The sequence below is a fragment of the Trichosurus vulpecula genome, chromosome 6 (assembly GCF_011100635.1).
Source record: "Trichosurus vulpecula isolate mTriVul1 chromosome 6, mTriVul1.pri, whole genome shotgun sequence".
Classification (NCBI taxonomy): Eukaryota; Metazoa; Chordata; class Mammalia; order Diprotodontia; family Phalangeridae; genus Trichosurus; species Trichosurus vulpecula.
In genome coordinates, this window is record NC_050578.1 from 204,858,316 (window position 1) to 204,930,404 (window position 72,089).

Below are 72,089 nucleotides of genomic sequence, written 5' to 3' on the forward strand. Positions count from 1 at the left end.
TGTTTGATGAAACTGAATCATGATGAAATACTTAGGAAAGATTTCTTTATTTTATAAGTACTTCTGGGAAAACTGCAAAATGGTTTGGCAGAAATTTAGTTTAAGTCAACATGTTACACCATATACAACAGCTGAAAATGGACATATGACCTGAATGTTAAAGTTCATATGATTAAAAAAAAAGAACAAAGTCAAGTAAGTTTCACAGTTGTAGCTATGGGGAGTATTTTGACCAAGCGAGGGACTGAGCAGATCAAAATCAATAAAATAAAGAATTTAAATAAGATAAAATTGAAAAGATTTTGCAGGAACAAAATTTCCACAAGTAGAATAAGAAGGTGAGTAGCAATGTGATGAAGCTGTGAATTGGTCCAATGATTTTCAAAGCAATTTAGAACCATACAAAGCCAGTGAAGAAAATGTTCATATTGTTTGACTCATTACTGAGTATATACCCCAAGGAGATCAGTGATAAGTAGAAGGGTCCTACACACCAAAGTATCTATGGAATCATTCTTTGTAGTAGATAGTACTGGATGCAAAGCCAATATTCATCATTTGGAGGAAAGGGTAAATAAACTGTAGGTCATGCATATAATGAAATATTAGTATAATAAAGATGGTGATGAATATGAATATAATGTAGAATAGCAAGGCTGTTTTGAAGCAATATAAAGTAAAATAAGCATTGGGAAAGAAAGAAAATACATGGTAACTACTAAAAGGTGAACAAAAAAAAAAAACAACAACCACAAAATCAGAAGAGATGCTGTGAAATTAGAATGACCAAGCTTGGTTCCAAAGTAAATATGTAAGAATGTGCCAAACTTTTTTCTTGTGCTGGCTTAGTTGAGCTTTTTTTCCCTTTCTTCTTTCTAATTCTTTCTTATAAGGGATGGACCTATTTGTAGTTGGGGTAGGGATATATCAGGAAGAATAGGTGATATAAAAAGAAAATCTATCTAACTAACTCTACCTATCTATCTGTCTGTCTGTCTGTCTGTCTGTCTATAACTAAAAGCACCTATCTTGCAACCTAGAAGTCGTATGCACAGGGGAAGAATCATGCTCCATTGAAATAAGTAATCAATGTTTCCCTCTCACCTCAGGGAGGAAATTTCCCCAAGAAAACTCCAGATCCCTAAAGGGCTTTTAACTCATCACATAGGAAAACCTCCTTCTTTCCTATTTTTTCTTCCTTTTTAGTTACTGCTTTTTTGTGTGTTCCAAGGTCAATTAGTCAAAGAATGAACAATCAATATCTCTCCTTTTTTTCCCCCTTGGGAGAAGGAAAAGCCTTTGAAACCGCCCTAATCTGAAACTGCTTATCAATGAACTATTGAGGAGGAAACTTTTTTATTTGAAAGATGACCATGATTCAGGATTTAGCTTCCTTTAGTGAAAAAAAAAATTCTTAGCCCAGGATATTGTTAACCCAGGAAAGATATTCTTTTGGAGGCAGCTGACTCTTCCTTCCTGGCTACTACCTCTCTGGACCTTTTAAACATGTGACCTATAGGACATTAAGGTGTATTGAGCCCTACTCAAGAAAAAGTTATCTTTTCTAGACTAGAACCAAGGGCTCTTATATTCATATTCTGTCCTTTTTCTGGGTTGCTGGAAATGTGGTTGAAATAATAATGATGGAAATGCCATCTCATAATTATATAATACCTTAAAATTTACAAGTAAAATAAGACATGGTCTTCACAACTCAAGAGGGTTTGACCTGAGAACAAAGCCCATTGACTCTTGAACTGGGCTTGATGAATTGGTATGATAGCAATAAATCATATGCTGTCTTGTGGCTTTTTTCTCTCTTCATAAAATTTGCCTATACTAATGTTCCATCTCTTTGACTTGACTCTAAGTTTGATAGAGGCAAGGACTGTGTGCACTCACCCTTTATCTTTGCCCCTTCCCATCTCTGATTTCTTTTGAGACTCATCTCAGGGGCCACTCTTCACAGGATACCTTTGCTTGTTCCCCTTAGCTGCTGCAAGTGCCTTGCCGACTATGGTCACCTTATAGCTACTGTATGTGTTGTCTCCCCCATTAGAATATGAGCACCTTGAAGGCAGGGACTGTTCCACGGTGTTTGCCTCGTTGTTGTTCAGTTGTTTCAGTCATGTCTGACTCCTTCTTAACCCCATTTGGGGTTTTCTTGGCAAAGTTACTAGAATGGTTTGGCATTCCCTTCCCTAGCTCTTTTTACTGATGAGGAAACTGAGGCAAACAGGGTTAAGTGACTTGCCCAGGGTCACACACAGATAGTAAGTGTCTGAGGCCAGATTTGAACTCAGGAAGATGAGATTTCCTGACTCCAGGCCCAGTGGTCTATCCACTCTTAATTGATTAAAATCATATTTTATATTCTTATTTATGAAGTTAGGAAAGAATGTAATTTAATATAGAAAGATTTCCATCAAAATAAATTATGTGTTGTTGCTTAAAGTGCTCATCTTGAGTTATCTTAGGTATATATCTCTGTGGATCAGGCCTTCCATAATGACAGAGGAATGAAATATTATTGGACATATTGATTAAAGCAAAGTGGATAGTGTGCTGTGCTGGAAGGAAAGAAGGAAGCAAGCAAGAAAGGAAAGACAGACTTATTAAGTGCCTTCTATTTACTGAACACTTTTAGAGTTATCACCTCATTTGAAGCTCACAGCGATGCTGGGAGGTGGGTGATATTATGATCTCCATTTTATAGATGAAGAAACTGAGACAAGTTCAGTGACTTGCCCAGGGCTACACTCTAAGTGTCAGAGACTGAATTTAAACCTCAGGTCTTCCTGACTCTAGACCCAGCGCTCTGTCCATATTGCCACCTAACCACTTCTAGGAGATGGGTTCAAATCCCACTTCTGATTCTTGTTCACTGTGTGGATCAGCTTGGAGCTTCAGCTTTTTCATTTGTAAAATTGGCGTAATAGCAGCAGTAGTAACCATCGTACAGGGTAGTTGGGAGACTCCAATAATGCACTTAATGTGAAGAACTTTGCAAACCTTAAAGTGCTATAAGAAGCCTATTATTGTTATCAATTAGACCACAAATAGGGACTTCCTGTGGTCCCTTGGTATGTGCCTGGCACTATGTTAGGCATTAGGTGTACAAATTAAAAGAATGCTTTTATTGTATCCCTACTCATAAAGAAGTTTGATGGGAGAGATCAGTACATAAACAATTATAAACTGAATCCATGTAAGAAGAGCAGACACAAATAAATGCCAAGTAGTTCAATATAAGGTAATTTAAGAGAGAAGAAAGTAGTCTTTGGTTATGATCAGGAAAGGCTTCATGCGATGCTTAAGCTTCACATGATGCCAGGAATCAGGAAAACTCATCTTCCTGAGTTCAGATATGGCCTCATACACATCTTAGCTGTGTGACCCTGGGCAAGTCACTTAACACTGTTTGCCTTAGTTTCTTCATTTGTAAAATGAGCCAGAGAAGCAATTTTTGAAGGAGAGTGATTCTATGGGGCTGAGGTGAGGAGAGAGTATGTTGCAGGCATGACCATAGTCAGGCTGAAGGCATGGAAGGAGAAGATGGAGTGTCACATGTAAGGAACAGAGAAAAAGGCCAGTTTGACTGGAGCCCGGAGTGCAAGAGTTTGTGTAATATCCAAAGAGGCCTCAAAGGTAGGTTGGGTCCGGGTTGTGAAGGTCTGTAAAACTAAACAAAGGGATTTATATTTTATTCTTTAGGGGATAGGGAGTCACTAGATTTGACTGGTGGGCAGTGACACATGGTCAACTTTGCATTTATGAAAAAAACCACTTTGGCATCAGTGTGCAGGATGGACTGGAATGGTGGGAGATTTGAGGGAGTAAGGACCTGAACTAAGGTTCTACCTATGTGAGTAAAAACGAGGGGTTCGATGTGAGAGATGATGTGGAGGTATAAAAAGAAAGATTTGGCAATTTATTGAATGTATTGGGTAAGGGAGAATGAGGAGGCAAGGATGTGGCCAAGGTTATGAAAGTGGGGGAGCGGGGCTAATGACCTAAGAAAATATGGAGGGGTCAAGCGTTAGGAGGTATGAGTGAGGGGAAAGAATAGATTTAGGAAGAATAAGGCATAGGAATAGAGGAAATAGTAGGAATTTTATGGTCAGAAAGGTTACCTAGATGGCACGGTGGATAGAATGCCAGGTCTGGAGTCAAGACCTGAGTTCAGATTTGCCCTCAGACATTTATTAGCTCTGTGACCATGGGCAAATCACTTAACCCTGTCTGCCTCAGTTTCCTAATTTGTAAAATGAGGTGGAGAAGGAAATGGCAAGTCACTCGTTTCTTTGCCAAGAAAACACTAAATGGGGTCTTGAAGAGTCAGATACAACTGAAAAAACCCAACAACATCGAGGAATGTCAGCATTTCTCATTAAGGAAATAGAACACTTGGAGGAAACGGTGAGATCTAGCTTGTGACCCTCCGTTTATGTGGCCGAGTAGGATTGAAGGAGAGGTCTGTGGGATATAAGGAGACTAAGAGCATCATCTGTGTTCAAGGTCATGTGCTATTCTACATTTGGGAAAATACAACAATGAATACAACCTAGTCTTTGTACTCATGAAGTTCATCTTCTAGTAGGAGAGATGATAATAAAAATGCAAAAAGGTGTTTAACAACGGTATCCATATAAAAATACATGATCTATCCCAAGATCAGGTGTAATTCACTCCCGTTTAGATAGTACAGACAATAATTGAAGTGGGGCCTGGGGGCAGGGTGCAAGGGACAGGAGTAAAATGGACATAATGACTTGAAGTTGTCCCAGAGGACATCCCAATGTGGTAGGTGAGATTTGCTTTCATCGTTGTGATTTGTCCCTGAATTCTCTCTGCATTCACTTTCCTATAAGCTGTGGAGCCCAGAACAAGACATAACCATCCATCAGTGTCTAGTGTTAGGAGTGTTTCTATTTCTTCCTCTGTTTTCTGGCCACTTGCCCTTGGTTAGAATCTCCCGCCTGGAGGAAGTCTTCAAGCACAGAATAAAGAATATCAGAATAAGTGGGATCATCTTATAGACAATCTTGACCCCCAAACCCTCATTTCATAGAGGAGGAGTGTGAGGGCAGAAGAGAAGTGACTTCTCTAAGGTCACACATTTCTCATATCTCAGGACTCTTAACTCCTAGGTCAGTGGTCTTTCTTTCAGATTAATTGAGAGCCTTAAGTGGAGAAAAAAGCAAAGGCTAAATTGTTGGAATCTTGAATGAATTAGATCCAAGTTACATCCAAACATACTCCATCATATTATTTACCCAAAGCAAAGATTGCTATGCTGCTAAAAGCATGCCTATAGCTTGGGATGGTCTTTTTTTTCCATTAGAAAGTCAAACATCTGATTATATGGTTGTATTTCTAGTTTTAAAAGCAGATTTCCTGGTTTATTGATGTGCTGTGTGGGTAGAAGCCAAAATGAATGCTGAGGAAGGAAGCTGCTTTGCCAGAGAGATACTTATGCCTGATTCTAGGATTGTTGGGGGCCTAGTATATGTGAATAAGTGAATCTGACAGTTCTTACTTGGTAGTTATAATGTTAAAAGGCAGAATGCCTAATTCATTTAAGTGCAAATGATTAGGAAGGCACTCTAACAGGAAATCTAAATGCATTGCTTTTAGTTAGGGAGAAAGCATCACTTTATTCTCTTTCCGTGAAACCCAGACACTGGAGGTGGCAAAAGAAGAAAGGAAGGGAGAAGAACAAAGAGAGGAGAGCCAGAGAAATATAGAGTGGAGTGGAGAGATAAAGAGAACTATATGAAAGAGAAGAGTGATGGAATGATAGAAATAATGGAGGAAAATATACAAGGCAAAAAGAAGAGAAAATGCAGAAGCAAAGCAGAGAAAGAAAAGGGAGAAGGAGAGACATAAAGGGAAATGAGATAACTAGAGAAAGGCCAGGAAAAATTAGAAGAGGAAGGAGTCTGAGACAGAAAGTGGAAGAGGGAGAAGAAGCAAGACTGCGAGAGTGATAAAAACCAAGAAGGGAACAGAGAAAAGAGCAGAAAGAGGAAAAGAAGAAAGGATACGAATATAACTTCTAACACGGGCAGACTTACTTGGGCTGGAAGAAAACTCAATTTGCCCCACTTCAAGGTACAAAAAGCTAATTTCATGTTTGAATGAGAGAAGCCAAATCATCACAACTCAGCCCATCCAGTGACTGTTAAGCAGGCCTGTCCTTTGAGACTGGAAACTAAGAGAACATGGACTTCTCTATAGCCAAAAATAAGGCAACTACAAATAGCCATATATATATATATATATATATTTTAAACCCCCAAGGCAGCAAGTTTATTTAAGCAATAAAAGTATCTTTGAGCAATTCATCCAAAGAAGAGTAAATATTATACAGTTCCCCCTGAAACCCATCGTATTTTGGTGCATGTCATGGAGCCTTAGACATATTTGATATATGATCTTGATAACTAGACATCCAAGTGCGGTGATAGATGAGAGAATAAATGAGGCCTGATGTTGGAGGTAGCAGAAGGCCTGTAAATTATCAGGTAGTTGGATTGTTTTTATACCTCTATTACGTGTTAGGGTTCTCTGGAGCGCTGATGAAGTGGAATGGAACTAGCATCTGTCCTGTTGCATTAAAATATGGCTGATCAAAGCTTACAACAGATAGAATTTGGTCCAGAGAAAAAAAGATCCAACGTACTGACCTGCCAAGGTAAATGTCAAGCTGTGTGACCCTGGCTAAGTCGCTTAACTCTGAGCCGACCTGCTTCACAAGATTCTTGTGAGAAAGCTATTTTGTAAACACTTTATTCTCACATCCTCTGCCATTTTGATGGAGTTTGAATTGAAACAGTTTAGGGACAAGTTGATACCCAGCTGTTATTCTTTTCTGTGTAATGTTCTGTGGACTATTGCTCAGGTACAGAAAATACTTCTTGCTGTTAACTAGGGATATTGGAGAAAGGGCTCATCTCCTGTACACTGAACAGAAGCACTTTGGGAGCAACTCCAGGAGACAAAATGAAAAGGTGACAGGAACTTCTGTCTGTTTTTAGGTGGTTTGCTCTTTCCTGCTAGACTTTTATATTTAAACAGATTTTCATTACATGTGAGCTTGGCAATTAGGCATATTTGGTTTGCATCATTTATTTAAAAAATGCTCTTAAATTTGTGTGGATCAATGTTTTGTCTGGGTGACTGTGAATAGTGTTATCTGTGATAATGTCCTGCCTCCAGTAGAGTTCAGTTGTTGAATTCTCAAGGATATTATGAGATCTGTATTTGTAGTAAAGGCATTTACCATCTGTTAACTTGTGAAAGGAAGTAAGCTTCTGCTGTATAATTCTAGCTCTCTGGTCATATCTTACTAGGTATTCATTAGGTGCTTTTTTGGGCAAAATAGCAATGTTTCACACTCTCTATTGCTTCCTTGTATAGCCTGCATTAATAAATAAATCTGGGCTTATTATGAATAACCTGATATAACTTAGTTGTCATTGTTAACGCCTCCTTTTTTTATTAAAAAATTCTGACATTCCATCTATTTTCCTACTATTCTTGGTTAATATTTTCTCAGTTGAGTTCATACAGATGTCATTCATGGAAGGTCTTTTGATTCCTTGATCTTGGCTGTTTCATAGGCTCCATCTGAAGGTCAATTACAGTTGTTACTGTATAGTCATTTCAGCTGGGTCCAACTCTTCATGACCCCATTTGGAGTTTTCTTGGCGGAGATACTACAGTGGTTTCCTATTTCCTTTTCCAGCTCATTTTACAGATGAGGAACTGAGGAAACAGGGTTAAGTGACTTGCTCAGGATCACACAGCTAGTACGTGTCTGAGGATGGATTTGAACTGAGGCCTTCCTGACTCCAGTTCTGGCACTTTATTCACTGTACCACCTAGTTGCCTCCCAACCTAAAAAGAGAGTGATCAAAATTACACTGTCTATATCATTCTAGGACCCAAAATCATAAATTTGGAACTGGAAGGGACCTCAGAAACCAGCTAGTTCAATATCTCGATTTTAGAGATGAAAAAAGTGAGCCCTAGGGGAGATGGTGACTTACCCAGAATCACACAGGTAATAACTGTCAAGGGTAGCATTTGTCATTCTAGAGTCAATGTTCTTTCTAGAGCACCAAGCTACTGACTCTTTTTTCTGTTAATAAAGTGCTTTATAAAATTTCTCTACAAATGTGACTGATTTTTATATTGTTTAAGCCCTTGATTTCGCTCCCTAAGTCAGAAAGCATCATGTGTGGTGTCAAGGCAGGTGTGGTGGATCACTGATTAGGATTTTGAGTGGATGGTCAGACTCTGGGAGTCTAAGGTCTGTTGTTCTTGTTCTTGTCATTGTGGTATTTCTCTGGTAGAAAATATGAAGAGAGATTCAAACCCAGTTCTTCCTGATGTTGAGTCCAACAATCTACCTACTGCCCAAAGCTGCCCTGGCCAGATGCATAGGAATTAAATGGATCATGCCGAGAGTGGGCATGGGGTTAGGGTAGATCAGTCTCAGGGTATGTAAAGCATTCAGTCATCATATTAAGCAAAATAGCTAAAATTTATATTGTGCTTGAAGGTTTGCAAAGCCCTTTGCATATATTATCTCATTTGCTCTTTACAACAATTCTATTAGGCAGATATCATTATCATCCCCATTTTACAGATGAGGAGATAGAATGTAGAGGGCGTGAGGAACTAATAACATAGCTAGTAAGTGTCTGAGGCAGACTATCAGCCCTGGGCTTCCTGAGTTCACATCCAACACTCTATCCGCTGTGCCACAAGAGACATTACATCAGCTAAAGCATCCTTTATCAGTCCCTAACCAGCTCTATGATCTTAGACTCCCCTCTCTGGGCCAGTTTTCTCTTCTGCAAAATAGGCATGATGACATTTGTTACCTCGGTGGGTTGTTATAAAGGGGGCATTTTGTCAGTCTTAAAAAATGTTATAGAGGTGAGAGCTTTCTTGATCATTTAAGCCTTGGTGAGCATTCACACATCAGTCTTGGCCAATGGTAGCATGTGTGGCAAGACAGGCAAGGTGGATGACTGATTAAGTCTTAGAGAATAACATCTCATTTTCCACCTGCTCCCACCTACTCTGTCTCTGGAGTGAGAGGTAATGAGTGCCCCGTGCTGGGCAATGCTGGAAGTCGCTGAATGGAGTCTGTCTTGCCCACATATGAAAGACAGCCAGAAAGTAGAGCAGCTGTACTCACAGTCTCCTGGCAGCGTTGCTGAGAAACAGCTCCAGAGCTATGAAGAAGCCCTTTGTCAAGTTGGAACAAACTCATAGAATCACCGAACATCAGTCATGGAAGGGACTGTTAATCATAGAACAGAGAATGTGGGAGCCGGGAGGGACCTTAGAGTAGAGAGTGTTGGAGCCGAGAGGGACCCTAGAACATAGAACAGCAGAGTGTTAAGGGTTGGAAGAGATGTAAAAACCCCTCACTTTATCATTGAGCCCCAGAGAGTCCCAGAGAGATGAAATGACTAGTCCAAAGTTATGCATTTGGGACCTGGGCATGGCCACACAGTCTCAGAGTCAGGATTTGAACTTAGACCTCCTGAATCTGAGTCTGGCTCCCTTCTTACTATACCATGTTCCAAGCGGACATTATTGTGTTGTCACCCAAAACTAGTCCTGTCTTACTCTAGGTACCCCTCAGTAGACACTGGCTGACTTTAATCTTGATTTCTGCTCTTAGTAATATTAGAAATACTAATTAATTAATCAATAAACAAAGAAAAAAAAGAAATGTAGACTTGGTTTTTTTTGTTGGTTAAATATCAAGTCATGGACTCATCTGCTGAGTAGGAAGTGGGAAGGAATGGAGGAAGGTGCCATTTCTCTCTCATTCACCATTCATTGGTCTTGGTTTTTTCTTGTCTTTAGAACCCAGCTAAAAGGGTTGAGTTCATGCTCACTCAGCCCTCTATCATCCTGAATAATCCCTCTGTGAATGGAAGCTATGTAATGTTCTGTCAAAAGGACCAACCTAGAATTAGAAAGACCTGGATTTAAGTCATGTCCATTTGGACACATACTGGCCATCTGAATCCAGGAAAGTTACTTAAGCTCTTGCTACCCACAGGCCACTCTCTCAGACTTTTCCTCACAGATGAGTTGTCAATTTGCATGAGCCAGAGAATTTCAATAGGAGGATTTCCCCTATAATGACTAAATCACTGATGGTCCAAGAAAACAACAACAGCAAATGTTACCAGAAAGGTCTTCTAGATTCTTGATGTTCCCGCTGTTAGATGGTAAGCTCCTGGAGGGCAGTTTGTCTCATTTCTCACCTTGTTATTCTCTGTGCTGAGCTCAGCATCTGATAGATCATTCCTTAGAACTTCAAGTTTCAGTGACTCCATCAATTTGAGGATTTCTTCCTTCAGTATCATTTCAAACTCCTCCACATCTCACCAGATGTGTTCTGGAAGAGAGCAGGTTGGTGATTTCTTGATGGAGAGAACTCCAGGTGAGGAGATATCTCAGCTATGGGCAACATACATTATTAGAGCAAGATTTCTTAATATGGGGTCTGTGAACTTGGCTCAAAATATTTTTATGACTATATTTAAACATAATTGGTTTCCTTTGTGCATATATATTATACACACAAACATATATGTATATATGTATATGTATTTGTGTGTGTGTATATATATAATGTATTTAAAAACATTATTCTGAGAAGATGTCTATAGGCTTCAACAGACTGCATGTGTGTGTGTGTGTGTGTGTGAGAAAGACAGAGGAGGGGGCTGAGTGGGGAGGTTGTATCCCTGAATTCAGGAGTGTGTGGATAACTCATTAGCAACTAATTCTCAGAAAAAAAATAATAAATGTACAAAGGGCATACTTGTAAGCTTAAGATGCATTCTTAACATTTCTTAAGTCCAGACAGTCAACAAAACAATCAATCCCTAATTTGTAGCATTTGCTGATTTCCGAGGTGTAAATGATCACACTGAAAATTTAACAATTGACTTTATGAGCAGTTTGAGCTAGTTAAAACATACCCCAGCCTGCATTAGGGAATTCCTGGGAGGAAATGAGTGGTTCAAAAACTCTTGTTCTCATGGCCATTATGTATCAGAGGTGGGATTTGGACTCCTATCTTCCTTACTTCAAGGTCCTCTGTTTCTCCTATACTAAATCTCGCCTCAGAGTTTGATATTATTAAGCATATGTATATATATATATATACATATACATATATATGTATATGTGTATGTATTAATGATACATATATTTGATATTATTAGGCATATATATTTTATGCAACATACACATATATATGTATCTATATTATACACACATATATGTACATATATATAATATATATTATTAGGTTTTTTTGACTTTCAGAAAGTCAAAATGAGTTGCCCAAGGTCAGCCAGGACTCAAGCCCAAGTTTCCTGATTTGAGGAGCCTTCATATCTGCCCAAGTATGTTAGCAAGTAGCAAATGAATGGGAAAATTTCATAGAAAAGGATGAGAAATCCAAATATGGAAGAATTATTTCTAATTAGTGAGCAATCAGGGAAGGAATCATGATAGAGATGATACCTGAATTAAACTCTGAAGGAAGATAAGGATTTAAGCAAATAAGAGTTAGGGAAAATGGTATGGTCAAATGCCCAGAGGTGGGAGAAAACAAGGTGAGAAATAAGTCTGGAGAATAGGATGGCATCAGGTGGTGATGGACCTTGAATGACAGGCTAAGGAGTAGGGACTTTATTCAGTAAGCAACAGGGAGCCATGAAATGGTTCTTACCAGAGGAGTGACGAGTACAGAGTGTTACATTAGGAAGATAACTATCCCGGATGATAACTGGAATTTAGTAGAAAAATATTTAATTGACAGAACACTGTGTGCCTTGCAGCTCAGACACTCTCAGGAGAATTAATAGCAGTGTCTTGCTCCTGAGTTGACATGGATGACAATAGTGGAAAATAATACTAAGTCAATTAGAATTTGCTAGAACTTTTAGTGATATGGGACTTGGAGTTGGTGCACTCTTGTGGACATTATTATCATGAAATCTTTTGGTGCAATGGAAAGAACACAGAAATGGGAAGAAGGATATCTAGGTTTGGGTCCTGGCTCTGTCATTAACTTCATGACAGGCAAATGACTTCTCTGTGCTTCAATTTCCTCATTTCTAAAATGAGGATAATAACTAGTGTTCTACCTAGCTGAAAAGGTTATTGACATCATAGTCCAAGCAGGTAGGTAACTACCTTTTAGATCATCCACTCTATTTTCAGACAAGCCTAATTATTATAAAGTTCTCCCTTATAGTGAGCTAAAATTTGCCTTCCTGTGTCCGGACTGATGCAGTCAATTGCTCATTGCCCCTTGCTCAGCTTCTTCCCTTCAGGGCCAAGTGTAACTCTCTTTCATATGACAATCTTTCACATATTTGAATCTGGTTTCCCAGAAATCTGTTCTTCTCCAGATAGATATGCCATAAATGTTAGTTGGATAAAAGACTGCTTTCTGATATATGGAATAGCAAATATTTCATATTGGGGGCAGAGCCAAGGCAAGTGAATTATTTTTGTACACGATGATTCATGAAGACCATTTGCAAAGGGGGGAAAATGTAGCCATAAGAATCAACAGAAAGAGGATCCACATAAATGAAACACAAATATTTTGAAGCACTGAAATTCAAATTGAGACAGAGCCTTGTTGGGCCCCAGAAAGAAGAATTAAAAGTAATGGATGGAAGTTCCTAAGAAAATTTAGAACTGATGTCAGGAAAAAAAATTTCCTAATGACTGAAACTATCTGGAAATGGAATGAACTGTCTTGGGAAGTAATGGCTTTCCTGTCATTGGAAGTTTGAGAGAGGATTCTTTCTCAAGCAGGGGTTGGATCAAATAGCCACTGATGTGCCTTTGAACTCCAAGAATCCAATACCAGAACTTTCTTTCTTTGCTCCCTTCCCCACCCTCATCCCTCTGGATTGTTCACAGAATGACAGAAGTTGAAAGAAATCTAAGTGGCCATCTAGTCCTATTGCTACCTGAGTGAGAATCTCCTCTACTGTACCCTTACAAGTAGTCATCCAGTCTTTGGCTTGAAGAGCTCCACCAATGAGGATCCATCTACCTCCCCAGGCAAATCTCTTCTGCTTTAGGACAGTTCTGATTATTAGAGAATATTTACTTAGGCTAAACCAGGAGCTGATGCTCTGGAACTTCATCCTTTGCTCCTACTTCTACACTCTGTAGCTTAGCCAAATAAGTCTAATCTCTTTACCCCATGACTGGTTAATGGATAATTGAAGACTGCTCCATAAATCTCATCTCCAGGGTAATTATTTGCATTTCCTTCAGTTGATATGTTCTCCAGTCCTTTGGTATCCTGGTTGCTCCCCTTGGGATGTGCTCCAGATTTTGTGGCTTTCCTCAAAAATGATGCCCAGAACTTGACACAGTACTCCCTATAGGGCCTGATCAAGGCAGAGGGCATTCCAAATCAATGTTATGAACAATAGCTTAAACTCAGGCCCCAAAGCTTCATTTTTTTTTTCTTTGAGGATATGAGGCAAAGAAGTAGTCCATATGATGCCTTTCTGAGAATTGTTTGTAGGATTGTTCTCTTCATATTGACGACCAACTTCAGGCTCCAAAATTGCTTATCCCTATCTCACTTAACAAGCACCTGTCATCAACATCCAAATAAAACACAGTTTGGCCACAGAAATTCAGAAAAATGTCCACTTTCCATCATTTATATTAGTTTTCTTTTTCATATATTCCTTTTACATAGCTTTAACATTTTTAAAAAATCCAAGTAATTCTTTAAGAGTAGGAGATATTTATTCATCTTGGAATCATGAGACTATCATTAAGGATGGTTCAATAACTACTCACACCCCCCCCCCCAAATGTCCTAGTGACTGGACAGTCACAGTGAAGTGGGCTGCCAGAATATATAAAATAAATTACTTGAGATAGGAAGGCTTCTTCCCCAATGCCTTTTCTCATACTCTCCTAGCTGCCTGAAATGACTCTTCAACCCTCCTGCATTTCAAATCCTATCAAGTCCTTTAAAGCCCGAGTCCCTTGTGCCCCATTAACCTCTCCTGACTATCCCTGTCCTCATCTAATTTCTTAGCATTTTGTGTTAGCCTCTCTGACACACTTATAACACATGAGTGGGGAAAGAAGGAAGGGAGGAAGAAAAAAGGAAGGAAATAAGCATGTATTAAATGCCCACTATGTGCCAGGCACTATACCAAGCACTTTAAATTTAAAGGGTAGCATGATATAATAGAAAGAGCACTTGGTATCAAGAAATCAAGAAATATTCATTGATGAATAAATTAATGATGTTATTGAGTGCCAGGCACAAAGTATGGAGATTTACAGTTACATGAACTACAAAGAAAATTAGAATTTATCTAGTCTAAGAGGCAATTGAGTCCCAGAGAGAAGAATTCTGTTACTCAAGATTGTACAATAGCATGACTAGGATTTGAATTCATGTCTTGTGACTGTACATCAATTACCACGAATGAATATTAATGAGTCATAAGTATTTATTAAGCCCTTGCTGTATGGAAAGCACTGAGGATACAAATAGAAAATTGAAACGATACCTTGTCTCAAATAGTCCATTTTCCAAAGTGGACAATGCATATAGGAAAGTTCAGTGGTGGGACAGATGGAAAGGTCTGGTAGTCCTCAGAGTTCTGCAGGTATAATAGGACCACACTAGGACTGGCACCAATATGATAGAAATAGAAATGAAGCAAGTCAAGACTTCTGGGCTGGTCAGCAATGGTGTCAAGCTTCTTAACACCATTGTATTTCCATCCTGGGAGAGTTAGGAAAACATCATCGAAACAAAACAAAACAAAAACTTAAAAAAGTTCTAGCTGTGCTTTGGATGATCACCATTGCTATTTCAGAGCCCTGCTAACCTTCCTCCTGAGCCTCCTAATTTTTTATATTTATATATTTACTATATATTACTAATTTCACTCTCCTCTTTCTATTATTAGCCACATGACTTCCGAGAAATCCTCTTAAGGTACAGGTTTAACTATTTTTAAATCTTTGGTGGCTCCCTATTACCTCTCCAATGAAACACAAATTCTTTAGCGTGACATTTAAGGCTCTTTTACAACATGGCTCCCACCTGTTTGGCAGCTTATTTCACATTACTTTCTTTGCTATCCTCTTTGCTTCAGCCAAGATAGCCCACAGGCCTAGCTGTAGCCCAAATTCAGCATTTCAACACCTTCTTTGCTGTTTTTGATTAAACCACCACCCTTCCTCTCCCCTTCCCGTATATGGAATATACTTTGACCTTGTCTCCATTTTTCAAAATTCTTTATTTCATTCCAGGTTCAAGCCACAAATTTCCTGGGAAGTCTTTCTTGGTCCTGCAAGTTGTTTTACTCCCTCCAACCTTCATGTAGCTACTTATTTAGGGATATGGTGTATCTCCCATAGAATATAAGGTTCTTGGATATAGGGACTGTTTCATTATTGTTTCTCTATTTCCAGTACCTAGCACAGGATATCCATTGCTTTTAAAAAGTTTGTTAAGTTGAGTTGAACTTCTAGTGATTGAATAAAAATGGTTTGAAACAGTTATAGGTATAAACATGGCCTTAGAACAAAAATCTTCCTTCTTTCTTCTCTTCCTGTCTCGCTCCCTCCATTCTTCCCTCCCGTCTTCTCTTCTTTCCTTCCTTCCTTCCTATCTTCTTTCCTTCCTCCCTTCCTCCTTCCCATCCTCCTTTCTTCCCTTCCTTCTTCTCTTCTTTCATTCCTTCTTCCTTCCCTTCCTCCCTTCTTTTCCTTTTTCCTTCCTTCCTGCTTCCCTTCTCTTCTTTCCTTCCTTTCTTCCTCCCATCTTTCCTTCCTCCCCTCTTCCCTCTTCATTCCCTCCTTTCCTTTTTTCCTTCCTTCCTAGCTTCTTCCCTCCCTTCTCTTCTTTCATTCCTTCCTCCCTCCCTTCCTCTTTCCCTCCTTCCCCCCTCCCTTCCTCTTTCCCTCCTTCCCTTTCTTCTTTCCTCCTTCTCTTCTCTTTTTTCCTTCCTTCCTGCCTCCCTTCTCTTCTTTCATTCCTTTCTTCCTCCTTCCCTTCCTCCCTCCCTTCCTCCCACCTTTTTAAGTGCCTGCAACATATGTCCTTTACTAAGTGCCATAGGAGATACATAAACCAGTAACTATATTGTATCTGCCTTCATAAGCTTAGTAAACCTAGTGAGCCATGGAAAGTGTTTCAGTCCTTTAGAGATCCATGGTCTGGGGATTCCTTCCATTGCTGCCAGTCTCCATACTTCTAGGACTTGGTATGTGACCTTTGAGAGTTTCTTAGGGCAAACAAGACTGGCCAACTCGGCATGAATCTCTGCGAATTTAGGCTTGCAGGGAGAAAGTACAAATTAGACTATGGTAAGTATAAAGGGATTCATAGTATAAGAGTGCTATAAAGGACACCAGGAGAAAGAGGCCACTTCCTACCAGAAGTATCAAGCAAGACTTTAATAGAGGTAGCACCCCAGCTTGGGTTTATAAGATCATACATTTAGAGCTGTGAGGGACCTTATGGTTTTCTAGGTCAGTCATGCAAACTCTGATAGAAGCAGGTGTTAAACCAAACCTAAGGATTCTTGAGGGCCCCCTGTTGACTTAGATAACCACACATTAACATTGTCTTTGCTCCGTTGGGTTTAATTTATTTCCTTAAATATTTCCCAATTACATTTTAATCTGATTCCAAGGCACTCAGCGGTGTTGTGAGCTGTGTGTTGGACACCTTTGACCTAATCCAAACAACTCATTTTTATATATGAGAAAACTGAGATCCATAAAAGCTGTCACTTGCCTGGGGTCACACAGGTGGTAACTTGTAGAGAGATCTTTTAAAAAGATGATACAAATGGGATGGAGTGAGAAAGGGGCATACATTTACAGGAGCAAAATAGAATGATGGGGAAGGAAGAGAGAAATATTGCTTGAGTGAGAAAAAACACAGAAACAAGAGGCAGTAAGGTAAGAAGGGGGAATGATAAATAATAATGTTCCTCTTTATATAGTAGTAGTACCAGTAATAGTTGTAGTAGTAGCAGTAGCAGTAGTAATAGTAGTAGTATTAATAGGCAACCTGTAATTTCATTTTTCTTGGAAACCTAGAGTAAAGAAGGTCCTTTGACCAATGCAGACTAACACTTTCTATGAAATTTATAATTTTAGAAAGTTGCTGAAAACTTTTGCAGCTTATAGTTTAAATTAAACTTTAAGCAGCTTGTATAGGGTCAAATAGCCAGTATCTATCAGAGACAGTAGGTGAACCTGGTTTCAAGGCCTACTCTCTACTCACTATCCCAGGTGGCGCTTTCAGTAATAATAGTACCACTAATGATAATAATTAATGCCTCCTACTTATATAGACTTTAAAGGTTTACAAAACACTTTTCCCACAATAATCCTATAAGGTAGGCCACAGTCCAGTTTGGCAGAAATGTGGCATGCGTGAAGGGGCCTAGAGTGCTTCAAGATGATACCATCTAAAATTTTGGCATCCCATGAAAATCATGACATTCCTTCCAGTGTTGCTGAACAAATATAAAAGAGTAATATGACATTGTAATCTTGGGTTTCAGGTGAAAAAGTTTGATTTATTTAAAACAATCTGAGCCAGGGGAAAAATTTATCCTTTTCAGTTTAATAAATCCTGTTGTTTATCTTCTTCACCCTGACTGTCTTGCTATTTCTCTCTGTAACTGAGCCACACAGTGGATTGTGAGACTTTGCAAGGAATGAACATATACAATCGAACAATTAAATGATTGTAGGATTTACATGGAAAACGTCATGTAATATAGATTTGTTAAGATTACTTTCTTTGAAGGCCTGAGCTGTTTCTAAAGTGGGCTTACGTTGAGAAATGTAATACGATTTGGCTGGGTTTCCAGTTGTCAGCAAGTAACCTGATGCTTTCACAAATCCCTTTTCATTCCACAGGGATAACTTTTGGGTAGCCTGTCAGCCCACTAGTCAAATGTGCCCGCTGTTGCATATTGACATCTATGGCCCTGACCTCCCCATGAACCTTCAATAAGTTTTTACGAGGTTCAGGATAGTTCATTCAACAACAAAAAACTGTTCATTAATTATATTTTTCACTCTGCAACACTCAAGATAGCACTCGGCTTCAATTAAGAATTTTATTTCGCTCTTTCCCTTACCATCTCCTCTCCGTATTCTGTCTCTTTCTGTTGAATATGTCTGAGTGGAATACCAGCTTCACAAAAATGTAATGAGCTTGAAATCAGAAAACTGGGTCACTACTGTGAGCTTTACTACTCAGTAGCTGCATGACCCTGGACAAACTTTTTCCTCCTTTCCTGTTTCTTAATCTAAAGACAAAAAGGTGGGGGTGGGGCGGGGGTGAAGGGAGAGATGTTAAAAGAACCAGAAGAAAGTCTGTAGATTTCAGGTGGCTTCTTTACAGAATGTTTGTGGGAAGACATGAATAGTAATGAGGATGAAAAAGTGTAGATGAGTTGGGGATTTGCAAAGAGTAGGGAAAAATGGAGAAAAGAAATAATGCTGCTAGGAGAATGCCAAATGCGATCATTTTATCTCACTCATCACTTAGCATTGAGTCTTCCTCATAGTAGGCACTGAATATACATTTACTGAATGAATAAATGAATGAATAAATGAATTTTGGGATTGTTTTTGGACAAAGGATTTGGTGCCCATATTTTTTTCATGCTTAATATTTTTAACTGCTGGATGAGAGACTGAATGAATGAAAATCATTTATTAAGTATATTCTATATGTCAAACACTGTGATGCACTTTCAGAATACAAAGGTAAAATCAATTCAGCCCATGCCTTCAAGGAGTTTACATTCTGATAGTAGACATGTAGGGGAATAGTGGTTAAGGAAGGGCATTATGACTGAAAAGTAGCAAAGAGGGTGAGTGAAACAATAGAACACTTCATTAACACAGCTGCTTTTCCATTTGGTGAAAGCTTGGCTTTATAGTAAAAGATCTTTACACATCTCATCATCTCTAACAATCACATATCTCATTGGAAGAGAATTCAGAGCACCAAAGAATTTGGCCAGCTTCCAGATATTAACCGGCTGACATGATGGTGGATGGTATGGGAAGCAGGGGCAGTCTTCATTTCACGAGCTGAAAAAACAAACACCTTCAAACATTGCCTTCAATAAGATGTAGTACATTGTCTAGGAACCAGTTTTGATGGGCATTCAATTAACACAGACAATTAAGGAATTGTTATCAGTCATTGCTCCATTTTTAATACCTCATGCTTGACTGATCGGGCGAAAAACATCATGATAAATGGGCATTCATCCAGAATGCTCTTTGGATGCACAGAGGCAGTTATGGTACAGCAGAACAAGTGCTGAGGATTGCATTTAGCCTTACAAAGACCTGAGTTCAAGGCCTGACTCTTTTACTTACTAGCTGTGTGATGAAAGGCAAATCACTTAATATTTCTGAACCTTAGCTTCTTCATCTATAAAATGGCCATGGTAATAGAGTGCCTTCTGCCCATGTTAGTAGGGAGATCATGTATAAAGCAAGATATTAATAGATTTATTGAAGATGAGGCTGAAAGTTAGACAACAGTAGTAAGTGAGCCCTACAGTATACAAAAGAAATAGAATGCCTCTGGGAGTTAGGGAGTTCTCCATCACTGCCATTACACACAAGGGTTGGATGACTATTTTAAGGAATGTAGAAGGGATTTTTATTCAAGTATGAATTAGACCCCTTATAATTGAGAGATGCTGTGATCCTTTGGATTCTGTGCTAGAATGGCAGTTTTCTGTTCTTGTTGAGCAAGCCTACACTTTCAGTGACCCTTAATTGATAAGAACCAACTTATCTAAGTCTCCATAGGGCTTATATTACCAATATCATAGGATTCTAGGATGTAGAAAGAGGAGGACTCTTGGATGACATTTAGTCCAAATGCCTCGTTTTACTGTTGAGGAAACATTTAACAAGTCATTTTGAAAAAAAAAATTCTATTTTATTTTTAGTCCCAAATTCTCTCTCTACCTCATCATTGAGAAAGCCAGAAAAACAACAACACATATTATAAGCAAGTATAATCAAGCAAAGCCAGCAAAGCAAACTCCTGCCTTAACCATGGAGCTCTCTCTGTCTCTTGTCTCTGTGTCTCTGTGTCTGTGTCTGTCTCTCTCTGTCTCTCCTTCCCTCTCTCTCTCCTCTCCTCTCTCTTTTTCCCTCATGTATATATGCCTCTTTATGTATATATGTGTATGTCTCAATTTGCATTCCATATAGTAAGTCATAAACACAGTTTTTCCAATCCAAGTCTTTGGATTACTAATTTACTAGTGCAGTACCCTTTACGTTATTCTGCCTCATCGTCCTATGTTTGTGAGGCTAACTCCAAAGTTTGAAGAGATGATCAAGCCCATCTGCCCACTGCCCAACATTTAGTAGCAAGTGCTCTCCAAATAAATAGTTGCATGGTAAGCATTACTTAAGTGAAGCTAAAAAACAATGAGCAAACCTGAATGCGCAGCTCATGAATTGCAGTATAGTTAATTGAAGGATTTGAAAAGTCATTTGCATCCCCAATAAAAAGTAAATGCAGGGAGTGGAATGGCACCCAGCCCCACCCCTTGGCGGGTACTTGCATTGTAAATAAAGTGCATGCATCCTCAGACATGTAGAATTTCTGAACCTCTGTGAGTTTTTCCCACGCTGATAAAAGTACAGGTTTTCTCCTGAGTCACAAGATGATTCTTCAGCAGTAATCCATTTGCAAGGTTGAATTACTTCCACTTATAGACAGCACAATCTCTCATCAGTAAGAACTCATTAAGAGTTCTTAAGATTGGTGATTGCCAATTGACTATAGGACATGTTCTTGAGCTTATGGATAATCATGTCTGAGTGTTGATTGGCCAAGGCGCATATGCCTAGATTATGTACAGTCTTTATCACATTCATTGACCCTCTATAGCTTTTAGATTCTGGTGCCTTTTGTCTGGGAGAAAAAAAAATCAATGGATTAGTTCCCATAATTAACCTGAAAATTATACATTGTCAATGACATTTGGAGGTGGCAGTTATGTCAGGATTGGCAATAGTTCCTTCGCAGTTTGGGAACTAATAAATATCTTGAAAATGACCTTCACAGAAGCTACTGTTATTGTAAAGAGAGTGAGGGTGGGGGTGGCAAAGTCTTTTGTGGAAATTAGAAGAAAAAAATGTTTTTTTGTGAAGCTACAAGAGTATCTTCTTCAAAGAGAACTATTTACTCTTAACAGGAAAGACAAAAAAAGATTACAAGAAAATGATACTTGATTTAAGTGCTATCTTACTTAGGAAAGGAGTTTTCTGAAATGGCATATCCTTGCGGTTTCATCATGAAATGAGTAACGATAATAATAATTACATTAACAACAGTAATAGTACTGATATATTCCATCATTGAGCATCACTTCTACAGGCACAAAGTTGGAAATAAGTAGCAATACAAAACATGAGATGTGCCACAGCAATCAAAATAAGGAACTGGATAAAGAAAAAAAGGCTCATCTAAGACACTCATATCATTGGAATGTTGAAAAGGAGGGACCTTAGATAAGAACAGTTTTATCTCATATTGATTTCATGCAATGTCCTTTCTGCAATATTCTGGACAAATGGTCATCCATGGTGGGCTTGAACAATTCCATTGATGGAGAACTCATTACCTAGTAAGCCTGACCATTTCTTTCTGTGAATTTGATTGTACGTATTTTGGTGTTGTTCATTTGGTTCGGTGGTGCCCGACTCTTCATGACCCCATTTGGGGTTTTCTTGGCAAAGATATTGGAGTTGTTTGCCATTTCCTTCTCCAGATAGTTTTATATATGAGGAAACTGAGGCAAAAAGGGTTAAGTGATTTGGCCAGGGTCATAGAGCTAATAAGTATCTGAGACTGGATTTGAACTCAGACCTCTTGACTCCAGGCCCAGCACTCTATCCACTGCACCACCTACCTGTCTCAATATGCATTTCCTTTTCACATTAAGAAAAAGAGACTCAGCAGAAGAAAATAACTTATTTGCTCAAGTTTACTTGACAGCTGGGTCCTTTTGTTGTATCTCCTTGCTTGGCTTATTCTGCCTGGGCCAGGGCCCAATTAATGTTCTTCAAGCCAGCTCTTCATTTTGGTTTTTGAGCAAAGGAATTTTTTAATTTTCAAAGATAGAAAAGCAAACAACAACAAAAAAAAAACTAAGTGACCTGTTGTCTTGCCAACACTACAAATATTTATCATATATTTACTGTGCATAGAGCTGAGTGCTAAGATGGAGGAATTCTAAGTTTTATATTAAGACTGATACCTGGCCTCAATAAGGTTAAAATTCCTTTAGTCCTAAGGTATTGTTTTCAAGCCTTCAGCCCTAAATGAGGGTCACCGGAGGTCCCGTATTCTGTCCCAAACAGGCTAAACTAGAGAGTAGAATGTGCTTGGTCCAGGTATTTACTGAGTTTTATATGAGGCAGGCTGACATTCACATGTCCAGTGCTCCTCTCTTGGAATTCAGGGTCTGGGTTGCAATCCACTGCGCTTGGTGATATTGGGGATACAAAGAAGAATAAGACTTCATCCTTGCCCACAAAGAGTTTACAGAATCTAATAATAATAATAACGTTAATGGCTAACATTTGTATAGCACTTGTTATGTGAAAGGCAGACACAGCTAGACAGCACCATGGCGCCCAGAGTGCCAGGCCTGGAATCAGGATGACTCATCTTCCTGAGTTCCAATCCGGCCTCAGACACTTAGTAGCTGTGTGACCCTGGATAAGTCACTTCACCCTGTTTGTCTCAGTTTCCTCATTTGTAAAATGATCTGGAGAAGGAAATGGCAAACCGCTTCAGTATCTTTGCCAAGAAAACCCCAAAATGGGGTTATGAGTTGGACAGGACTGAAAACAACTAAGCACCAACAACAATATGAAAGGCAGTGTGCTAAATGTTTTATAATTATTATCTCATTTGGGAGACCAGTGTCATTATTATCATCCTCATTTTACAGATGAGGAAACTGTGTCAGGGAGTAAATGTAATTTGCCCAGGGTCACACAGCTAGTAAGTGTCCAAGACCAGATTTGAACACTGGCCTTCCTGACTCTAGGCCTGGAGCTCTATCCACTATGCCATTTAGCTGTCTTGTAATAGAGAACATAAGGCATTTACACAACTGAGTACAAAACAATTACAAAAAAACAAGGCATCACTTCTTAGTGTAGGTGACCTTGAGGCCTTCATGGAGGAGGGTGGGACCTAGTTGGCCTTTAAAAGATGAGTGGCCTTTCAGGAGGTAGAAATGGTCCAGTAATGCACTAATTAGACCTTATATTTAAATATTGCTTTGCAATTAACGATACACCTGATGTACATTTTCTTAAATGATACAGCGGCTCTTTCAGTGAGATAGTGTGGAGATCAGCATAGCATCATGGTGAGAGAACTGAATATATCACCCAACAGTATGGATTCGTGTCTTATTATCCGTATTATTATTTTATTTTATTTAGCCTCAGTTTCCTCATTTATAAAATATGGAGTTCGGAGTCCATGATCTTGCCAGCCCCACCCCAATGCTTGAAATCTTGGGATCCTCTGAGTATGGTTGTGTATATTTTACAGAAAGGGAAACTAAGACAGCTAATACTTAAGGGGTCCTAGCACTAGATCCTCAATCTTGCCTATCCAAACATAAAGCCTTTCCCGTTACATCACGTCACAGTTTATCTTTCCACCTCTCTTTCCAGTACGATGGAAGGCCTGGCTTCCTCAGACATCCCTGAGGCGCCTGGCTGTTTGCATTCTTCCTGGATCGGTTCCCTCAACAAATGCCAGGAAGAATAATGAGACGAATCCAGTTTTCCTTCCACTGTCAACATACCTCTGATGTAGGAGTGCCAAGGAAGATTTGGCTGGCCAAGAAAGACTCAAAATGGGCCCTGGGCCATGATTGTTAGAGGCAAATGCCCATTAAAATATTTAATAGGTTTCATTGTTTACTGGGTCCTTCCTTTGCTGGTGGGGCGGGGAGGGGGGACTTTTAACAGGAGAACTCATGTAGACTTTTTCTTTCGGTATGCTTCTAGGAGAGGTATGGCTTCTCTGTGGTTAATGATCTTTGGAAAGTGATTTCCATCTTTTAAGCTCTTCTGTCTCTACCCTTAGACTTCTTGGTGAGTGGAAACTCATTAATCCATCAAAACTCTCTTGAATTTCCTTCTCTAGTCTCTTTCTGAGCCTTATTACCTTGCTAATACAATACCCTTCTAATTGTTCTTCTCCCATTCCCTTCCAATCTCTTGGGAATCTCTTATTCATTTTCTTAATGCTCATTGCTTATCATTTCACTCTCCTGATCCAACATCTTCAGGAATTTCCCATAGACATATTAAAGATAAGAACATTCAACATGGTGCCTGAAGACTTGGGTTCAAGCTGTGGCTCCTCTGCTTCCTAGATTTATGATGATGAATCTATCATTTCTCATCTCTAAACCTCTGTTTCCTCATTTTTCACATGGAGGGGTTGGACCAGGTCACCTTGGATAAGTGATTTAATCTACTTTGCCCTCATATTCTTCACCTGTAAAATGAGGGGCTTGGATCAGGAGAGGTATTGTTAACTTACGGTTCATGAACTTATTTTAAAAATATTTTAATACCCATTTTTCAATTTAATAGGTTTCTTTTAAAATCCTATTCATTTTATGCAACTAAAAATTTCCTTCTGAGAAGGCATTCATAGGATTCACCAAAGTGCAAAAGGGATCCATGAAAACAACCAAAAAACTAGAACCCCTGGGCAAGAGGGTTTCTGAGGTCACTTGGAGCTCTAGAACTGTGATTTCATTACCTCTAATGTCCCTTCATGTGAGTGGATGATTTATAAAATGATAAAAATAGTACTTGTACTATCCATTTCACAAGGTTGTTTTGAGGAAAATACTTAACAATCTTAAGTTATTCTGGGGTGGTGTTAATATCATTGTTATTATTAGGTTCCATTGTTTACTGTGCCTTCTCTTTGCTTCAGAGGAAGGGACTTTTAATAGGAGAAATCCATAAACTTTGTAATATACTAAAACATGTACTTATAATATGTAACTTTATTATTAGAGACAGCTGGGAGGTTCAGTGAATAGAGCACCAGGCTTGGAATCAAGAAGACTCATCTTCCTGAATTGACTTCCGTTCTCAGACACTTACTAGCTGTGTTACCCTGGGCACTCAGTTTCCTCATCTTTACGATGAGCTGGAAAAGGAGGTGGGGAACGGAACCACTTCAGTATCTTTGCCAAAAAAATCCCGTCTGGGGTTACAAAGAGTTGGACGCAAATGAAACGATTGAACAACAAAAACTTTAGTATTAACATCCTCTGAGGCCTCATAACTGTGTGCTTGCTTTCATGGATTTTCAAAGTTCTGTGTGAACTGATCAAAAACTCTGAAAGGCCTTACAAAGTTGAAAGACTTCAAGTATGAGTGTCAGCAGTGTGTCATGTCTGTTGTCTGAAGATCAGTCTAGCTGAATATAGACAAGGTAGTTCATCCACAAAGGGCTGGCCCTTAAGGAATTAGTATTTTGTCCAAAGCTACTCATAAAAATACCTACCATGGCACGGAAGATTGCGGTCTGCATTACTCAAGGGAACACCCCGCCTCTTGCCCTCACTGATGAAATTTTGAATTCTTTGACATATTCATGAAATAAATTTATAGCTGGGCATTCAGAATTGTCCATGTCTGGTCCCAGACTACCTTTCTATTCTTAACTCCTACAAAAATTTCAATGCTATGTTTGAATTAGACTTGGTTTTGTTTATAAAATCTTATTAGTTCTCTCCCTTAGGACTTTGTCCCTACTATGTTCTCCTCTTGGAGTACTCAACATCCATCTTTCTCTTTCTCTTCCTCATGTCTCTCTCATTTCTCTTCTCATCCATCTCATCTTTCAAGGCTCACCCACCTCAAACGCTACCTCCTCTATAAATGTGAATGTGTGTAGAGTGGGAACACTCAATGATAATTGTGAGGATTTGAGCTAGCTTAATGGGGAGAGTCAGGGCAACTTCTCCAGAAATGGGCCAGTTGGAAAGAGGGGCAAGTTTCTTGACTGTTGTATCCATTAACAGGATGATTTTGATAATAGGAAGTTATTAAAACAGCTCTTCAGGTTAATGATTTTAGCAGCCATTGGAAAAATGCCTTTAATACCATCATATAATTTATAATACAGGCATACCTCATTTTATTACATTTTGCTTTATTGTGTTTCACAGATATTGTGTTTGGCAGGGTGGAGCTTGGTCTTCCTTCCTTCCTTCCTTCCTTCTTTCCTTCCTTCCTTCCTTCCTTCCTTTCTCTCTCTTTCTCTCTCTCTCTTTTTTTCTTTCTTTTTTGCAAACTGAAGGTTTATAGCAACCTTGCATCTAGCAAATCTATTGGCACTATTTTCCAATAGTATGTTCTCACGTCAAGTCTCTGTGTAATTTTTGGTAATTCTGTCTATATTTCATACTTTTTCATTATTATTATTACTATTATTATTATGTCGGTTATGGTGATCCGGGATCAGTGATCTTTAATGTTACTGTTGTAATTGTTTTGGGGGCATGAATCATGCCCATATAAGACGATAAACTTAATCAATAAATGTTGTGTGTGTTTTGAATGCTCCATTTACTGGCTGTTCCCTCATCTCTCTCCCTCTCCTCGGGCCTCCCTATTCTCTGAGACACAATGATATTGAAGAATATTACATAAACTTAGTTGATAAAGCAGCAGCAGGGTTTGACAGGATTGACTCCAATTTTGACAGAAGTTGTATTGTGGGTGAAATGCTATCAAACAACATTGCATGCTGTAGAGAAATCTTTCATGAAGGGAAGAATCGATCGATGTGGCAAACTTCATTGTTGTCTCATTTTAAGAAATTGCTACAACCACCCCAATGATCAGCAACCGCCATCCTCATCATTCGGCAGCCATCAGCTTCTTGGCAAGAACCTCCACCAGCATAAAGATTATGACTTGCTAAAGGCTGAGAAGATGGTTAGCATTTTTTTTTAACAATAACGCATTTTAAATTAAGGTATGTATATTTTTTAGACATAATACTATTACATACTTAATAGACTATAGCATAACATAAACATAAGTTTTATATGCACTGGGAAACCAAAAAATTAATGTGACTTTTTTATTGTGATATTTGCTTTATTTTGGCAGTCTGGAACCCAACCCATAATATCTCTGAGGTATGCCTATAGCTTACATTTACTCTACTAAAGTCCTGTTCTGGTGGCACAGCATGACATGAGGGGATTCTGAATTTTTTTCCTTTAATTAATTTAATTGATATCTTTTGCTTTTATTTCACAATTTCTAGATAGATTCCTTTCTTAATCTTCCCCTTGAACCAAATGACAAAGAAAAACAGTTAATCAAAACCAGGTCTTGTGGTGATCACTTCAAAGAGTGCATGCAGCTTTCTGCATGTATAGTCCCCTATCTATGCACTGAAAGAGGGAAGTGCCTTCTCATCTCTTTTCTGGATCCAAGATTAGTCATTTCAATGAATTGCTGTTCGGTTTCATTTGACTGTGGGGGCTTAATAACTGTGCCATGTCAGAACAGCTCTAATAGCTCTCATCCAAACAGGAAATGCATCAGTTATACATGCCCACTGATCACCTTTGTATCTGCTGTCCAAGAACAAGCCCAGCTAAGTGCAGAGAGGTTCATCATCAGAAGACTGGCTGCAAAAAATGTTTTTTTCTCACTTTATATTAATTCATTAAGCCTTATATTAAAGCCTAGAGGAATTGTAACCTACATCAACAGACCTGGTGAAATCATGGATATTTATACTATTGAAGCATATAATTCACGTGGATTTCAAATTTTTTTCATAGCTATTATGTCACTGAGCCCCCCAACAACCCTAAAAGGAGTGAGGGTGGGAGCAGATTGACCTATTATTCCAATTTTCCAAGTAAGAAAACCATGCCATATTTAGTTCATTATAGGGGACTGAGCCTTACAGGGGGAGGCCAACAAGGAACATATTGCAATGGTCCATACATGAAAGACTAAAGCAGAGGAAAATTGTGTAGCAATAAGACCAGAGGAAAAAAAATAGATGGTCAGAACAATGTGCAGGTGCAGGGCATGACCCAATGACAAAAAAACCCCTGAGTATTTACATTAGAAAACATTGTACATGTGTATGTGTATACATACATATCAACTTTTCACATCATTCTGGTCAGGGATGGTTGTGTATCTTTAAGCTTAGGCTTTCTGGTAATAGCTTAGCTCAAAATCTCTGCATCTAAATCACCTTACTCATTGTGATAGAGGAACCCTTTCCACTAAGTTCATCTTGGAATTATCCTCCTAAATTCTTTGTAAGTCCAGAGATGACAAGGCCTCTTGGGCATGGAGTCACTGGAGAAGTGGTAGAAGTAGGCAACACTCAGATTTATTACATATCTATGTTTGAAGTTATTAAAATGCTGCCTTTCTCAAATAAGACCCTGGCCTCTAAAAAAATTAATAAAAACCGACAAAGGTCCCCATTAAAGAAAGCATGATGAAGAGTGCATAAAAATGAGAATTAACTTATTTAGGTTATGTAATTAATATGCTGTCCCACGTAAGCACAATGATGTGTTTGTACCCGTGCAGGTGTGTGTGTGTGTGTGTGTGTGTGTGTGTATGTGTGTGTGTTTCCTCCCCCTAGGAAAGAGTATAATGGAATTAGAAATGCTAAGCTTTGCTGTTAACTTTCTGTATGATCTTAAACAAGTCAGGAGCCTTTTCTGGATCTTGGTTTCTCCCTCTTTACAATGATCTCTCAGTTTCCTTTCAGCAGTAACACTTCATGTTCTGTAACACTAAGGTTCCTTCCAGGTCTCATATTCTATGTTTTAAGATGCTTCACAACTTCCTGATGTCTTCTGCTCTCTGTTGAAGCTACAACATTTTCTGATTCTCTCTTTGTTTAAGGACCAGGTTAGTTTAGAGGGGCTCATCACCAGGGTCATTAGGTTGTGATTTTTATTTAGGTTTTGACTCTAGCAATAATATGGATGGGTTTCCATCTGCCTTTGTAGAAGGATTAGTCAGTATCACAGACATCGTTCTTCATTCAGTTGTGACTGACTCTTTGTGACCCCATGGACCATAGCATGCCAGACCCTTCTATCCTCCACTATCATTCAAAGTATGTCCTTCCTCACGTTCCTTGCTTCTCTGACACTACCCATCTCTTCCTTTGCCGTCCTCTTCTCCTTTTGCCTTCAATATTTCCCAATCTTTTCCAATGGGTCCCATCTTCCCATTATGTAGCCAAAGTATTTAAGCTTCAGCTTCAGTATTTGACCTTGCAGTGAATAGTGTGAATTAATTTAAGTATTGATTGATTTGATCTGCTTGCTTTCAAGGGACTCTCAAAAGTCTTCTCCAGCGTCACAATTTGAAAGCATTGATTCTGTGGGTGCTCAGCTTTCCTTGTAGTACAACTTTCACAATCCATATATTACAATCAGAAAAACCATGGCTTTGACTATATGGACCCCTGTATGGACTATATGGACCTTTGTCTGCTTTTTAGTATGCCACCCAGATTTGCCACAGCTTTCCTTACAAGAGGCAAGTGTTTTTTATTTCATGGCTGCAATTGCCATCTATGGTGATCTTTGAGCCCAGGAACATATAATCTGATGCTCTGCCATTTCTTCTCATTCTCTTTGCCAGGAAGTGATGGGGCCAATTGCCATGATCTTAGTTGTTGGTGTTTTTGGTTAAGCTTTAAGCCAGCTTTAACCCTCTCTTCTTTCATTCACCCTCAACAAGAGGCTTCTTAACTCTTCTTCACTTTCTGCCATTAGAGAGTTATTGTCTGCATATCTGAGATTATTGATATTTCTCCTGGTGACCTTAATCCCGGCTTTTGATTCATCCAACCTAGCATTTTGCATATGTACTCTTCACATAAGTTAAATAAGGTGATAATATACAGCCTCGTTGTATTCCTTTTTCAATCTTAGTCATTCCACGTTCGGTTCTAATTATTGCTTCTTGACCCACACACAGGTTCCTCAGGAGACAAGCAAGATGAGCTGGTACTCCCGGCTCTTTGACAACTTGTCACGGATTTTTGTGATCCATACAGTCAAGGGCTTTAGTGTAGTCGGTGAAGCAGAAGTAGATTTTTCTTCCTGGAACTCTCTTGTTTTCTCCATAATCCGTTGAATGTTGGTAATTTGTCCTGCAATTCTTCCGTGTCTTCACAAACCAGCCTGCTCTTCTGGATATCTTAAGTATAACCTTGCTGGCATGTGAAAGGAGCACAAAATCGCAGATACTTGAAGTAATAATTGTAATAACTTTTCAGATTGGACTAGAAGATTGCTAAGGTTCATTTAAGTGTTCAAGTCTACGATTTTCACTCAAAATTTAAAAGTGCTACTCTAAAAATAACCCTGAATTTTAAAAGAATTTGGTAACATCTATGCATGGCCTTTTTCTTTCCCCTATACAATAAATATACATACACACACACACACACACACACACATACACACACACACATATATACATACATCAGATGTGCTTATACACAAATATATGTATGTATTCACATATATGTATACATTTCTGCATGTATCTATACATTTGACATATATAATATTCATAGGTGTGGGAGGGGAGAGAAAGGAAAAGGAAAGGAGGTGAAGAGATGAATTCACTTTGGGCTAATGTAAGGAAAAAAGCAAACAACTTCCTAATAGTTAGCACCTACTTTACAGTGTTACTGTGAGGGCCAAAGGAGAAAATCCATGCAAAATGCTTTGCAAACCTAAAGCAGAATACAAACACTAGCTATTGGTGTTATCATCAATAGAATTATCCCTGTCCAGAAGCAGGCTGGATTGCTTCAGTAGTGGCTTATTCCTTTCTGGAAGCAAAGGTCAGATACGTTACAGAGTAGATATCTTGGTTTAAGTAGGGACTGGACCAGATGGTCCCTGAAATTGCATTCAACTAAGTCTTTGATTAAATGAATATTTGAGTCCTCTATGAGGCCTTCCAACCTCTCCCTTATTGGTAACAACCTTTCTTGCCCCTCATACTTTACAGAGTACTTTGTTTTGCTCCTTAGTCTTGTAATTTTATGCAGTATTAGATTTTATTTTATGCATCTGGCCATCCCATTACCACTCTGTAAACTCCATGAGAACAGGGCCCATGCCTTTACTATACTTTCTGTCTCCCCCCTACATTGAACACAAGTGTTCTGCACACAGTTGGTACTTAATACATTTAAGTGAATAGGTGCAAAGTGATTTGAATTAGCAAAGCATTAGACAAATGAGAATAAGTATTACTGTCATTTCTTGCTGTTGTTAGGAAGAACCCAGTTCCCCAAAGTTCAAAAAATCCCTGAAAAAAGAGATTACCTTTGTCAGCATACCTTGCAAGGATACTAGTGATTGATTATGCAAGGCATTCAATTTCTTTGCCAGATTAGTCCTGCCCCCTGATTCCTTTAATTTGTTTTGCTTTCTTGGGCTCATTTACATGTTCATTAAAATTAATTTCTTTTTTCAATTATGCATTTCCAACTCTGGGCAATCTTAGTAGGTGCAAAGAGCAAGGCTCCTTTTGGCCCTGAGGTCTTAGGAGATGAAAAGAGCAGGTGAGGATGTAGGGAGAAGTTTTGTGTTCCTTTGCTTCCTCTATTGTTCCCCGAAGCAACATTTACTCTATAGCCTGGTGAGCAGAAGGCAGAGGAGCAGTCATATTACTGTACCTAATAAGTGTATGTGCTATATAATGAATATCGTAGTAGTCAGCATTGATGACACCTTATACATGCATGCTACTTTGCAGTGAATAAGTCACTTTTTATTAATATTCTCACATTTGATGGAGAGCCTGGATAGGAGCCTGGAGTCAGGAAGAGCTGAGTTCAAATGTGACCTGAGATACTAGCTGTATAACACTGGGCAAGTCACTTAACTCCTTTTTGCCTCAGTTTCCTCTTATGCAGAAAGGGGTAATAGTAGCCATTTACCTCCCAGGACTGTGAGGTTCAAATGAGATAATAACTGAGCCCAACAGCTGACACACAGCAAGTTAGCTATGCTAGCTATGACAGTGGTGATAATGAAAGTGATGATGGTGGTAATGGTAATGATCATGATGATGGTGATGGTGGTGATGATGGTGGTGGTAATGATGGTGATGATGACGGTGGTGGTGGTGTTTGTGGTGACGATGGTGGTGATGATGATGGTGGTGATGATGATGGTGGTGGTGGTGGTGATTATGATGATGGTGGTGATGCTAATCATGGTGATGATGTTGGTAATGATAATGATGAAGATGTGACTTGCCCAGTGCCACAGAGCTGTTAAGTGTCCAAGGCCAAATTTGAATTCCCTCTTCCTGATCCCCGTGCTCTATCCATTCAGTCATCTAAGTGCCTAGCCCTGTTACGGGATCACAGATATTTGCTAAAAAGTATTTTCATCATTCATCTGATCCAATCCCCTTACAGATTAATTAATTGAGGCCCAAAGAAAAATTGCTTCTCCAGCATCACACAAGTATTAATTTACATTTATGGATCACCTGGAGGTTTACAAAGTGAGCTGCTCATAACAGTCCCATGAGTCAGGTAGTGAACGTATTATAACCCAGTTCTGTAGATGAGAAAATTGAATCTCAGAAATGTAAAGTAAATTATAGGAGATGCCACATCTGGTAAATGGGAGAGCTGGGACCAAGCTCAGGGTCTGGTTTGGTTACTTTTTCCACTTGACCATAGAGCCTCTTGTCCTCATGGGCCCTTGTCTCCCTCCGCATTGTTTTTCTTATCAAGGCCAGTATTCTATCTTATTTGTCTGCATCATCTGAGGTTTAATTTTGATACGTGGTTAAAGCTTGGGATTTATTTTTGTCCCATGGATTTTTTCTTTTGATCATTTCTGAAATGCTGACAGGCAGCCCACCTGCTAAGTGCTCTCCTGCTGTGTGGGAGGATTTTTCCTCCTTTTTTAAAATTTAATTTTATTTTATAGTTTTTTAGTCTTTATTGATCTAGGCAGTTTATATAGTCTGGGAAATAATGAGGGAATCAAATGATCATATAATACCAGCGCTTAGTAGGACCTTCAATATTAACTAACTCCCACTCTTTCCACTACAGTACGCATATATATAATGAGTATCACAACAATTAACAATGATAACACCTTCCTCATAGGTGGTGGTATTCAGCCATTTCAGTCATGTCTGACTCTTCATGACCCCACTTGGCATTTTCTGCGTAAAGCTACTGGAGTAATTTGTCATTTCCTTTTCCAGCTCACTTTACAGAAGAGGAAACTGAGGCAAACAGAGTTAAGTGACTTGCCCAGGGTGACACAGCTGGTAAGTGTCTGAGCCTGGATTTGAACTTAGGAAGATGAGTCTTCCTTACTCCAGGCCTGGTGCTCTATGTGCTATGGTGCCACCTAGCTGTCCCTACTCCTAGGTAGCTCTATGCAGTGAGTAAAACACTTTTTGTAAGTATTTCCATATTTGATTCTCCTAGTAGCTCTGAGAAGAAGATAGGGCAGAGCACCCTGACTTTCAGTTCAGGGCTAGACAGTGCTATACAATTGCGAATCATTGTCATTATCATTTGTTATAACCATGTGTTCCCTCTATTGATGCAAAGACAACCTCTTTATAGCTTAGTAGACTATATCCGTGAGTTACTGCGGCCAAATTTTGGCCAGTAATTCCTTTGTGCATCAGATTTCAGACTTACTCAATTGATGGGTTAATGCTTGAGTAGGCATTTGGTGACTCTCATTGGCATGCACTTTGAGAGTGCGGGGTCACCTCTATAACTCAATGAGGAATCAAATGAAGACATGATTCAAGGTAAGGCAAATATTATTACAGGAATTATTATCCCCATTTTATAGATGATGAAACTGAGATTCATGGTCCTCTTTGATGCCACATAATTAAGTGGCAGATCTCAGTCTTGAATCCATATCTTTGGAAGCCAAATCCAGTGATGTTTCTATTATGCCTTAAGTCTTTCCCCCTTTTTTTCCTCCTTCAAAACTTTTCTATACTCAGCTTTTAATTTTGGTTATTATTGTTGTTTTGTTTTATGAAAGAGATGAATTTCCAGCTTCTTCCTGGTAGAACAGTGCTTTGCCATCTTTGAATGCCTCATAGGCAATACTTATGTACATATGCTATTATACTGTTAAAATAATAATGATGATGCCACCCACAAAGTACACATTGCTTTATGAGTAACATGGGATTTTAAGTGTGTTGTTCCATTTGAGTCTCACAATAACCAAAGGAAATAAGGTAGAAAGAGGTGGCTTGGTGGATAAGATACTTGGGGTGGAGTCAGGAAGACCTGTGTTCAAATCCAGACTCAGACACTTTCTAGCTGAGTGACACTGGGCAATTCACTTAACCTCTGGGTGCCTTAGTTTCCTCAGCTGTAAAATTGTAAATGTAAAAAGCTCTAGGCCTAGGAAACTATGAAATTCATATAAATTGGTGACTCAGAAGCAGTACGTATTGTATAGTGGTAAAGTAAGCAGAACCAGGGAAATATTAGACACAGTGGTCAAAATAAAGTAATTAAAAAAGATGTTAAAATGACCTAATTGTTGTGAAATTAAGATGACCAATCCTGGTCATGAGGAAGAGATGAGGAAATTCACCTCCCTCCTTCTGTTTGTGGAATTAAGCCTAGGGGTGCCATTCCATCATGTGCTACCATTGTCTGTTGGTTTTGCTTAATAGTTTTCTGTTGTTGCAAGAAAAGGTTCCCTGGGTAGGTTGATAGGTAGATACATCTGTCAAAATGGCTGTGATCCAAAAATTGAAAAAAAGCATCAACACATTTGTAAAAGAAAAAATATCCAAATACAGTGGATTAGAAAGGTGAGAGAAGGAAGACAGGAAAACCAATTGGGGGTCTCATAAAAGCATCTAGGCAATAGGAGGTGGGGATTTGAACTTGGGTAGTTGGTAGTGCAAGGTGAAGTGATAGGATCGATATTAGAGATATTGGATGGGTAAAAATCACAGGAGTTGGCAATTTATTTTTATTTTTTTCATAATTTATTTAATATTTTTAGTTTTCAGCATTTTCACGAGACTTTGAATTGCAAATTTTCTCCCCATTTCTACCCTCCCCCCCCACTCCAAGATGGCATATATTCTGATTGCCCCGTTCCCCAGTCAGCGCTCCCCTCTGTCACCCCCCTCCCCTCCCATCCCCTTTTCCCTTCCTTTCTTGTAGGGCAAGATAAATTTCTACACACGATTGTCTGTGTATCTTATTTTCTAGTTGCATGCAAAAACATTTTTGTTTGTTTTTGAACATCTGTTTTTAAAACTTTGAGTTCCAAATTCTCTCCCCTCTTCCCTTCCCACCCACCCTCCCTAAGAAGTCAAGCAATTCAACATAGGCCACATGTGTATCATTATGTATAACCCTTCCACAATACTCATGTTGTGAAAGACTAACTATATTTTGCTCCTTCCCAACCCATCACCCTTTATTGAATTTTCTCCCTTGACCCTGTCCCCTTTTGAAAGTGTTTGTTTTTGACTACCTCCACCCCCATCAGCCCTCCCCTCCATCATCCCCTCCATTTATTTTTATCTTCTTCACTTTTCTTTCCTGTGGGGTAAGATTCCCAATTGGGTATGTATGGTATTCCCTCCTTAGGCCAAATCTGATGAGAGCAATGTTCACTCATTCCCCTCCTCATCCGCCCTCTCCCCTCCTCCCACAGAACTGCTTGCTCTTGCCTCCTTTATGTGAGATAATCCACCCCATTCTATCTCTCCTTGTCTCCTTCTCTCAGTATGTTCCTCTCTCATCCCTTAATTTGATTTTATTTCTTTTAGATATCTTCCCTTCATCTTCAACTCACCCTGTGTCTGCTTTCTCTCTTTTACATATATATATACACATACATACATATACACATATATATATATACACCTACATACATATACACATAGATATATACATACATACACATTCACCTATATATATATATACATAAACATATATATATGCATATTCCTTTCAGCTACCCTAATACTGAGGTCTCATGAATCATACATGTCATCTTTCCATGTAGGAATGTAAACAAAACAGTTCAACTTTAGTAAGTCCCTTGCAATTTCTGTTTCTTCATTACCTTTTCATGCTTCTCTTGATTCTTATGTTGGAAAGTCAAATTTTCTATTCAGTTCTGGTCTTTTCACTGAGAAAGCTTGAAAGTCCCCTATTTTATGTAAAATCCATATTTTGCCTTGGAGCATGATACTCAGTTTTGCTGGGTAGGTGATTCTAGGTTTGAATCCTAGCTCCATCGACCTCCGGAATATCGTATTCCAAGCCCTTTGACTCCTGGGTTATCAACTGTGTTTGCTGGATAGATGCCTTCTGGATAACTGAAGGATATGCTTGCATAGCTAAAGTCTCAACATGTCACTGTGGTGGTTTGCAGGGAGTTACATGTGACTAGTGCCTGAAGTTTCTATCTATTAGGTGAAGGGATGGACCACTTGGTCTGCCCAAGACTGATGTATTTTGTTTTAGCTATCATAAAAACGCATAATTGTTTCCCTATTAAATTATGTATCGATTTGAAGGTGCTTTATGACCTGAGACCTTATTATCAGGATGATTTTCCTCCCTCCCTAACAGCCCAGTGGGAAATTTCATAGGTATTATTACCTCTTAATTAGCGCTCTTTAAGCCGGTAACAGCTTCATTTGCTGGCTAAGGGATTGGTTTCAAGTGGAGGATGGGGGGGTGGGGATAGAAGAGAAGCTTACCAGGAAATCATGGCATGTCTTGTGAGTAAGGAGAGAGAGACAGGAACATAAGATGTGGAAGCCCAGATTTTCTCATGTTATAAGGAATAACTTCATAACATTTTAAATAGTCTCATGAAATAAATAAGCTGGTCACAACTGGAGGTTGTCAAAGAAAAGCTGAATGAATGTTTTAGGAAAATATTGCAGGAGAGAGTCCTGTTTAGGTACAAGCTAGAGTAGATGACTGCTTCCAACTCAGAGATTCCTTAATTCTGGTAAGGCAGTTGACACACTCATCTTGAGTGGTTTCATAGTCATCCAACTCTCTTTCAAATAGCAGCTTCTGGGCCTGAGGTTCTACGTCCATTCCAGGTTGGGCCAAGGTCTTATTGCTGTGCTGAGGGCATGTAGGTATGGTCATGGCTGATCCTATTTGTTAAGAGAATGACTGTCAATTCAGGACACTAAAGAGGGACTCCTTAGTTGAAATAGTGTCTCTTCTTCCTCTTTGTTTATACCTGAAATTTCTTTCTGGGGGACCTTTTCTTCCCCATTGAGGCCGAAGGCTTAACATGAAGATCACTTTGAGCAAAGGAACATAGTGATATTGTCATATTAAGGATTATATGACAGATATCAGAGTCTATTTTGAAAGAAGATTTTTAGTATGGGAAGGCAGCCCAGCAATAATAGCTAGTATTTAGGTGCAGAGCCAAGATGGTGGCTGGAAAGCAGGGAGTTGCTTAAGCTCTTCCCCAAATCTCTCCAAACACCTGTAAAATGGCTCTGAACAAGTTCTAGAGCTGTGGAACGCACAAAATAGCAGAGGGAAGCAGTCCTACAGCCCAGGACTGCCTGAATGGTCACTGGGAAGGATCTATTGTGTGGCAGTAGGAGCAGAGCACAGCCCAGCGTGGACGCGCCAGGACAGAACAAACCTGGAGTCGGTCCGGAGCAGGCCTTAGACCCAGGAATCATAGAACTGTGGCAGTTACCAGACTTCTCAACGCACAAATGCCAAAGACTATGGAACAGGTTAGTGGGAAAACTGCTAGATCGGGTTAGAAAGCGGTCCGGCCCCAGCCCTGGGGGCGGTGGAGGTGGTGCGGCAGATGTGGCAGCAGCCGCAGGAAGCTCCTGCGGCTGCTACCACAGCTCCAGCATCATCTGCTTCTGGAGTCCCTGGCTCACATGGTGGGAGGAATCAAGTGGCAGACCAGAGCTGGAGTGCAGGCCTTGCTTTGCCCTGCTTGGATCTGGGTCACAATTGTGGTGGGAGGTTCTTGGGGGAGGAGGAGCACTGGTGTGGCAGATCTTCTGGTGACAGTGGAGTGGAAGTAGCTCTGAAAACAACAGCACAGACCATAAAACTTGGGACAGAGCACTCTCTACAAGCAGTCATACCCTGACAAAAAGCTCAAAAGTCAAGTAATTGGCTGGGAACATGGCCAGGAAGCAAAAAAGGATGCAGACTCAGACTCAGACTCAGAATATAGAATCTGTTTTGGTGACAAAGAAGATCAAAACATACAGCCAGTAGTCAACAAAGTCAAAAAGCCTACATCAAAAGCTTACAAGGAAAATACGAATTGATCTCAGGCCATGGAAGAGCTCAAAAAGCATTTGGAAAAACAACTTCAAGAAGTAGAGGAAAAATTGGGAAGAGAAATGACAGTGATGTGAGAAAACCATGAAAAACAAGTCAACAATTTGCTAAAGGAGACCCAAAAAAATACTGAAGAAAATAACACCTTAAAGATAGACTAACTCAAATGGCAAAAGAGCTTCAAAAAGCCAACGAGGAGAAGAATGCCTTGAAAGGCAGGATTAGCCAAATGGAAAAGGAGGTTCAAAAGACCACTGAAGAAAATACCACCTTAAAAATGAGATTGGAGCAAATGGAAGCTAGTGACTTTATGGGAAATCAAGATATTATAAAACAGAACCAAAGGAATGAAAAAGTGGAAGACAATGTGAAATGTCTCATTGGAAAAACCACGGACCTGGAAAATAGATCCAGGAGAGATAATTTAAAAATTTATTGGACTACCTGAAAGCCATGATCAACAAAAGAGCCTAGATATCATCTTTCAAGAGATTATCAAGGAAAACTTCCCTGATATTCTAAAGCCAGAGGGTAAAATAGAAATTGAAAGAATCCACTGATTGACTCCTGAAAAAGATGCCCAAAACAAAACTCCTAGGAATATTGTCACCAAATTCCAGAGCTCCCAGATCAAGGAGAAAATATTGCAAGCAGCCAGAAAGAAACAATTTGAGTATTGTGGAAACACAATCAGAACAACACAAGATCTAGCACCTTCTACATTAAGGGATTGAATGGCTTGGAATATGATATTCCAGAAGTCAACAGAGCTAGGATTAAAATCAAGGATCGTCTACCCAGCAAAACTGAGTATCACGCTCCAAGGCAAAATATGGATTTTCAATAAAATAGAGGACTTTCAAGCTTTCTCAGTGAAAAGACCAGAGCTGAATAGAATATTTGACTTTCAAATACAAGAATCAAGAGAAGCATGAAAAGGTAAACAGGAAAGACAAATCTCAAGGGACTTACTAAAGTTGAACCATTTTGTTTACATTCCTATGTGGAAAGATGATGTGTATAATTCGTGAAACCTTAGTATTAGGGTAGCTGAAGGGAATATATATATATATGTATATATACACACACATATACATACATACATACATACATAAATATATATATGTGTGTGTGTGTGTGTGTGTGTGTGTGTTTGTGTGTCTGTATACAAGGCACAAGGTGAGTTGAATATGAAGGGATGATATCTAAAAAAATAAAATCAAATTAAGGGATGAGAGAATAATATATTGAGAGAGGGAGAAAGGGAGAGATAGAATAGGATAAATTATCTTGCATAAAAGTGGCAAGAAAAATCAGTTCTGTTGGGAGGGAAGAGTGGGCAGATGAGGGGGAATGAGTGAATCTTGCTCTCATCGGATTTGACCTGAGGAGGGAATAACATACACACTCAGTTGGGTATCTTACCCCATAGGAGAGAAGGAGGATGGAGATATAAGAGGGGGGACAATAGAAGCAGGGCAGATAGAGGGAGGAGATAATCAAAAGCAAACACTTTTGAAAATGGGCAAGGTCAAGGGAGAAAATTGGATAAAGGGGGATAGGATAGGAAGGAGCAAAATATAGTTAGTCTTTCACAACATGAGTATTGTGGAAGGGTTTTGCATAATGATACACATGTGGCCTATTTTGAATTGCTTGCCTTCTTAGGGAGGGTGCGTTGGGAGGGAAGAGGGGAGAAAATTTGGAACCCAAATTTTTAAAAGCAGATGGTCAAAAAAAAGTTTTTGCATGCAACTAGGAAATAAGATTTACAGGCAATGGGGCACAGAAATCTATCTTGCCCTACAAGAAAGTAAAGGAAAAGGGGATTGGGGTGACAGAAGGGAGGGCTGACTGGGGAACAGTGCAACCAGAATATATGCCATCTTGGAGTGGGGTGGGGAGGGTAGAAATGGGGAGAAAATTTGTAATTCAAAATCTTGTGAAAATTAATGCTGAGAACTAAAAATATTAAATAAATAAATAACGATTTATTATTAAAAAAAGAAAAGGCAAACACTCTCATATGCATTATATTTCCATATTACCTACATTGAAAAAAGGAAGAAAAAATAAGGAATATAAGAAAAAAAGACCATCCATTAAGGTCATTGTCTGCATTAATGGAGAATGGACCTACCCTGATAAAATGATGGACCCTGGAACTATTGACATTTGGAATAATTTCTATTTCTTCAGCCCTTGAAAGTTTACAAAGCATCTTCCTTGCAAGAGAAGCAAGGCAGACATTATTATAGCAATTTTTCAGATAAAGAAACAGATTTAGAGAGGATTTGTGCAAGGTCACATAACTAGAAAGCTCTGGAAATGAGCCTAGGATAGAATAATAATAATAGCAATAATTATACCAATAATAATAATGATGATGATGATTAGGGCAGCTAGGAGACACAATGGATACACCAGTTGTGTAGGTGATTATGCAAGTCACTTAAGCTCTTTTTGCCTTGGTTTCTTCATTTGTAAAATGGGGATTATAACAGAACCTTCCTCCCAGGATTATAATGAAGATCAGATGAGATAATAATTATAAAGTCCCCTGGCACATAGTAAGTGCTATGTAAATGTTAGATATGTGTTATTATTGTTAGTCATAACAGTTAACATTTACATAATGCCTTAAGGTTTGCAAAGCACTTTACAGATATTATGCCATGTGATCCTCTCAGTATCCCTAGAAGATAGATGCCCTTACTATCCAGATGATGAATCTGAAGCACTCAGAGGTTAAGTGACTTGCCCAGGGTAACATAGCTAGAAAATGTCTGAGGCCAGGTTTGAACACTTCCAGGCTCCGTGCTCAGCTCTCTCAGTGCTACACTACTGAGCTGTCTACTCTAAGACTCAGATTCAGACTCATATGCCATCCTACGCTATCTCTTCTGACCTAGGTGGAGATTGCACAAGGCCCTTCTAGAGGTGAGACCCCAGGATTCCGTACCTTCTGTACAGAAGCTCCCCAGCTTCACAGTGTTCTGATTGTCCCTGAGCTCAGTGTATATTGGGTAGATGGTCTGACAGGGAATCTTTTTGGCTCTGGAGAACACGACTGGACAAAAATGTTAAGTGAATAGCACTTCCCCAAATGACCCTTCTGGATTGTATTAGACTCCACAGTTATTTTCTGGGAAATCCAGCCAGGACATTCAGTGAATCATTGACAGACACCTGCCTCTTCCCTCTCTGGGGCGGCCTCCTGTTTTCTCTCTTTTTTTCTAGGCAATTCTGTCTTTTCAGCCGAGTTTTTCATTCTTTTACCTCTTCTCTTACTCCAGCTTCTGTCCCCCTTATTATAACAATAACAACAATGAACTATGGGAGTGGGGTGAGGAAAAATGAACTGGTACCTGTGAGTAAAATCATAGGATGTCCAAGGAGTTGGAGAACTACGGGGTCTCTCTGTCCAACTCCCCCATTTTTTTCCAAGGAGAACATAGGGCTGGAAAGGCGTAGTGAATGGCCACAATAACATAGCTAGTTAACAATCTGAGTTCTTATTCTACAAACAGTATTCTTACGTTATTCATAATAATTGCTGGCTTTTATATAGTATTTTAAGGCTTGCGAAGTGCATCCTTTGTATCATTTTATCCTCACAACAATGGGGGGAGGTAAGTTTTATTATATTCCCCATTTTTCAGATAAGTAAACTGAGGCCAAAGTTAATTGTCTTGCCCAGGAGCACAGAGTATCTGACTCCATAGCCCAGCATTCTTTCTGTTAGACCCCCCTAGCTGTCTCTTTCCAGCACAGACTTTCCATAGTACACATCCTCTCTTTCTTTCCAGTGTGGGCCATTCAAGGACAGCCATCCTCACTTATTTCTAAATGAGGCAGATAGCTTTAGTGGCAGGAGCACCCAGAAGAACCAGGTTCAAATTTAGGTTTTCATTTTATTTCTGCATGAGCTTGGGTTGGTCATCGAACCTCAGTTTCCTTATCTATGAAATAGGGATAAAGCTTTTGACTATTTCCCTTACACATTTTTTAAAAAATAAGGCATTATTAAATGTTTATTGTTATAATTATAACTTCATTACGCCATACTTAGTGTTCCCATAAAATATTAATAGCAGTGAAAAGTTTGTTTTTTAAATCTTATTTTTATTACATTCCAGTAGTGGCAGAGTGTGAACAAAGGCCCTGGAAAAGAGTTGGAGGGTAGGGGTGGGGTTAGTACAAGTTCCAACAATAGTGAGAAACAAGGTTTAGCAGGAGCATAGAATAGTGTGAGATAAAAGTAGAACAAGAATGATGGTACCACATTGGGGTGCGGTGGGGTGGGGTGTAGGAGCCTTGAATGCCAGGATTAAGACTTTAGTGTTGAATTTATTTAGTAAGCAAAGCAAAATTAGGAGATGAAGTTCCCAGTCTGAGTGAGATTACCCAGAGGAAATTTAGGCACCAGACTAGTCTGGAGCTAATCTCTAAAGATAGAAAACAAAATGGAGATGATTGTCATTCCCTTATGCCTCCCCTCCCCAACCCCCTGCAAAAAAACAAACAAACAAACAGAGAAAGAAAGTTGGACTTTTGTTGTGGGAAAAGTGAGCATGTGAGTAAGCCAGAGGCCCAAAGATGAGTGTGGGGAGTAGTCTTGGAGCAGAGATTCTTACAGTCCTGAGCACAAAGCACCCTTGGAGAGGGATGCCCACTGAATACGTACGCTGTATGTGTGCCCACAGCATTAAACGGTGATTAACTGAGCAGAACTGGATTGGCCCTTGGCCTTTTGGAGAAAAATCAAAGCTACCAAACAATTCCAGAACCTGTCAGTGCTCCAGCGATTTGATTGGCCTTTTGTCCTCAGGACCTAAAGAATAAAAAGGAAAGGGTAGGGTTGGGCCCAGCTAGATGGCATAGAGTGTTAGGTCTGGAGTCAGGAAGACCTCAGTTCAAATTTGACCTCAGACACTTACTAGCTGTGTGACCCTGGGCAAGTCACTTAACCCTGTTTGCCTCAGCTTCCTCATCTGTAAAGTGAGCTGCAGAAGGAAATGCAAACCACTGCCAAGAAAACCCCAAATGGGTCACAGAGAATCAGATGGGACTGAAATGACTGAACAACAGGGTTGGGGGGAAGGTACTGCTCACTGTCGGCTATTAGCATAACCAGGCACCTGACATAATGACCTTGTACCATTAAAGATCCTTCCCAGCCAGAGTCCTATGGAGAGCAGAAATTATTCTCCTCTGCCACCTCTTTAAAATCCATAGAAAAAGGTGAAACGACGGGACCCTTCTGATGTAGCCAGATTGCATTCTTCTTTCTCCGGTCTGTTCTTAAGTAGTTCTTGTAGAAATTTAGGAAATAGAATAATTACAACAATAACAATGACAATGACAGCTAATATTTATATGGTGTTGTAGGGCTTGCAAAGCACTTTACGAATGTTACCTCATTTGGTCCTCACAGCAACCCTAGGAGGGTAGAGTTGTGTTTGAGAAAACTGAGCCAGACACAGGTGAATTGACTTGCCCATGGTGGCCAAGTCAGCCATTGTATGAAGCAGGATCAGGGTTCAGGTCTTCCTGTCCATTACTTCCTTCAAACATAGAATTTCAGAATTGGAAACTTCATATAGAATCCTTTGCAGGTAGTCGTCTAGTACCCCACGAAGATCTTCTGTGATGGCTAGGGTTTGCTCGCTCCCAAGGCAGCGCGTTCCACTTTAGGAAGCTCTAATTTTAGGTTGTTTGTCCTAATATCAAGCCTAGATGTGGTACCTTCCAGCCACTGCTCTTGGTTCTGTATGTGATACCTCTTCTCCATGACAGCCATCAAATGCTTCAAAATAGCTCCTGTTTCCCCTTTAAATTGTTTTAAAGGTTTAAAAAATTCCTTAAGCCCCACATTCTCAGTTTTTTCATTGGATCCTCATTTGTTGAGGTTTTGAGATCCTTCATCATCTTGTTCTCCATGTTTAAGAATATCCTTCCTAAATGCTGCACCCAGGGCTCAGCCCAGTACTCCCCATGCGGAGCTGACCCAGCAGAGTCCAGAAGACCTTCCTCATCGGGGATGTGATGCAATCCTCTGGTACCTTAGGGTTTACAGATCCCTTTCCTCATAAATGTTGAAGAGATGTAGGATAAGGATTGTTATCGCCTTGTTATCTATGAAGAGCTTGGGGCCCCCAGTAATGATTTACACAAGGTGCAAGAGCTGGTAGGTACTAGAATCCAAGTATTTCTGACATATCATCTAGATTCTGCTCATGATACAACACTGGGAATGTGGTACAGATGGGATGGGGAATAAGCATTTATTAAGCATCTGCTGTGTACTGGACAGTCCATTAAGCATTTGACAAATATTTAATCTTCACAACAATCCTATGTTAACCCCTTATTACAATTGAAGGAAACTGAGGCAGATAGAGGTTGTGACTTGCCAAGGGTTACATGGCTGATAAAGGTCTGAGGAAGGATTCGATTTCAGGTCTTCCTGACTCCACACTCATCACTCTCTACTGTACCATCTAGCAAAGGATGATGGATTTAGAAGTCCTAGGAACTGAGTTCAAATCTTGGCTCTGCCATTTACAACTTTCTGTGCCTTTGGGCAAGTCATAACCTCTCTGGGCCTCAATTTCTCATTGTGAAATGGGTTCACATGACTCCTGAGGTTCCTTCTGACTCTGAATCTATGATCCTCCAATTTCGCTCAGTCTTTCTTATCTATTGGGCCCACTTCTTTAAAAATGCTGAATGTTTTAGTAATTCAAGAATTACTGCTTTTGGCATCCTGCACATTGTCTTTGGAATTGCAATGCCCTTTTATAGGCCCTAATGTAATACCTGGAATTAGAAGCAAAACTCTTATGTATTCTCTGAATTGTGTTGGGATTTCTGTGTCTAGTACATTTCATGGAATTTATAAATACTGCCAGAGTGGAACCACTTCACAGAGGTCAGCTGACTTGCTGTATTTGGCACTGGAAAAAATAAATTAAGCTCTTGTTAATCAGTTCTGAGAAAACATGATTCATTTTAGTGATAAAATTCAAAATCTTGGTCTTTCCAGCTTTTAAAGAAAAATTTAATACCATGAACTCTCGAACTAAGCAACTCAGAATCTTTGAATTGAAGGGTCGTAACATTTGTGTTTTTGAAAATAAAGTCCCTTTGGTAAGAGTCGGGGAGAGGTGTCTGATTTCTCCATTGATCTGACAGGCAGAATGGAACAGAGAGGCTTCCAGAGCTGGATTTTGAGTACCAGACCTACCTAGCCTCAGAAAACCACTTAACCTCTCAAATGTCCCAGGCAGCTCTAAGAAGGTGAGCCTCTGAGGGGCTGATCAACAGTGGTAGAGAGTATTTTCTTACTGGGTCTTCCTTTATTATAACAATTAAATCACAACTTTGGTCCTGGGATGCTTCATCCTAATGTGGAGGGGCTAAGGCAGTGGAAATAATACTTTCTTGGATCTTGCCAAGCTGGAAAGGCAAGCCCCAAGAAAGGACTGTGTGTCCCTTCTGTGAAGACCAGCTTAGCTAAGTTGAGGGAAACAAATCGAGGCTGACTGGAAGATAAGTGGATATTTTTTTGCTTTTAGTAAATTTCAAAAACTGTCTAGTGGGCCAGAGAGGGGTTGTGACCTGTATTAGTGAAGGGTATAGCCACACTGATGAAATCATGGTTCCTTTGAGTGTAAAAGAGGCATAAAAGATTTAGCTGGCATGGGATTTTCTTGTACATTCGTTTGTTTGGCTATCTTTTCCTCTGGCTCTGTCTTTCTCTCTGGCATTTCTCTCTTTCCATCTATCTACCTGTCTGTCTGTAGATCCCTCATTCTCCCTGGTTCTGTCTCTGTCTCTATGTCTGTCTGTCTTTCACTCCTCCTGTCTCTTTATCTGCTTCTAACTGTCTGTCTCATGGTCCGGCTTTCTGTCTTTTGGCTCTGTCTGTCTCTCATTGCTTGTTTATCCATCCATCCCTTACTATACATCTGGTAAATCTAAGGCCTTTCACTTTCACAAGTATATGTACATACATGTTCCTATGAATAGATACATATATACATATCTATTTGCATTGAGAGAAGAGACACACACACAGAGACAGAGAGAGAGAGAGAGAGAGAGAGAGAGAGAGAGAGAGAGAGAGAGAGAGAGAAAGAATGAGAACACAATGTGGTATAATGGAAAATCTACTTTGATGTCAGGAGGACCTGAGTAACCTAGTTCAATTAGATTAGATTAACTAACTGGAAGTCAAAAAGACCTCACTGAAAGTCTCACCTGAAAATATAGTTACTGTGTGATTTTTTTGCAAGCCACTTAAAATCCCAGGGCTCCAGGCATTGAAGATGAGGTACTAACCTGGGTTGGTGGAGAGAATTTCCTCTTTTGGGAGTTCCCTATACCAATTAATCACAGGTCTAGTCCCTCCCTGTCCCTCTATTTTTCTGTCTCTCTATCTTTATTTCTTTGTATCTAGAATGTAACAATAAGGAAAATGAGAGCTATATACATATATAGACAGATGGACAGAAAAACTAAAATGCAAGATAAGAGAGGCAAGGGAAGAAGAGAGGCCTGGGGCTGCTACAGAGCTGTGATCAGCCTACTTCTTAGACACAGGGAACAATTCAACCTCAGCTTTCTGAATCTACAAGCCAAGCCGCTCATCTTTCCCCTGCCTTCTCTGGAACTCAGTTGCAGCAGTATGGGAAGTGATTGGTGACATATTCTGAGCTTCCCTGGACATAAAAAAGAGCCTCTCAGTTTGACAGGCATCTCTTCTGGTTTAGTCACATTTGACTGGAGATGTGTTCAGTTGAAAACAGTTTCAATAAAATCCTGAGCCAGCGAATGGAGAAATGTAAAACTGAGATATCAGTTAAATGTGATGTGTTGTTGTTTTTCTCACCTCTGCCTGTCCTGATCCAGTCTATTATATTAAGTAAATCGAATGGCAAACAGTGGGGCTGATTTGTTCACTACATCTTCACGACACAACTTCCTTCTCTACATACTGAGGCATTAGGAGAGATGAACTCTAAGATTGGGACCAGTTCTAACATTCTGACATTACATTTTGGAGGTACCCTTCTGGCTTTAGCAATCTATTGTGTATTCTACGGTCCCTTTAGCTTTGACATTCCCAGCCCTGCCATTCAACAGTCCAGGTTCTAAAATCATTCTAGCTGCAAGATTCTATGATTCTTGTTCTTTGGGAGATGAAGATGTGTTGGACTAGGAGGTAACCCAAGCTTCTAGTTTGGGGTTCGATAAAACGAGGTCATAGGAGGCACCTATGGCCATATTCATATTAATATAGATTATTAATATATATAGATACCTAGATATAGATATATCTATAGATAGATATGGACATCTACATATAAATATCTATATAATAGAGATAGAAATCTAGATCTAGATAGATCTATTCAGATATAGATCGATGTATAGATAGATCGATTTAGATAAACACATATATAATCCATAATAATATGTAATATATCTAGATCTATAGATAGATCAATCTAGATAGATATATGCACTCTATAATAATATATAATATATCTAGATCTATAGATAGCTCAATCTAGATACAGATACATATAATCTATAATAACATGACAATATATAACATAACTGTATCTAGATCTATGACTATTTCTGTATATAGATTATATAGAAAGATCTAGAGCCTCGAGGCCACATGTGGCTCCCTAGATCCTCAAGTGTGCCCCCTCACAGAACAAATTCTTTTGGGATATATATCTATTTCCATTTGTATCTGTCATATTAGCATATTTATTTTGATCTATTTCTCTGTTGCACCACTGGAACTTTTCCAACAGTGATTTATTCTGTTCCTCTAACTTTAGTCATAAGTGTCCAAATTCATATTAATCTTTTATTTCACTTTATTTCAATATGAAGATTTACCTAAGCAGGATTAGAACTCAGGTCTTCTGCCTCCCAATCACAAAACGTTTTCACTACCTTATTATGCTTCCATCAGTGCTCCAAACCAGAAATACTATAGCTGCCTGGGTGGTACCAAGAACATCCCTCATCCCTCTTGTCCGCTGTAGCCTGTCAGACCTGCATCAGATTTCCTTCACAGTGGAGGGAACTTTTCTTTCTAAACAAGTTTAACATGAAAAGCCCTTGAGAAAAAGGAAAACAATTGGTTTACATTTAAATCCTGGGAAAATGGTTGAGATCAGGGTCTTCTATGAAGGCAAGTATTGAAAGTTGAGAAGGTCCTGTCAGAGAAAGTAGCAGAAATGGAAGGACTGTGGGACTAAACCTAATGAAAAAAAAAAATTCTAACCTTCACTATCGTCATAGACTCAGAGACGGGATGAGACATGGAGAACATCTGTTCCAACCCCCAACTTTAATGCATGAGCAGGGAAATGATCTGTATGAGGTCATATGGGTTATCTTAGACTTTTCAAATCAAACATTCCTTGTACTGCGCTGGGCTATTTTTGTCAGAAATACACCATGATCGAGTGCATGGAGGGCAATGAAGTGGCGTATTATAGAGGGCATACATACATACACATACATTTGTGTGTATATATGTATACATGTGTGTGTATGTGTGCACATACACATATACCTGTGTGTATGTATGTAAGCATATGTGTGTATTTATATATGAACATACAATAGGGGTCAATTAAGCACTGAACCTGAATTTGGGAAGACCTGAGTTCAAATCTCACCACAGACCTTTAGAAGTTTTGTGACCCTGGGGAACTTTAGAGTCCAGCGAATCCAGCTCCGTCATTTTACAGAGAGGGAACCCACGCCCAGGAAGGTGATCCATTTCCCAAGATCCCATAGGTAGCATATATCTGAGTCTGGATTTGAACCTAGTTCTTTTTGACTCCCACATGCAGACCTCTGTCTACTACATGCAGCCTCTACAATACGTGACTCCTCTAACATCACACAAGTAGAAAGTGGCAGAGGTGGAATTTGAACTCGGGGTCTCTGACTCCAAATTTTTTATGACCTTGTCCAAGTGTTTTAACTTTTCTGAGCTAGGGTTTCCTTCATAGTAAAGCAAAGATAATAATAGTGCTTCCCTCCATGAGCTGTTGTGGGGATCAAATGAAATAACATGTATAATGTTTTTCTAGCCTTAAAGCCAACTATAAATGTGATCTCTTGTTGTTATATCGTGACTGTTGTTGGGATCGACCCAATTTCCTTGGCTAAGAGCTGGATCCTGGAATCCCAGATCCTAATTCTCCTGCCATCTCTGAGCTCAGAATTGCTACCTTTGATCTTGGTTACTATGGTGACAGTAGCTGCTTCCACTCTGATCTCCTTCTATTGTGACCTGGGCTAACTCCAGTTTCCGGTTGAAATGATGAGAGCGCAAGCTCTCATTTTCTGCTGAAAACCTCAGGGAAGCATCAGCACATCTTTTGGTCTGACCTTGCATCCCCAAATGATGACGACTGAGAAGCAATATTCGCCCATGGCCACGGCTTAAGCATTCTACAATGATTTGGTGTGGGATAAAGCCTCAAGTGATTGCACATGGGTTTAATGGGGACTCATGACCCATGTGTCTTAGTCCCCCTGCCATTGCATTAAGCACAGAAATTAAGAAAGAGCAGAATGGGAGAGAAACAAGAGGGAAGGAAAGGAAAGGGATTCTTACAGTGGTCTCCTTTTATTTAAAAACATTGTCTTTTGTAAACTAATGAATTTACACTTCTTGCTTATTTTTAGCAAGAGTAAGTGTGGGTGAAGGACAAGATAGCACTGGACAGAAGTTTGAAATCACAGTGAAAAGAGAACCCCTCCTAACCCACTTCATGTGCCCAGTATTTCTGGAGGTATACAAGACGCCAGTACAAGTGTCCTGTGGACATTTTTTTTTCCTTCTGTTTGCTCACAATAGTGTCCGAAACCAAAGGAGTCTCTTTGTTACAGCGTTCAATCTCCAGGAATCAGAACTGGGGATGTAGAAAAGCAAATGGAAAAAAGACAGAGGCAACTAGTAGTGGTTGCAATAAAAGTCTGATCTTATCAAAAATGGATGTCCATATGGCTTTTTGTTCCAAGTATCAGAGCTATATAATGGAGAGAATTAAGGCCCCCACTCAGGATGTGGCACATCAGCCAGGTAGCCTCCCTAACTGATTTACCTTTCCTTGTCCTTACTGTCCCAAGAAGAATTTTGATCAGTAAAGACTAGTTTGAACACTGTACAATGTACCGTAGCCTAGGTACTGAAACAGGAGTTTGTCCAGTTTGTGTCTCAGTGCCTTGGAGAGACTTTAACTATTGGAGGGCAAACTTCATGGAAGACGTTTAACATAGATATCAGTTATTCTATGACACTATGTGGATTATGACATTTATGAAGATGACATGGCAAATCATGCTTTGCTGCATTTCATGATAGATAAAAGAACTTAAACTAGTATTTCCTATATATGTATAGTACATATATGTATATGTATATAAATATATATTTATATACATGTATACACATAACACATACATATACATATATAATAAGAAGGATGTGTATGTATATAGTAGACATGTATACATGTACATGTGAATATATAAATATGTTGTATGCTATAGTATAAGCTTATATGTTCCCAATCATAGCACTATATTGCATATATTATATATAGTAATTATGTTATGATATTATATATTATAATCATATAATTCCATGTAAATACATAATGTTATAATTATATATATATATACATATATATATATATATATATTTATTGTATAATCATATGATATCTAAGGCATTTTTTAGATTCTTTTTCCCATCCTAAGGTATATATAGCAGGACTAGAAATGGCAACATTTTTTTAATGGGTATAATTATAACAAGGGTCACATTCTTTTTCATGGCCCTTTCTGAACTCTTCGATCCTATCTTTGCTCCCTCCTTTTTGTCAAGATTTGCAGTATCACACTTCCACTTTCTGCAACTGAATCTGCATTCACCCCTACGGCTTTTACTTTATATCTGTTCGGTATTTACTGGTTTCATCCTATAAACCAAAGTCATATTCTAGGGCAGTGCAGCAGAACAGCAACGGCCGAAAGTCTAACTTTCTGTTTTAATTCTGTGGCCTATGGTGCTATAATAAAGTGCTCTGTTACATCCGCCTTTGACCCAGGATGGCCTCTAGTCAATGGCCCTGTCTGCCAAAGGCTGGGATTAATTTCAGGAGGAGTTCTTGAAAGACCTTTTAAGGGCATTTTGTTGGATTTATAGTGTTAATAGATGATAATCTTTGATTACATTTCCATACTACTCGGCACACCTCTAGAATATCAATTAATTTATGGTCTTAAATTCAATGTCTTCATAGTGTCTTTTGGGATAAAATGTAACCCTTTCATAAGCAAAAAAATAAATGTTTCTAGGATAGAAGAGCAAAATTTTATATCCTTATAATTGGACAGGTATACTTTTTCAGACTATTTCAGGTGTCTCCTTCTCATATTTATTTTCCTTATGTGTTTATTTGAGACATCTCATTACATTCTTCGACTAAAAAGCCCAGATTGTAGAGTGTCAAAATAAAAGTTATAGAATATAAGAACTTTGTTAAAGGAAGCTGGGGTGGAAAGAGTTTTTAACATTTTGGTTCATAGCATTAGAGAGTTTGAGGGTTTTTTTGTTTGTTTTTTCTTCTAAAAGTAAATTATATAAGCTGAAAATATTTTGTTCCATTTCTCAAATGTTTTCCTTATAGAACCACTTTCAACAGAGAAATCCATGTATGAAATGTCATCTTTAGCTCTGTGCAAAATATAACAAACTAGAATGATCTCAGGTAGACCCTACTTTCAGGAGGTAATGTAGGAGCTAAATATTTGCTTTGCAAAGACTGAAAAATCCCCTAACACACAGTTCCTTGTCAATAAATAGAAACCCTTTCCAAAGCTTAGAAGTACATTGCTTTATTAATCATGTGAATTTCAAGCTTCTTATTTCTTTTTTATTCCCTAGGAAACCTGCTTTGGTAACTGTTCAGGGAATTTGAATTTCAGTGTACTTTGCTAGTATTAATAAGCGCAAGGTCAAACCTGTGAGACCTGTGCTGTGCTTGCCTTGTCATGGAGGCATGGAAGGATGGGACCAGTTTAAGTTCAAGTTCTGATCCCGTTCTTTAGACTTCATGTCTTGACTGATGGGTTCAATCCAGGTAACCAGAAAGACACTGGGCCTCAGTGCTTCTATCTCACCTTTTCTGATGGGCTTAAGCCAATTGACCTCCAAAAGCCCTAGCTAACTCCAAATGCTTGTAGTTAATTAATTTTAATTCCTTTTCAGTAGCTGCATCCCAGAGTTAAGGACATTGCTATACCATAAGTTTCAAAGAAATTTTAATTTAATACCACACCAGACTTTAACGCTTTAGAGCTGAGATAGGAAAACTTTTGTCTAATCCTTGAGATTTGAAGACTTTGAGCAGACCACCTTAGATTAATGGGGCAAATGGATCAGCTTGATTCCAACTGTTTTCTTTCTTCAAATTTTTATTCTTATATAATGTATTATTTTTAAGTTATATCAATACCTTTTGCTTTATTTTTCTTCTTGTTCTTTTAAATCTTTTTAAAGTTTTAATAGTATTTTATTTTTCCCCTAGTTACATGTCAAGAAAATTTTTAGCATTTGTTTTTTAAGATTTTGAGTTCTAAATTTTTCTCTCTTCCTCTCATTCCTCCCATCTCCTGAAAATGGTAGATATTTTGATATAGTTTATGCATATGCTATCATGTAAAAATATTTCCATATTAGTCACATTTGTGAAAGAAGAAACAGGTGAAAAGGAAAAACAATACACGAAAGAATAAAATAGGTAAAAAAAGTGCTTCGGTCTGCATTCAGAGTCCATCAGTTCTTATATGGAAAACATTTTCCTTTCTGAGTCTTGTGCTTGTCTTCAATCATAGCGTTGCTGAGAAGATCTGAGTCATTCATAGTTGATCATCACACAATGTTGTTGATACTGTGTACAATGTTTTCCTGGTTCTGCTCATTTCTCTTTGTATCTGTTCATATAAGTCTTTCCGGGTTTTTCTGAAATCTGTCTGTTGATCATTTTTTATTGCACAGTAGTAGTCCATTAAGAAATAGTTTATTTAATTATCTATCTATCTATTTATTTAGTGAGGCAATCAGTGTGAAGATTGTTTAGGGTCGCGCAGCAAGTAAGTATAAAGTGTCTGAGGTCATATTTGAATCCAGGTCCTCCTGATTCCAGGGCTGGTTCTCTATATACTTTACCACCAAACTGCCCTCAATTATTTTCTTATGGTAAATACATTATGTCGTGTAAGTATATTTCTTGTCAGAAAACCTTCCAGAAAATAAAAAAAAAACTCTCTTCTTCTGATTTTAAAAGCAATGTGTGTGTGTGTATATATATATATATATATTTAATGATTTATTAATTGTTTTAAAGAGTAAGAGCCTTTAAAATATCTTAAATTTTCTTACTCTACAGTCTGTATTCTCAATCTCCAGGGGAATGAGGGCTTTCCTCTCATTCTTGCCTGTCTCTTGGTTGACCAATTAATCAATTTGTGAAGCCAAGCAACACAGAGATGTGGCTTTTTGTGGTTTCTAATTTTGTGATGTCATTTCTGACGGAGACAACCAGACTACAGCAAAAGAATTTTTTTTATTGCTTAAGACAAAGTTATGAGAAGCCTTGAACATCCCTCGTGCTTTTACTACTGGAGCCAGCTGATTCTATCTCCAGCAATCTCTCTTGTGTCTGTTCTTTTTAATAATAAATGTTTATGCATGTATTTTGTTTTTATATTACCTACATTTCCTTTTTTTCTTTTCCTCCCAGAGAGCCATCCTTTTTCTCATCTTTAGTCTATCCTTTTGATTCTATCCCCTCTTCTCTATTTCCACTGCCACTCTACTAGCCCTGACCCTCATTGCCGCCAAAAAAGACTATTGCAATAATCTTCTTGTAGATGTTTCCATACCAGAGCTAGAATATGTATGAATCTGGCCATGTGACCACATCCTTACTGTGCTCAAAGCCATCTTTAGGGGGACTGTGCCCCAGCGATGATTATTTTTTAAGTTAAAAATACCATTTGAACATAGTTTGTTTTGTGTTGATACCATAGGTATTTCCTAAGTATTACCCATGGAAAACCCTAGGGGGAAAAACATTTCCTAAAAAAAAAAAAAGCAAACCATTCTACTAGTGAGATTATAACTGATTGTACATCACTTTCCACTTTTATACTTTATTGATTAATAACAGAAAGGAAAGTTATGTACTTGGACTTTGATAGTAAGGTTCATTGCCTTTTTGATTTCCCCCCTCTCTCCTTTATTCACATTATAGGTCTTGTAAACATTTTTTTTCTTTTGCCTTTTTATTCACATCTTCCCATGTTTCACTGTATCCTTCATCTATGCCATAATTTTGAGCGCAGTAATATTCCTCCATAGTCATATAATACTTTGTTTAGTCATTTCTTGGTCTTTGGGAACATAGCTTATTACCGAGTTGTATCATCAAGGCTATCGTGTGTATGTATACATATATACACATACAAATACATACACACACATATATATTATATATAATATATATTAGTCTTATGGTAGTTTGCCTCTTTGAATTAAAAAAGTAGGATCTCTGAGTCCAAGGTTATGGAAAACTGAGTGACTTTAATGATTCTAACTTTCCCCAGATAATTGAACCATTTCACAGTTGCACTATCAGTGAAAGGGAAAGCCCATCTTCTCACAGCCCTTCCACAAAGAATGTTCACATTTTACTCTAGTAATTTAATGTCGGGAGAGGATACTTTGGATTGCTTCAAGTTATGCATTTCTCTGTTTACTAATGATTTTGTGAAATTTTAAATTATAGTTAACAATTTGCATTCCTTTTTTTTTTATTTTGAAACTCTTTGTAACCTTTAACCAAATTGCCTATTGGAGAAAAACCTTAGTTTTGAAGATTTGTGCCAGTGCCCTATAGAATTTGTATGTTAGCCTTTTCTCAGATATATTTAATGCATATCCCCCCTTTATCCATAAATTTTCTTCTAATTTTGACTATATTTATTTTAGTTGTGCTAAAATTTTTAAAATTTTTTATCATCAAGATTATTTATAATAATCTTTTATAATCTTCAACCTCATGCTTAGTTATGACTGGTTGTAAGAAACAATATTATATTCTCTTCTAGTTCTGTTTTATAGATTAATTTTTAAAATATTTAAATAATTTATTCAGTTGGAATTTATTGTAGTGTGTGATGTTAGACAGTGTCAACTCAAATAGAAGAGAATCCCTGAAGCCTGAATATTGACATAAAAAACCACAAATTAACATTATCCATGCTGCACAGATTTTTTTAATTAAACCTTTCCCAGTTATATTTTATTCTGACTTGGGCCTAGTTTGACACTTCTTGTGTAAGGTGTTAGTCTAAACCTTTTTTATTTTTCGGAAATGCTTTCCATTTCCCCCCCTCTTCCTGAGGGCCAAATCACCTGAGATCTAAGAATGGTTTATACATTTCTAAATGAAAAAATGGTTTTATATTCTTACATTCTTTGCTAGAAGCAATACAAATACAGGCAACCAGCAGGATATGGCCTGAGAGCAATATTGACCCCTGATTATAGACAATAAATCCTAATAAATACACATTAATTAGTCAACAGGTATTAAATAAGTGCTTGGTATGTGTCAGGCACTGTCTGAGTCTTGAAACCAGAAAAACTGAGAGGCAGAGGTGAGAGTCTGCAAAGACCAGCAGATGCCTTGACAAGAATTTATAGGTAGGAGAGAACATTGCAGCCTGTGATGCTCACAATACATATCATGGGGAAGGTTGAGACTCCGTTTGTTCATTCAGCAAATGTTTATGAAGTTCCCACCGTATTGTCCAGTGCATAGAAAGATAGATAAGATCTGGTCTCTATCGTCAGAGGATATATAATTTTGTAAGGGAACTAAGGCATATGCATATATGACTGTAATCCCAAACAGAATATACAAAGTTCATAAGCCAGGTCTGAAAAATGAGCGATGTGAGAAAAGAGAAGTTACTTCTGGCTAGATGAACTAAGGAAGCATTTTGGGAGGAGGTACATAAGGTAGCTGTACCTTAAAAGGGAAAGGATTGGGTTTGGAAATAGGGACCTTGGCAAACTTGGAACCACTATTCTATAAAATGCCTGTAACACTTTTCATTTAAAAAATTATTTACTTTTAATTTATGGAATGAAACAAGCATTTTCATAATATAGCATAATAAAAGAGATCATTGCACAAGAAATTTCAAATCTATTATGTACAACTTGCTATTCACAGAAGTCATGCTACCTCTTGGTGTCTTGCGTTACTGCTCAAAAATGAGGGATGTGCCAGTGATGTACTGGTAACACCTGCTCTCTGGAAAAAAATTGTGCAGGGGAAACTTTTAAATTTAATATGGATTACCAATATTTTCTCCATCCCTGTCTTAACTGTAGACAATTTTTTAAAAGCCCTGATTACAGCATTTGCTGATATTAGAGATTTAAACATATACACTGAAGATGTACCAAATGGCTCTCACCAGCTGGTATAGGTTGGCCCCAGAACACAACTGGATTTGGCCTACATCATCTCTAATCTCCCTTTCCCAACTAAATCCTAAAGTAGGGAGGTTGGAGATAGACCACCTTGATGTCTACTGTTATTTGCCCTAGATGGTCTTGGGTTTTATGATGGAAATGCTTAGGCATGTCTGTTACTATCAACTTAGGTGGTAAATTTCTTTGAGATGAGAACGGTAAAACAGAGACACTTCTTCAAGAGAAAACTAGTGCTCAATAAAACATTGCAAGGCAACTTTATTGCAAGGTACCTTGGCATTAGAGTCAAAGGACCTGGGTTCAAATCCTTAGTCTACTACTTACTACCTGTGTGGCCCTGGAAAAATCACTCTGGGTGTCTGCCTCAGTTTCTTCATATGTAAAATAAGAGGGTAGAGGATGATTTTTGAGGTCCATTCTAGCTAAAAATCTGTCATTCCTTAATATCAAAGGTCTCATACAGCTCCAAATCATGGGGCATGCAGCTAGGTGGCAAAATGAATAGAGTGTGTTACCTGAAGTTAGAAAGTCCTGAGTTAGAGTTCTGTCTCAGACATTTACTAGTAGCTGTGTGACTGGGCAAATCACCTAGCCTCTCTCAGGCTTAGTTTCCTCTTCTGTCAAAAAATACCTACCTTACAGTACTGTGAAACTTGAATGAGATTGGATAGGAAGATAGGTAAGTAGATAGATAGATAGATAGATAGATAGATAGATAGATAGATAGATAGATAGATAGAGGTAATGTAATCTTGGCAAACCTTAAAGTACTCCATAACGTTATTGTTATTACATGATCTGTGTTTAAATCTCTACTCCTCTACTCCTCTACCAGATTAATGACCTTTTACAGGTTTTGTTAGTATCGTACAGTAGAAAATTACTGCTTATGAAGTGATAGAACCTATCTCATACTAACTACATGACCTTGGACAAGTCCTCTTAATCTCCTGGAGTCTATGTTTTCTTATCTATGAAATGAGAGTTTTAAACTAATTGACCCCTATGGCCCTTTCCAGCTCTTAATCTGTGGTGTATGACCTGTGACTTTTCTGAGTTTCTGTTTCCTTGCCTAGAAGACGAAGCCCCTAATCCTTGCTTTCCTTCCTTGGTAGATTGTGGGAATGCAAGTTCTTTATAAACCTGAAAGCTTTTGATAAACGTTAGCTATCATTATATTACTTTCTCAGCATGGGTGCTTCCCCACCCACCTAATCTGGCTTGATTTCCCTGGAAATAAGCATTGCTATTCAACAAGCTTTCCTTTCTAAATTCTCCATTAAATAAATAGATGCTAGAACTGTGGTAAAAACAATTTGTTTTTGAGCTTCAGGAATAAGGAGAAGGGGGGAGGGGTGGTTTACAGACCCAGTAGTGATTTGTGCATATTGAATTTTGAACTAGCAAAGAGAAAAGTTGGAGCGGTGTTTAGAGTTTGGAACATGGCTCTGCGGTCCTTGCTCACTGCTATACCAAGTGGAGGGGTGCATACAAATGGCCCTAATTAATTTTTCAGTAGAAAACCAACGCTCCATGCATATTGATGCTTACAGTATTGGAGTGAAATGAGATTCCCCTTCATTACCCAAGGCAGCATAGGCTTCTGCATTTATAGACTTATAGAAGCATGGGAAGAAGTGGAATGTACAAGATATGAGCTAACAACTGGGCTTCTGATAGGCCATGAAGATCTAAAGCCAAATCTGTGTGCAGAACTGTCTGTCACTAGTGTGAGGTGACTAGGGCTTTAACCCTAGGATACAGAAATTGAAAGAATGATGGATAGCATTTGTGGAACCAACCAAGCTTACTGTAGAGTTAGCAAGCATGTGGGGTGTTCAAGGATGAGTAGAACTTCTGGTGTGAAGGTTAGCTGAACCATTTTCAGGGCTTCTCATCCACCTTTAGTGTCTACCTGGCACTCAGCTCTCCTCTATGGCTTTAAGAAGCTGTAGCATGCATGGTGGCCACACCCCAATAAACCATCTCAGCAGACAGGCTAACAAGGTTGAGGGTAATTTATGGGCCTCAAATCCATCAGTGAGTCAGAGGGGCATCTACCCAAGTATGTGAAAACTACCCTGTAGTGGGATGGGTAGATGATAAAAATTTATTCCAGTGGCTGATGACTTTGTGCAATTCTGCCTCACTTAAATCTAGTTCACTCATGAGTCTAGACATCACCCTTTGATGTCATTGGTCCTCTTTGAAAATGAAGGACAAACAATGAATTAAAAATAGGATGCTATCAAGTGGTTTTCTTCATTCCTTGTCCCCAAACTGTGACAGTCACTCAGATGAACTTTTCCCCTTCTCATTCTATCCCACATGGTACCCTTTTCAGTAGTGACCATACATGTTTGAAGTTTTAATCTCAACCCATTTCTCCTATCCCGCCAGTTACAGTCCCTGAGTGTTTCTGTGAGACCTTGTTTCCAGAGGTATGGGGTTTCTCTCTGAGCTGTCCACCTTCTATCTCGATTGAAAAAAAAAGTGTGGTTCTCACTGAGGAACATAATCTATTCAAAATTAACATGTTCAGAGCATCATTAGTGGGAGCTCTAATGCTATATCCCAAATGGGAAGGGGTATTTTAGAACATAGGGGGCGATCCAGGTGGCCCAACCCAGGAAAACAGAGGGCTCAGGATCTGCCCTCTGGGAGTCTATGTCTTCAGGAAAAACAAACAACTTTGAAAGAGTTTAGAACTCTGATCAACACACTGATAAACCATGAGTGAAAAGAATGAAGATGAAACATGCCCCTCCTCCTGACAGAAGGGCAATGTACTTAAAATGAAGAAAGAGACATCAGTTTCAGAAATGGCCAGTGTGGAAATTTGTTTTGCTGGATGTGCAGCTATGTATTGAGGGCTTTATTTAGTTTTTTTTTTTGTTTGGAGTTATGGTTTTAATATGCTCAGTAGAGACAGGGGCATGGAGAAGTGGTGGTGTGGGGAAGATTAATTAATGATGTTGGTTAACTGAAAACATCAGATAAAAATTATAAACTTTTACAAAAGCAACAAATAAGTATCTATCTCATAATATCATAGCAAGGGAAGCAAACCTTCTTCAAAACTCAGCTCAAATCCTGCTTTCTTAAGAAGCTTTTTCTGATCATCCCCCCAATCCTAACTCTCTCTGCCAGTGTTCTCTACTTACCTCCAATTTACCTTGCATATATTTTGCAATTATTGCTTAAAAAAATAAGACCTTTGATTTCCCTTGTGAATTAAACTTACAATATGGAAGTGTCCTCTACCAATGCAGATCACCACCTCCTCTGTGTCTTGGACTCTTAGCAGCAACTAAGAGATTAAGAAACCTGCCCAGAGGGGGCAGAGCCAAGATGGCAGCTGGAAAGCAGGGACTTGCCTAGGGCTCTTCTCCAGGACCCTCCAAACACCTATAAAAATGGCTCTGAACAAATTCTAGAACTACAGAACCCAGGAAATAGCAGAGGGAAGCAGGGCTTCAGCCCAGGACAGCCTGGATGGTCACTGGGTAAAGTCTATCCCATGGAGCTAGGAGCGGAGGGGAGCACAGCCCAGCATGGGCTCTGCCTAGACCAACCAGACCAGGAACCCAGTGGAACATGCCCTAGAGCCCTGAATCAGTGAGCTGTGGCAGTTACCAGACTTCTCAACCCACAAACACCAAAGACAATAGAGCAGGGAGTGAAAGGAGTTCCCAGTTCAGCTACTGCCCTGGGGGTAGCAGAGGAGGTGCAGCTACAGAACTATAGCTGCAGTGCTTCTGGCCCCAGGCCCACCAGGTGGGAGGAATTAAGTGGCAGATCTGAGCAGGAATGCAGAGCCTGCTTAAGATCTGGATCATGGTCTGGGTTGGTGGTTCTTGGGGGAGGAGGAGCACTGTTGTGGCAGAGCTTCCTGTATAGAAATACCCCTGAAAACAACAGCACATCACCGCAAGCTTGGAACAAAGTACTCTTTACTCTACAAGCAGTCATACCCTGACAAAAACTCAAGAGTCAAGCAGTTGGCTGGGAACAGGGCCAGGCAGCAAAAATGGACTCAGATTCAGACTCAGACTTTGGAATCTTTCTTTGGTGACAAAGAAGACCAAAACATAGAGCCAGAAGAAGTCAACAAAGTCAAAGACCTATATCAAAAGCCTCCAAGGAAAAAAAAAAACATGAACTGGTCTCAGGCCATGGAAGAGCTCAAAAAGGATTTGGTAAAGCAAGTTAGAGAAGTAGAGGAAAACTTGAGAAGAGAAATGAGAATGATTCAAGAAAACCATGAAAAACAAGTCAATGACTTGCTAAAGGATACCCCAAAAATACTGAAGAAAACAACACCTTAAAAAATAGACTAACTCAAATGTCAAAAGAGCTCTAAAAACCAATGAGGAGAATGCCTTGAAAGGCAGAATTAACCAAATGGAAAAGGAGGTCCAAAGACCACTGAAGAAAATACTACCTTAAAAATTAGATTGGAGCAAGTGGAAGCTAGTGACTTTATGAGAAATCAAGATATTATAAAACAGAACCAAAGGAATGAAAAAAATGGAAGACAATGTGAAATATCTCCTTGGAAAAACCACTGACCTGGAAAATAGATCCAGGAGAGATAATTTAAAAAGTATTGGGCTACCTGAAAGCCATGATCAAAAAGAGAGCCTAGACATCATCTTTCAAGAAATTATCAAGGAGAACTGCCCTGATATTCTAGAGCCAGAGGGTAAAATAGAAAGTGAAAGAATCCACCAATCGAATCCTGAAAAAGATCCCAAAAAGAAAACTCCTAGGAATACTGTCGCCAAATTCCAGAGCTCCCAGATCAAGGAGAAAATATTGCAAGCAGCTATAAAGAAACAATTTGAGTATTGTGGAAACATAATCAGAATAATACAAGATCTAGCAGAGGTCAGTGGAGGTAGGATTAAAACCAAGAATCACCTACCCATCAAAACTGAGTATCATGCTGCAAGGCAAAATATGGATTTTCAATATAATAGAGGACTATATATATAATTATATAATTAATTTATAACTTCTGAATTTATGAAGTTATAATTTTATAATTATAAAACTTCTGTAATTAAAAAAATAATCACAGAGTGAACATTTGAAAAACAGTAATGCATCTGGGTAGGAAGCAATTTATCCAGTATTTACATGAAATGTTTGCTTATTTGAGAATTCATGCATCCGTTGTGATAATTCTGCAGTCTCCTGGGCTTTGGGTCCCATAGGATAAGTGCCGCTGGATGAGATGCTGTGTGTGCCTCTTTTTAGTTGTAACTATCTTTGAGGCAATTACTCTCATTAAGTCCATAGCTTTTTGTTTGTTTTGTAATTGGAGTCATCTTATGGCTCTAAATCAGTCCCCTCCAATGTCCTAGGGCTGTTCTGAGCTCATTACATGATAGTGCTGAAACTCTAGCTGCCCTTAATTTCCCTCTATAATCTTCAAAGTTTTGAAATTTGGCTTTTGTCCAGTTTGCCAAGCAATAACCATTCTCCCCACTGGATTCTGAACATTAACAATTTTCATTGAGTCAATGTGTGAAAGGATATATTTGAAAGGGGTGGGGGTGGGATTCATGTGGTGTATGGATTCGGGAATTGTGAAAAGTATGGGAACCTAAATGTCACCACAACCCACCCAGTCCCATCATATCTGAGAAGTTTTAGCAATGATCTCTACCAAGTAGAAAGCATTGAGAGATCTCAGAAGAGATCCCATTAGTATCAGGAATGCTTTAAACCAGTTGTTTGATGATGCCTTGCCATTTCATAGGAATTTTTAGTTGGAAGGATCCAAAATAAAGACAATCTAGGCACCTCCCCCATTTTACTGATGAGAAAACTGAGGATGAATGAGGGTAAATGACATACCCAAAGTCACCCAGGTAATTAATTAGCTGTCACTTAATGGAAACAAGGTAGTCAGAGACTCAGTGCCAGTATGGGCATGTTTCTCCTGTTTCTCAGGGCTTAATAGGCATAAGGAGTAATTGACAATTTAACTTCATGTTTTCCCAACTGAAAAAGCCAAAATTACCTTCAGTTTCCAAATCTCCATAAAAGAGTTTACCCTCTGAGTTAATATAGCCCAGTATAATTAACCCAGAAGAAATCAGACGCTTGTCTTTCTCACTAGAATCATAAATTGTCTGGACTTGCAGAGATCTTCAAAATCAGCTACTTTTGTAGACAAATGGAGGTCTCGTGATTCCTCAGGCCATTCTGAAAAAATCACCCTCATTACTGTCACTATTTTAAAGATGAGGAAATTCAGGCTAGAGATGGAAAAGGCTTTGATCAAGGTAGTCAGAGTCAAGGTAGGCAGGGTCAAGGTAACTAGTGTCAAGGATACCTGACTACTAAGGTAGCATATGTTCCATCTTAGCCTACCCCACTTCTTGTTCTGGAGATCTGAAAGGCCTTTCTATCACAGGCGTACTTTTTCTTCTCTGAAAAATAGCCCACTTGGACAAAGTACAAAGATAACAACAGCTAATTTTTTTCAAAAGCCCCAGTGGCCCATCTCATTCATATGTTCATTGTATTCCATTCAAACCAGACGTCATTCTTCAAACTCTTTAAAACCTAACAGTCATCACATAAAAGGAGAAGGGGGCCGCAGAAGATGATGCCACCTCAACCTGAAAAAAAATCTCTCCTACACATCTCAGACAAGTGATCCCCTAACTATTGTTTGAGGACCTTCAGTGATGAGGAACTTGCTCCTTCATCTGGCAGTCCCTTCCCCTTTCTAATAGTTTTAATTCTTAGGAAGTTTATCCTGCATAAATCCTCCACTGACCAATTTCTGTTCCAATTCTACTGAGTTATAACAAAATGATGCCTTAGGTGTGTCTTGGGTGGATAGGACTCTTTGCCCCTTCACCAAATGACATGTTTTGGCTACTTTGTTCTTGTTTTATTATAGCTTCTCACTGTAGGTAAACCGCAGTCATAGAATCACAAACTCATAGAATCTCAGATATGAAAAGCCATCTAGTTTAGCCCAGAGCTGAATAGGATTTCTACTCTACGACAGCTCTGAAGCCTCCTCTACTGGAGGAGGGTAATTACATGGGTATTACCTTTCCCACAAGATTGTAGTGAGGAAATCACTTGGGAAATCTTGAAGCATAGTAGAAATGGGCACTATTGATATCCCTTGCCTTGGCTTTAGTTATTTAATTATTGGCTAAACTCAGTAATTTATTATGTCTCTAATGCTATACCAAATGGTGCTCTTGTTTGAGGATATATTTTCCCATCCCATCTATGATTATCAATAGGCTATAACTGTAAGGAGATGTACCTGCAAGTAATAATTAACAAGGCCGATGCCATTCCTTCTTATAATTCCACTCACCTCTACTGTAAATAATGCCTTCTCCTTCTTTTAATAATGGTCTTTAATCTATGGGTATTAAGTTCCTTAATCTCCCCTGTGTCACTTAGAGCTTTTCATTATTTTATCTCTCTTTGTAGCCCCGTCTTGATTTATAGAATCATGGAATCTGAGAATTGGAAAGCACTGCCCTGGCCCCTTCCCTTGAAAATATTCCAAATCAGAGTTTCAAAGCATATACATTCATAGGATCATAAGACAAAGAGTAGGAAAGGACCTCAGGCATATGCTCCCCTCCCTTCCCTGTCCTACATACACATTTTATGTGTGAAAGAAACTGAAGTCCAGGGAGGGGAAATCAATGATTAGTAATGAGCAGAATGGGATTTGAACAGGCCCTCCTGACTTTGTATTCAGTGACATTTCCATGACAGCTCACTCCTTTACCTGTATGATACTCTTGCAGAAGAAAATAATCTTGTAATAGGGCCAGGGGCCAACCTGTGGTTTCATTTGTGTATGGAATTCCTGAGTGAGGAAATCCCCTCCATCAATGCATATTGGAACCTTTTCTTCAACTCTTAGTCTTAGAGAGTTTCCCAGAGAAGTTATGTGAGTTTCCCAGGGACACACAGTCAATATGTGTCAGAGGCAGAATTGGAACCCAGTCCTGGGTTTCTTTGCCTTGGTGAGGCTGGCTCTTTATTTTCTATGCCACAGTTGCCTCTCCTGGGATAATGTAGTTAATTTTTTAAAATGGGATGCCTATCAATTAAAACCCCTTTATCTATTATTCAAAGTACTTTTAGAATCTGGTAATAATAATAGTAATCAATAATAATAGCCAACATTTATATGGTGTTTACTATGGGCCAGGTACTATCTGAAGCACTTTACAGTTATGATCTCATTTGATCCTCACAACACCTTTGGGAGGTAGGCACTATTATTACCCCCATTTTACAGATGAGAAAATGGAGGCAAACAGAGCTTAAAGTGACTTGCTCAGGGCCACACAAGTGGCAACTGACTGGCATGAGGAGGCATGGAGGCAGCTAGGTGACATAATCGATCAGGGCACTGACCTTGGATTCAACAAGACCCAAGCTCAAATCCTCTACTGTCTAGCTGTGTGACCTTTGGCAAGTTGCTTAGTCTTTCTCAGCCTCATGTTCCACATCCTTGCAATGAAGATAATAACAGTTCCTATCTGCATGGTTTTTGTGATAATATTTATAAAGTACTTTGGAATCTTTAAATTGCTATGTAAATGTTGGTTATTACTATGGACAAAGTGTGATAAAGTAACCAGGCCTAGAGTATATAGATCTTGTCGTAGTAATTTAAGCCCTTTGAAATCCTGGCCAGTGTTTTGGAATTCACTGTCATTCAATTCTACTTGATACCTTTGTTCTAAAGACCCCAGACTATTCAGTTTTCGAATGAGCTTATTTGCTCGTCTCTGCCCAATATTCAAACCGTGGCTGACTCAAGCCTTTCTGATTGCTTACTGGGCCAAGACGGTACGAGGCATTGAGAGTACGAAGAATGAATGCCATAGCTACTAACACGAGAGAGTGTGTTATCTGTTTGGGGAGACAAGACAAACCCAGGTGAGATGAAACAATTAGAGAACCGTGAGGGGGTAATTTCTTCTTCAGGCACTCTGTCAACTAGTGAGATTTCAAATCACTCACAGTGTAATTTGTGTCCAGTTCTCATCGAGGACCACTTGGAAACTGTCCCCACAATTAAATTAACCCATTGTGATACTGTTCCAGAATCTGTCCTGATCCATTCTGTTACAAAGAGACTAGAAGAAACTTAAGTCAGGCCTTAAAATTATCTTTGTTCCTTGACTCCTTCTGGGAGGGATTGGTAATGTTTAATGCCCAGGAGCTCTCCATGGTACAGGCTCAAGCAGAACATGACTCCAGCTGAAGATAGGTGGGGAAAGGATGCCTTCCCCTTTCAGACTATATACTTTTTACAACTCAAATAGAAAGTATATGTTCTCTCCGAACTTTTTACCTCCTCCCAGCATCTAGTATAGGATTCTGCAAACAGTGAACCCATAATGTTTATTGTTGTCTGTTACCATCTTGAATGAGTTCAAGCAGTGAGAGATAAGAAGAGAGTTTTATGAATTATGGAAAAAGTTGGTTACCAGGTTACCTATGGTCCAAAGTCACAATAGGACTAGAAACCATGTCTTCAGACGTGTAGAACACTGATATCCAAAGGAAGATAGTGAGCTCTGGTTACCAAAATAAGTATCTTCAAAAGCCAGACAGCAAATAGATCCAAAGAATAGGGTTGGAGCTCAAGCACATAATTTGCATAATTAGTCATGTCACAATGATCTAACTGGACCTGTATACTTTCGTAAAGTGGAAGTATGAAAATGTTTCTGTCTTCTTCCTTTTGTCTTGCCTGTTGCTCTTCCAGAGAAGCTGAAGTTGTGGTCTCTCCCACAATTTAACAGTATCTCTGAAAAGGAATCTCAGAAGGAATGTAGCACCTCACCTTTCACCCCTTACCTAAGGCCTGTCTTCTTTTCCTTGAATTGAGTGGCCCATACAGGGGCAGGTAAACATAGTTCATTGAGAAATATGGTGCCTTGATCTTGCCCCTTTGGAAAAATGCCAAGTTCCTTTTGCTTTTGGAAGAGAGCAATCTGAGAGGAGGAAACCTAGATGCAGAGATCATGGAGAGCTTTTTAATAACCTCTGGGCAGCAAATGATTTTTTGTTGTTTTCCTTTGCCTGTTGAGATGTCAAAATGCCTCCATCTTGAGACAGCAGCTCTGACCTTCAGGTCAGGGAGCAGGGCTATTAACCTGCAAATTACTCTGTCCTTCCTCTATTTGCTACTAGTCTTAAACGAGCAATGGACTGAGGGGGCTGCCACAGAGCTTTCTAATTGAATTTGAGCTGGAACTTAAAAATTAATCCTGGCTGCCTGGGATGACATCAATCAAGCTACTTGGTTTGGGACTGAATTTTTTTTGGCTTTTCTCTAAGACGTCAGTATCTAAAAACAGAGAACTCACTCCATTCTATTGAACTCAACACCTCTTTGCATTATCTTCTACTAGGTGCTATAGTAGAGAGAAGAATGTATAAGATACAGCCCTTGCCTTCGTTAAATTAATAGGCTAGATGGGGGAACATGGAGTTATACAAAGACTTGATGGTGCACACTGAAACATGAGGTCATAAGAGGGGTATAAAGAATTTCTATGCCAGATCCAAAGAAGATAAAAAAATCCTTTTCCACTGGGGATATTAGTCTTATAGCATTTAAACTCAGTTTTAGAGACTAGGTAGAATTGAACAAATGGGATAGGGTATAATGCTTGTTTTTTTCTCCTCTTATGAAACATAGTACTTATATGTATGGTTACCCTGATGCATACATGGTAATTTGTTATTTCCCTAATTCTGTCTCATAAGATTATCAGAAGACTCAAATGAGATAATGGCTGCAAAGTAATTTGCAAACCCTAATGTGCTTTGTAAATACTAGCCAATAAGTGAGTAAAGCATTTATTAAGCACTTACTGTGTGCAAAGCACTGTGCTAAATTATGATAGAAAAGTAAGACAATCCCTACCTTCAAGGAACTCTCATTCTAATGAGAGAGAACAGATTTGAAAGTTTTCATATGTAAGTCAGGTGGAAAGGCATCCCATGATCCTTAAGTAAAGAGTCAGAACACATGGCAATGACTCTCCTTTAATGTTATTTTCATGTTACTTTCACATGAACCATTGATAGTACCAAGGACTTTGGTGATAAGAACTTTTTTTGGATCTTAAAAAGAAATGGTGGTAGCCCCTGCAGGAGCAGTTATCAGACTTCCTCTTTAAGGGTTTTTTTCCTAGGATGATGGCTGCAGACACTTTGGTGGGACAACTGCTTTCCCCAGGGCTCTTGGGTTCAGAGTCCTGGGATGTCTCTATCTAGGTCTGAGATAGGTGATGATCAAGGTAGTGATGATTGTTTGATTTGTGTGGCACATGCTGCTTTCTGTCTCTTTTTCAAGGTAACTTGCTGCTTTATCAGTTGGCTTGCATGCCCTCTGGATGACAGTAGTTGGCATCTGGTGGGGATGCTCAGCTGCTTCTCCATAGGATGATGTGTGTGAAGGCTAGTTTGAACAAAGACCAGGCAGTGTGGATATGTTGGTGGCCATGCTACCACTCCCAGGGGTTTTGCATGTATGGACATATCTATATAGATCCACCCTTGAAAGAATTTTCTATCTATTATTAAATTTAAGATATTAAGCCACATAATTTAATTCATGAAAATCACAACCCCATTAGGGCTTCTAAACCTATGTGATTATAATTCATATTCCCTCCTTAGAGGATGCTACCTAGTGTTTTAGAAGCCCTCCTCTGGGTCTTTGAGGATATCAGAGGTAATGGTAAAGAATTATAAAAATGTAAGTTATTAATAATTTTCATAAACATCTTGAGTCTTTGGTATTTCAAGTTTATCAGATGGCAAATTAATTTGAAAACTAAAAGGATGCATCATTTTTTTTCATTAACAGCTAGATAGTCCCCTAAAGGAATTTTCATCACCAAGGTGCCAACTCTAGTAGTGATTATGTTTAGAAAGTAGGCACAGTTTCTCCATTTCTCTGACCCAGATCCCTATGGATGCTTGGTCTTTGGAAATACCTCCTGCAGATCTGAAATTACTTTTGTGCTTATCTTGCCAAAGAAAGTTGATTTCATTTATATCAGACTTCTCCTCCAGAGGAAGAAGAATGAATAAAATGGAGTAGAGGGGTAGAAAGAGAATGGAAAACTTCAATCCTAGCAACACTGCTCCTGCCCAATCCCATTAAAAAAGGTCTCAGTTGAGGTTAGGAGCCCATGAAGACTGGTGTCTCATTATATTCATAATTAACCTCCCACTGTGAGGAATGCCAGGCTTACATAAAGCCATTTTCTAGTTCTAGGATAAAACTGACTATGTTAAAATGAACCAACCCAGACTATAGGAAAGAATGCATGTAATAAGAAGGAATCCAAACCAATGTTTCAGTCAGAAGGAGTTTTAGAGGTCATCTAGTGGGATGGGCAGAACACAGGATTTGGAATAAGATGACTTCAAATCAAATCCTATCTCTGTTGGGTAAAAGTGGGAAAATCACTTCCCCTGTTTAAGCCTTGGCTTCCTATTGTATAACATAACTAGATAACAAATAGGAAGTAAGTCATAGTTTAAGAACACTAAATTTGAAGTAGAAAGACCTGGGTTAACATTGGACCTATGTTACCACCCATGTGACTCAGGGCAAGTCACTAATATTTCTAGGTTTTGCTTCCTCATCTATAAAATGAAGAGATTGAACTAGTTGGCTTCTAACATCCCCTCAGGTTACAAACCTATAATCCTGTGACCTTCAAGGCCCCTTTGATTCCTAAATTCTAAAATCATAGACTATCTGGAAAACTCACCTCAGTGACTGGGCCCACAGAGGGGCAGTATTTTGTCCTAATTCACACAGTGATTTATTAGGAGGCTTGACACCATCTCCTAATAATTCCCTATGTTTTGCCCGAGGATTTGTCATAGATAAAGTGCTTTCTCACATGTTACATCTCATTTGATCCTCAACCCCAAATCTCCTGACTCCCATAACTGTGGTTCAACAGTTCTCCTTGGTTTAACCACATTTCAATAAGGGAAAAAAAGAAGAAGAAAAGCAAAATCCTTATTTAACTTATTTAATTATCATAGTGAACCAATGTTTTCTCATTTATTACTTTAAGAAATATTTAAGCATGCTGTTAATGCATATAGTCTGTGCTGCTTCTGAGAAATAGCTCTGAAGCAGAATTTCTGGCCAAAGTGCTTAAGGGTCCATGGCCTCAGACAGTGTTTTTTTGTGTTTAAATACTATCATCTTTGCAAAGATAAAGAATGGTATGGGTGATAAAGCCGGAAGACATTAGGTTTAAAAATAAGCATATCCAAAGATGAGGCCTCAATTGCCTCATCTGCAAAATGAAAGAGGTTGGGCTAGAGCTAGATGTTGTCTGAGGTCTCTTTCAGCTCCAAACTGATGATGCTATCATCCCTGTCACAGGAAACTCATTACCATCCAAGGCAACCTTTGTCCTTGTTGGACAGTCCCAATGATTCGGAAGGTAAGGAGGCTGAAATCTGCTTTGTTATAACTTCATTTATTGTTCTTTGCTCTGGCTCTTGAGATCAGGCAAAATGAATCTAATCCTTCTTGGATGTGATAACCCCATTGAGTGGAATGAGCGAAAGGGAAAGGGTTTTAATTTCTTGCTCCAAATTTTATATGTACATGCAAATGTATTTATACACATAAGTGTGTGTGTGTGTGTGTATATATATATATATATATATATATGTGTATATATATGTATATATATATATATATACATATATGTAACACACACATATGTATATCAGTAAGGGGAGTTTTTTCCACTGATATAGATAGTTGGTGGGTTTATGAGTTTCTATGGATAAGAACCATCAGCACCTAGAGGCCAACCTTATGTTGATGATTTCCTCCACATTTCCTCCACATAAACTAATCCTCCTACTACAGATACTGTTTCCATCATTTGCTGTTATTCAAGTCATTCCTGGTAACTGAGAGTTTTAAGAGCTTGAGTTTTGTTGATGTAGCCTTCAACATGCTAGAAAGAGACATCTAAGGGGAATTGGAGTTGAAGAGTATTACTATATTTACCAAAAAAAAATAATGGCAAAGTAAACCCCTGGTTTCCTGTTAAGATTATAGCAAATGCCATCTCTCCTATTCTGTAGCTATGCCTGAACACTTGCCTACTAAAGGAAAGTCTGTTGATACTCCACAATAAAAAACTAGGACCAAGTTGTAGATGCCTTCAATATTTCAAAAGTTCCTCTGTTTGTCAAGAACCAGGCTGGTCATTTTTATGGAAAAGGAAGATCAGGAAATAGAACATTCTTCAATCAAATGAGTACCTTATAACAGATGTCACAGATTCTGAGCAGAGAGAGACTGAGGCAAAAGAACAAAGGACTTTTGACTCCATTCATTTTGACAGCATGACACAGTGGATAGAACACTGAATATCAGATTCCTGGATGTTATCTAGTAATTATATAACTATGCCCTATGTGACCTTGGTGGAATCTCTTTCCTTTTCTGACCCTCTCAGAAGCTGATTTAATTTTGATACAGGTAAACGCTTCCCCACATACAGAAGGTATTTAAAAATGGAATGAGCTGCTTGAAGACAGAAAGTATACTGCCCCCCGCCCTTTACTGGAGTTCTCTGAGCCAAGGCTGGATAACCACTTATTTGGCATTTTGATGAGGGGTTTCTTATTCAAATGTGGCTTGACCCAATGGCTTCTGGGGTCTCTTCTAAGGCTTAGAGATTCTATGATTTTATTTATCCATCACAGAACTTAACATCTAAGCTCATATAATAAAGTCTTTTCCAGCACTACCATCCTATGGTCTAAGTTCTGTGGGTCCCATCCTTCTCTGACATTTTATGACTC

General features: G+C 38.9%; 1 pseudogene; it reads left to right on the top strand.

Annotated features, from left to right (window-relative positions):
• The first annotated feature begins 3,542 nt into the window (after positions 1–3,542).
• Positions 3,543–50,998, top strand: LOC118854891 (annotated as a pseudogene).
• Positions 50,999–72,089: the final 21,091 nt, after the last annotated feature.